Source organism: Triticum dicoccoides, chromosome 7B (assembly GCF_002162155.2).
Source record: "Triticum dicoccoides isolate Atlit2015 ecotype Zavitan chromosome 7B, WEW_v2.0, whole genome shotgun sequence".
NCBI classification, from domain to species: domain Eukaryota; kingdom Viridiplantae; phylum Streptophyta; class Magnoliopsida; order Poales; family Poaceae; genus Triticum; species Triticum dicoccoides.
This window is the reverse complement of record NC_041393.1, coordinates 698,807,340-698,879,428: the sequence shown is the minus strand read 5'-3', so window position 1 is coordinate 698,879,428 and position 72,089 is coordinate 698,807,340. Positions and strand designations below refer to the sequence as shown.

Below are 72,089 nucleotides of genomic sequence, written 5' to 3'. Positions count from 1 at the left end.
ATAAAACATACAAAAAAACAACACGTATATTTGCAGATAACAAATGTGATCAACCAAGCATTCCACCATCATCTCGGTACAATAGCATGAAAATTCATGTGGTGTAAATTTATCAAGTTAGATTGTGTGGAAACTGATATGATGGTTATTTTCACCACATAACACATAGAAAGTTTGCACATAATATATAATAGAGAAGCTGTGTAATAGCAGGCCTGGTTAACAAACAATCTACTCTTGGTCAATGGATTCAGTGAGATAGATTAATTGCTTTCCCTCCATAAACAAGAAAATTCGAAGGAACCAACATGAGCATCTCATGGGCATTTACTTATAAACTAGTAATTGCTTAACTAACTAGCAGATCTCACAAATTTTACACTGCTAGACTCGCACGGTGAGAGATGAAAAATAAAATAGCCAGCAGTGCTAATCTATTGCTGGCTGTAATATGAGAGTATCAGGAAAGGAAGTGGCCACGTTTTCTGCATCAGGTTCAGTCCAAGCAAATTTGAGAGCCCCTGGAGAATTATGCTAGAGCAGAGCAGCCATCACTTGGAAAGAAAAGAAAAAAACAAAGCGAGAAGGTCGACCTTCTTGTTCTGTGGGGAATCATAGTGGGCAGGGCGGACGACCTTGCCGTCGAGCTCGCCCAGCTCGTCGGGCTTGAGCGTGGGGTCCCAGTCGTCACCATCCATGGAACTGGAGAGGCGGAGAGCTCCTGTTCATCTAAATCGAAGCAAAAAAAATTGATTGGGGATGGAGAGAGAATGAAAGAGAGATGAGACGAGGGGGCAAGTAGGGAGGGACCTTGTGCGGGGCATCGTCGAGCTCGGGCCTCCGGCAGGTCACGGTCGTCATCCTCTGCTAGTCCGACCCTTGCTGCTCCGAATCTGCATATGGCGAGGCAGATGCGGGGCCTGGGAGACGGAGGAGGGAGGCCCCTGGTGAGATCCATGGCCCTGGCCGTTGGTTTTGAGCAGCAGAGGCGCGCTGCGGCGGCTAGTGTTAGCCCCCGCTCCCATGGGGTTGCTGCAACCGCCGCCACCATGGATCTCGGGCTACCATCATCGGTTGGAGGCGGGGAAGTGGAATCGGGGAGGTGGAGGCGGAGGACGGGGATGAGGAGACGAGAGGCGTGGCGGCGGAGGACGGGGATGAGCAGAGGCAACGTGTGGCGGCGGCGAGGACAGGGACGAGCAGAGGCCACGTGTGGCGGCGGCGGATGGAGAAATAGACTGGGGACGGGGAAGTGTGTTAGGGTTAGGTTTTATATGGGGCAAAGTTTAGGGTTTTAGGCGGGCTTTTCGCGGGCTAGCGGAGCTGTACTGGGCCATTCATGACGGTTTTAGAACTGTCAGCGAAAATTCGTCATGCATTAATAGGTTTCTTGTAGTGGTGTTAATCCAGCATCTGTTTTTGACCTTGTAGATGAATTTATCCCCAGATGTTTACATAGGGAAGGAGGCATACCATTGATAGTTTGAATCAAACCAATAGAGGACGCCACCGTCGATTATGGTGTCGAGCAACGGAACTGCAGTGATCTGGCAGTGTGACTGTTGACCTCCTCGACACCATTCGTTGCTTTGAACCCACTCAGCAGACAAGTAACTATTTATCCTTAAATTCTATGTATAGTTTTGTGTCCTTAAATTCCCTGCACTATTCTCATGGCCGTTGAATACATCATGTAACCCCACATAAATGGTTAGGAACCAAATAAATTTCATTTATCTTCAATACCCTCTCCAAAATATTTATATTGTTCGTATTAGGAAGGATCTATAAGAGTTGCTGCTATATATATGTTGTGAATCCACCCATGTAGTTAATATGTGGTTCTTCATAATTTTTTTCTTAGTTCAAGCCCCTGAGATAATGCTTTTAAATTATGAACTGACTATAGTTCAAGATTTAGTGAACATGTCAACATACATGGTGATCTTTACAACTTATCTATTTTTCTGTGGGGCTTCTTCAAATATAATAAATTAGGAATAAATAATGTGCGGTAATCATGTTTCTTTTCTTATCACTATACTTCAGTAATGGTATCTACATAATGTATACATACTGCTATCATAGTGCAGTGTGAATGAAGTGTGCTGCTTCTACTTGCATAAAAGCTGATATTGACATGATCCTTAGCCATGTGATCTTCAAGGGCCTTTGGCTATGTGTATCACTTCATAGATTTAGTTTTTTTGGTTATCTTCCTTTTAAAAAAAAAGCAGCTTAGAGACCTACTGGCTGCTCTGGATTAAGATTATAAGCAGATTTCGTATATTTGGACAACAAACAGAGATTATGTTTCATATATGCATATGCGTTTATTGTATAATTCAGTTCCGCCACCACATTTTTACTACCTACATGAATTTCCTCTATACCAGATATCAACGTTTGAAATTAGTGACATCTACTCAAATAAATATCCACAGGTTGTGGCATAGACATGTTTACACATCAGCAATCTTTTCTTTGAGATATCTGGTGGCCTTTCGCGTAAGTTCAATGCATCCATTTATCATTCCATTGCTTTATTGATTCAACAATAACAATAAAGGACCGCTAAATTGTACTTTGTAGACAAAGGGATGACGTACACCTGGGTTATATAGGCTAAAGAGTATCGACAGTCTGACTGCACATCATTTTTTGTACACTCAGTAATCTTTAATGGTTTATTAACACTAGCTAATCCAAAGCAAATGATGTTATTTGTTCCCTTTTCCTTACTTATCCATAGGATAATGATCTTTATTTTTATCTGTTTTGTAGAACCATCGAACTCAAGTTATCTTTGAGTACACGACAACTTCTGATGTTCGTGCCATCATGCTTTAGTTTCCCACACGGGCTGAGATTATGCAAATAAAAAGACGGTCTCAGGCACAAGAGAGTGATGTGCTTGCGCCAGTTGTTTTCACACCAAGGCCACACGGTTGATCATCTAAGCGCACATATGAAGTTGACCGACAAGACAGTTGGACAGAGCTACTAATTAGTATGCCTAATAGCTATGGCTTTGTAGTTTGACCGCCTCTACCGTCAGTATGTCTGGCTTTTGCTTTCTTATTATGTTCCTGCTATTAGTACTTCCTCTCTCGTGTTTGTGCTCTAAGTATTGACTTAAAGTCGTAGTTATTAGCTTTTGTGGTCTAATGAACTAACCGAGTGTTTATAATTTCATGATGTTGAACTCGATAATATCTTGCTTCGTTGTCGTGTTGAATACGTGTGTTAAAACTATGCTTCTTACTAGATGATTATTATCTGCTTGACCACATCATTGGGACCGGCACCTTCGCGCCAAGGCGCGGTCCCGATCTAGTAAGTGTTAACATGAGAAGCACCAAAAATATTCCAGCAAGTAACTTTGCAAAGAATCAAGTCTTGGGATGAGTTCTTGGGAATTACAAAAATAACAAATTAGCTTATCAAACCATATGGCGCGGCGTGCCGCAGCGCACTACCCGCTAGTACTTAACTATACCTGCTAGCTACCTTTAAGAAGTAATATATTGTCCTTAACAAATGGCGGTTCCATAGCAGGAACTACAACACAAGAGAGACTTTCAATCTTAAACCGATCGGGAGCAAAGCAGTTAAAAGCCGTAAACATAACGAAGAAAATCAAGAAACACACACCTCTTTTTTTACCAGTGTGATAGTCTCGAAGAATCCTTCGCTTCCGACGATTCCAAACAGCATCAACGCGACTAACAACAGGTGTAGGAAGAACTACACAAAATAAACAGGGGGGAAATTAAACCAAGCAAACACATCGAAGCACATAAACAGTTATAAGGAGTACAAAATAAATAAACATACCAGAAGGAGTCGGTCCACGCGAAGAACCAGACAACCAACCAGCAGTAAAATACGGACGATACAAAACTTCCACATCAGATGCAGCTCTAATAGCAAGAAGACAAGGATCAACCAGCTCTTCAAGTACAGGCCGATCCTTCCAACTGCAAAAGTCAATCAATCAGCAATATTTTCTGAAAACAATACAGAAGGAGTTAAAAAAAGAAAGCACCCACCAGACGATGAATCTACAGGACGCTTCCCACGACGGATATCTTGCCGTGCCTGACGTTGCCGCTGCGCCTCATCAGCACTCGAAGCTAAAAACACACAGCCACGCAAAAACAACCAAAAAATTTACCAAAATCACACATAGCTAATAAAAGCCTGAAAGGAGCAATACTCACGAGGAACAGAACCACCTTGGGCAATGAACCTCCCATCAACAGCACCAACCGAAAAAGAGGAACCCACCGAGGAAGAGGAACCCAACGACGTGGAGCGAATACGCTGGGAAGCATGGGCACCGGAACGAACCATAACAGAGACGAAACGAACAGGAAGGACTCGGCAAGGACACAAACGAAGACTCGCCTCCCTCCCAACCATGCACAAAATCTCACGTGTGGAGAGGAGGCTTCGATCCTGATCTACATGACGAAGAGAGATGCGGCCAGGGTGGAAGGAAATACAGCTTCGTGCGGGAATTCCCTGTGTGCGCTAGCACCTCGGCCACACCAAGAGGAAACAGAGGGCCTGGCGTTGGGGGATGGCCGGTGACCAGGCTGGGGAGATGGGGCTGGCCTGGCGCTAGAGGCTGCCCGACGACCAGGCTGGGAAGGATAGGGCGCAGCGCCACGCTATCATCTCGGCCTCGCTGGAGGGAAACGGAGGACCTGGCGCTAGGGGCTGGCCAGCGACCAAACTGGGGAGGATAGGGCGCAGCGACGCGCCACCATCTCGACCTCGCTGGAGGGAAACGGAAGGCCTGACGCTAGGAGCTGCCGGCGACCAGGTTGGAGGAGGATGAGGCTGCGCGCAGAGACGGAGAAGATGAGACAACGGCGGCGTAGTGCTGGATTGGGCTTGCGGAGAACGTGAACCGACATCAGGCCAACTACTTATAGGTAATCAAAAGAGAAAAAACAAAGATGAAGCCCACCAGAAAAGCCTAGAACGCAACGTGTCCACCGATGAAATGGCAGTCAATGACACAAGGGCAACGGACGTGGCAACCATACACAAAATCAGACGTGCTAGAACAAGGCCACTATAATCGAGGTAAAAATTAATGATGTTTCCTTGTAGTAGCAACTTATTTAAGATTTGCATGCATATAGTCATAATGACACTGTGTTATTTCCTTCTCATTCCTTCCTTGCATGCATGTGGGCATACTAATGATCCCAGTTAACGAGAAGAAAAGTTAGCTTGCAAAGCAGTCATTAAATTTTACCTTGGTACCTATAATCTGAGTTTGTGGCTTGTATAAGGGAATGGGGGGAGTATATTATAAGTTGTGTATCCATAATTGGGGAAATTTTGGCAGCTGAGGAATAACTGGTTCTAAATAGCTTTTTGAGCAAACACTACCCTCTGTGGATGATTCACTGTCTTGTATTGTTCTCTTTCTTGAACCGGTCAAAGAAAAATAATAGGAAATGGAGTGAAGAGGTTGGTCGAGTGATAGTTTTTATTTTCATGTTGCCTCTTGTTAGCCTCTTATAAAATGTCGTGATGGAGCTAGATGTGGCTTCGGTGATCACATTGTGGTTGAAGCCTCGGTCTGCTTGGCCACAGGAAGGAGAAGGCAAGGTAGACGACGGCAACAACATCGACTATTCTCCTCACGTAGCTGAACACACCGAGGAAGGAGTCTCATTTTTTTTTAGTTTATTTGATATTTCTTCTGGATTACTGTTTACATGAATGCATAGTGTTGAATTACTGTTTTCATTATTTCAGTTTATTGGGGTGTATTGTTCTGGGTTACAGTTCAGGTACTGTTTCGATCTATGTTTCGGGTGGGTTAATATTTCTGGTTTATTCACGTATTTTTCTGTTTCACTGGTTTTACTGTTCTGGGTCGAGGGAGGAGGAGTCTCAATTTTTTTTGGTATTTCTTCTGGATTACTATTCACGTGAATGCATAGTGTTGATTTGATGTTTTTATTGTTCGAGTTTATCCGGGTTTATTGTTCTGAATTACAATTTGGGTACTCTTTTAGTTTATCGTTCAAGTGGGTTTTCAATTTATTAAGGTATTTTTCTGTTTCACTTGTTTATTGTTTTGTGTTTTCGGGTTTGCTGTTTCGGTTAGCAGTTTTGCGTTTATTTGTATATTATTCCGGGGAAGCGGATAGCATGGCCGCGGCCAGCCCTCGCCAAGGAACGTCACAGACACGAACACGATGCTATCAATGACGCGGAGAAAGGGAGAGACGGACAAAAAGCATAGAGAGCCTCCACCAACCAGGCGGCCTGAGGGCTTCGCAACTAAGCGCTACCCCATGGGGAGCCGCCCGATGCACGGGATGGCCTTCACCGCCTGGCGGCAACACCCGCCTAAGCTCAAGATGGTGAGGTGGGGAGGGTGGGAGGAGCGTCACTCTGGCGGTGGATGGCGTTTTGTTTGGGTAATTGTTGGTGCATTATTCACTGATGTCATGGTGTAAAAATGGATTGTAATCGTCAATAATTTATTTTCCCCACAAGTTACTGTTCATGCAAATATACTCTTCCGGTTTATTTTTCCGTGTCTCGGTAGCACCATCATTGGAAAGGAGCGAGAGACAATAGAGGCAGCTCTGCGTCAGTACGCTGTGGAGAGAAATGACGTGTAGAGAAAATGTTAAATCTTAACCTTCTATATAAGGATGCGAGGGTGAAGGAGGGGGAGAAAAATGATGTGTAATATTTTTTCAGTTTTTTTTTTGAACCACGGGGTATTTTTTTCTCGAGATGGGGAGCAAAATGATTGGTAAAAAAATGTCAATTTTTTTCCAACCACGGGGTATTTTTTTTCTAGATCACTGTTCACACAAATGTACTGTTCATATGTAACACTGTTTATGTCTGGGCAGTGTGCGTTTTACTGTTTAGTAATGTCACGTGCATGAGCAGTAGGGTGAAAAAAAGTCAAAAATTAAGAAAAATCGGATGCTTCCCGTCTAGATGTGATATATTCAGATCCAATTTATGCAGAACTTGGCAGACATACATTAGTATTTTTTTTTTACACGAATACTGTATGGCAAGGCTCTACTGTACAACTGTATTGGCGCCGACGCGGTTCGAGTGAAATTGATGCCCGTCGGACTCGACTGCAAAAACAAGCAAAAATCTTATGCAAATTGCTATCCATCAGACTTGGTCCCTTCCTGCAGCAGCTGGTCCCATTCTCTCAGAGTGCATCCATCAAATCTAGGAGCATCCAGGATAGTTTTCTCGATGTCCAAAACTACTCCGTGAAACATTGCCGGGGCCTTTGACTCTGTCTCATGGGGGTACTTGATTGAACTGATGAGAAGGCGGGGCTTCGGTCTGAGGTGGCGTGACATCATTTGTTTGCTCTGGAGTTTCGCATCCTCTTGGGCTATGGCTAATGGTGAGCTTGGTCAGCAATTTTTCCATCGCAGAGGCCTACATCAAGGCGACCCACTATCTTTGATGCTTTTTACCGTTGCCATTTCTCCTCTCCATTTGTTATCTAAGGGCATTTCCAGCCGCGCCCCCAGAAAGGCCTCTCAGGCGTTTTTTTCGCGCCGGCACCGAAAAAACGGCCCAGTCGCGCCCCAGGAGCCCGATTTTCGCCGGCTTGGGCCGAAAACAGCGCCGGCGGACCCAGCCCGAACCCGGCGCGCTGGGGGGCGCCCGGGGGCGCCGGGCGAACTGTTTTGGTGCGAAAAAGCCGCGGGCCCGCCGCGTCAGCGACACGGCTCTCTTCTCGGCCCTTCGTCGTCCTCATCGCCTCGTTTCCCGCAGCGAATCAATGCCAAAGCTGCTGCGCGCTGCCGCGCCGGTCAACCTGCACCATTGATGCCTCACGGGCGGCGCAGTGAAGACCGGACGACGCGCGTCCCTCGCCCTCCCTCGCCCGCCACGCGTACACACGGTGGCACGCGCGCTTCGTCCTCGTCGAGCCCAAGCCGGAGCCCGGCTTCCCCGCGGAGTACGAGGAGATAGCCCGGCGCGGCTTCTCCGACGAGGACGTCATGCGGTGGGCGCGGGACGACTACCTCCGCGACGAGATGGTCCGGCAGCGCCGGGCCCTGGAGGAGATCGCCGCCCGCAAGCGTGGGCGCGAGGACGAGCACGGCGTCGTGGTCCTCGACAGCGACGACGATGACGACGACGACGCCCCCGGACCGTCCAACCCGCCGCGCCAACCGGGGGAGGGATGCAGCAGGGACGGCGGAGGCGTAGGCGGGGGCGGCGACGACGATGACGACGACGGCGGTGACTACACGCGGTTCTACAGCCTCCTCGGCATGTAGAACCGCGTGGGCGGGCGGCGAGGCGGGCGGCGAGGGAGACGGCAGGGGTAGCCCGCAGTAGTTTTTTTCTTTTTTTGTAAAATATGTTTAAGTTTGAACGAACTCGCCGATGTTTGCGTTAAATTTGAGTCGTTTTTGCGCCGTATTTGACTTTTTTGACTAACCGTGGGCGCCGCGACTGGGGGGAATCACGCCCTCAGTGCGCGGTTTAACGCCGGTGCGCCATTAGGGGGCGATTTTTTGCCCCTCCTGGGGGGCCAATGACTGGAGATGTCCTAAGAAGGCTTGTTCTGTTGGTGCTCTCACTACTTTTGAGTGCCCCTCCAAGATTCATGTTACCTTATATGCGGACCATGCTGCCCTAATTATTTACCCGCACGCCGAGGACATCTAGGTTACTAAGCAGATTGTTCTAGCTTTCGGTTTGGCTTTGGGCTTTATGGTTAACCTGGTCAAGAATGAGATTATTAGAATAAATGCAAGGTATATCGTTGATCATCCGAGGATCAAGCAATCACACAAGCACGACACCGAGATTTGTTAACGAGGTTCACCGATATGGCTACATCTTCGGGGCCTGACTACGGGCGCTCCTCCCCGTGACACCGCTACAATACCGCACACGGTCGTCCTGGACACCGGCACATGCCGCCGGCTTTTCCTACGTTCCGGTGCTATTATGTTGGCATAGGTTACATCGTGTGTCTACCCCCGCTATATAAGAGAGGCTTAGGATACAAGTGTCCTATTAGGACACGATTCCATATCCTATCTAAACACAATACTACTCAGAGTCCAACTGTAACCTACCTTGTCCATAATATTTGACACAACTCCAACAAACTCCACTTTGACGAATATTCTCCACCACCTTGAGTTCATCCATGCGTCAAATTTCCATGTACATTGAACTTGAGTTTATCCTGTGAATTCCGCTGCTACTCCAAAGACTCCATATGACTCCACTTGTAACTTGTACTCCCTCCTTTTCTTGACCACGTCAATACTCGAGCAAAATTAAGTTCCTTGTCACTCTAGTTTGTGCTCCCAACTTTCAGAGTATTCGTTAACGCCATCACACACCGATCACTGACCTGCATGAACGTGAACAACTCACATATTGAGTGTCACACATAAGAGTTACCTGAACTCAACATCACCGCTCTTCCTTGACCATCTTTCTGAAACTTGAAAGAATTTCACCGCTGCTTGTAGTCATCCCGAGTCAAATTGGCAGTTGTCTCATCACATGTATGACCACCAAAGCCCTGGCCCATCTCCATGCCCCGTGCATACCGCACGCCTCACCATTATTACCGCGTCGAGCCTCTGCTGTCCCGGTCGAGTCTCGAGGGTCGCGAACCCACACCACTCAACCCCACTGCAAAGTACCACCGATCATCGCCAACCGGTGACGAGTTTCACGCTTCCATCAGATCACTAGGCTCCAGTCCGAATTACGTGTCCATCGCTTTTCCCGCTGAATAGGCTTCGACTGTCTGTGCACTTACGCCGTAGCCTCTCAATCAGCACCGAGTGAAGTCCTCCAGACTCCAGCTCCACCTTCAACATGGCTCCATGGTAGATGATCAGTCCACCCTCGCGCCCCGTCGACTTCAAGCTCTCATGTGCGCACCGTCTTGAATCAACCCCGCGCCATAGTCTTGTCAAAGCCACACAAGCTCTCAGGCATGTGCCACGTGTTTCCACGCCCCAGAAGTCGGTCACCATCAGCATCACGCTCCAATGTCACTGTCGCCGATCCCACCACTGTCTTCTGTTCCAACCGACTCACGTCGGTCCCGTCAGACTGCCCAGTCCGACCCAGCCGAACTCGTTCGACAGTATGACACGCTCAAGGCTCCCAAATCGTCTTCCACGAAATTTCCATCTGTCACAAGATAATTCCATCTCAGCTGACATGACTTCCTGCAACGCCTTCAAGCATCCCTGTTGTGCCAAGAAATCTTTCACTCTTGTCTACCATAACCCAAGGTTTTCAGTTCCATTGAACTTTTCCACCTCAAACCTGGTATCCGTTGGCGCCATGGCCCTTTGTACAGCTGACCATGTGAAAAATTATCTGAGCTTTTCTCACATGATGTCCCAAGTACACAAACAGAACCTCCGCATACTACTAGCAATTCCAACTAGCTGGTCTTCACCTGATCTGCTCTTGGCTCAACCCCGATGCTGCTGTTGCTTTGTCAACGCCTCTGTTTCAATGGATGCGTATCGCCAGATGGATATTTCCCTTCGCTTGAACCGATCTGCCTCTCTCCCTGTCACATGAGGACTCGGCCCTCTTTTTTTTTTTAAACAAATCTCACAAACGAGCAGCACACGTCCCTCAAGTGGGCCTCGTCCACCAGCGTCACGCTTGGACTAGCTCATCACATGCATGCCACCGCGACGCGTTGACTTCCTTGCCAACCGTGCCTACGACGCAACCCTCGTGCAACGTATATGCTAAGGCTACGCAGCACCGCCGCCTACATGCACACACTCGTTCGGCGCCTGATCCGATCGTTATCCCCGAGAGCCCGAGACTAAATCCTGATGCTCGTGTTATGTCGCCGCAGGATGTACGCTCGCCCGATCGATCCGTCAAATCGATCGCCGCACGTCACGCCTCCTGCTTCCGAGCCAGACTCGCCGACTCCGCTTCCAATTGCTTTTCCCAATCTCGTCGAGAACCACACCGCCATCGACTGCATCTCAAACTTGATTTTTCCTCTGATCAACAATTCACAACCTACCACTTGTTAGAATAAATCTGAGGCACTTCGTTGATCATATGAGGACCAAGCAATCACACGAGCACGACACCGAGATTTGTTAACGAGGTTCACCGATATGGCTACATCCCGGGCCTGACTACGGGCACTCCTCCCCGTGACACCGCTACAATACCGCACCCGGTTGCTCTAGACACCGGCACATACCGCCGGCTTTCCCTGCGTTCCGGTGCTATTATGTTGGCATAGGTTACATCGTGTGTCTGCCCCCGCTATATAAGAGAAGCCTAGGATACAAGTGTCCTATTAGGACACAACCCCATATCCTATCTAAACACAATACTACTCAGAGTCCAACTGTAACCTACCTTGTACACAATATTCGACACAACTCCAACAGGGATCTTCCCAATTTGCTGTGATGAGATTGTTCTTGCCGCTTTGCTTCACGATTTCTCGATACCAGTGCTCTAGTTTCCGTGCAAGTACCTTGGTTTGCCCCTCCGGTACAAGAAGATTACCAGAGCTGGAAGTATCTTGGTGCTGCCAAGCAGAGCTTGCTCGAAGCCGGCATCGTCGAGCAAGTCGGCAATGCTAAGTAAGAAGATGGAGGAAAGGCCCCCAATAAACAATAGTACGAAACAACGATTTCAAAGGAAAACTCAACCGACCTAGTAAAAAGACCAAAACACCCCGACACAGCTCACCCTGACTCAAAGAAGCCGATCGCATGAGCTTTGCTACACCTACGTAAGGATTTGTACGTAACCTACCTAAAAGCTGACCTGGCCTGTTTTGGTTGGAAGGGAAAATTGGCCCAGGCCCACCCGTGAAACTCAGGGGGATGTTTAGTTGAGAAGGAAGGAAGGAACGTAGCTTTACGTACCCGGTTACGTAGGTCTAGCATTTTTGCCTCATTGGGCATTGGTCATGCTTGGAACTCACATACCCAAATTGTACCCGTACGTAGGGAACGGTCCTGGCCAGGTGGTCCCACTATAGCACTGGCCGTCTCGTGCTCACCTGTTCCCACACACGAGCCTGCTGAGCTAGGCGTACAACATGCTCGACTTGGACACATAGGCGCATGTCTGAATGAGGAAGGTGTTTATCAGGAGTTGCTGCGTAACAAGGACATGTACTCCAAGACGTTATCCCAAGTAGAAGTAACCTACTGATTCACCATTTTGGAGAGGCTTGATGAAGGTCAAGTCATTCTTTTTTAACACTGAAGTGGTCGGTGGTGAGATCAGAGGACGCTGAAGAGACGGATTCTTTTCTCTTTTCTATCTACTAGCAAAAAGGCCCGTGCGTTGTAACGGGGAAAAAAAATACCACACGCTCTTAATTTATATAAAAAAAGTTCTATAATCTAGAATTTGTAGCTATTTCATCACTATTTCTTGCCATATATGTCATAGGTATGGGTCCCTATTTCATCATTATTTATTTCTTATCAAACTTGTCTTTTATTTTATTTTTTGTTATGCATGCCTCTTTTTACCTTTTTCATGCATGTCCTCTCTTTTTTCTTCTTATATACAGGAGAATAGCGCAACATCTCATCTTGATCGGATCTCCTTCGCATTTTCTCTTTTATTTATTTTATAGTGGACATCACATTTTTTTTGGTCCTTTTATTTTTTGTCATGCATGTCCTTATTTATTGGTGTCTCTAACAAATTTATCTTCAATTTGATGTCTAATCCTGATTTTGCTGAGGTGTTCATCCCCAATCTGAATCAGTATCGGTATGAAACAAAGACGCATAATGCATTGTTGATTAACATTGCAGGCTAGGTAGTATTTTAAAAAAAAATCGGAAACATTAACGCCCACACGTGTGGGCGTTCCCCAACTCGCCCACACGCGTCGATCGTTGTCCAGTGCCTTTTGCACGAATCTTGACACGAAAAGGTGAATTTGGTGTGCCACGTAGGACGGGGCTGGTGTGTGGGCATTGGAGAGTTTGCCCACACGCTCGCACCATGCTATTTGCCAGCTGTCTGTGTGGGTAAACTAGTTTCTGCCCACACAGCTAGCCACCTACTTCATGCGCGTGTGGGCGAACTGCTTTTCGCCCAACACTCCTACGTTGTGGATGGCAACTGTTGTTAGGCGAACGTGGCAACTAGATAAACACACATGGCAACTGTGATTTTTTGCTAGATGGCAACTACAGTTGCGCGTACGTGGCAACCAGATAAACAAACATGACAACTGTGATTAACAATACATGGCAACTATCACTAGTAAAAAAAGGATCAAATGTGAAGCACATTAGTGCCGGTTTGAATTTGAGCCGGCACTAATGTGTCCATTAGTGCCGGTTCCAACGGCTAGGCGGGCGGACATCATTAGTACCGGTTTGTGGGCAACAATTGGTACCGGTTCATGCCACGAACCGGTACTAATGATGCTGTGTCAGACTGTGGGCCCCATGAACACCTTTAGTACCGGTTCATGGCATGAACCGGTACTAGAGTTTCTTATTAAGCTGATTTTTAGTCCCACCTTGCTAGGAGAGAGGCAGTAGGAGCGGTTTATAAGCCGTGAGTGCAGAGACAATGAAGGAAAGGCGCAATGCTCACCTGCAGGTTGCTTAGCTTCAAGCCTTTCGGAATAGAATAGATTGCACGGAGCTATGTGCAGTGTATTCTACCCTATTCCGAAAGGCTTGAAGCTGATTAACGAGTATTGCGCCTTTTTTATTTTTAATAACTTATTAGAACTCCGGACTTCTTGTGGACAATCTCTTTCGAAGTATCAGGGCCGATTTCGGATGATCAATGTATTTTTTATGTACTTCTCTGTAGCAGTAGCGCGTTTTGGCTGAAAGGCGGTACTGATCAATGTATTTTTTCTGTGTTCAGTAGCATTTGGTATTCCAACACGTTCTGACATCATTTGCTGTTTTTCAGTCACCGATTTGTTTAGATCAGAGCTAAATGACCGTAAAAATGAAAATCACTACAAAACAAACTCTGAAAATGTTGAAGGTATCATCATTTCACCCGCATAGCATGTGCGAAAGAGTAGAGAGGGTCACGGCAAAAAAAACTATATAAAAAAATTACTCAAAAATAAATAGAAGAAAACAAATAAAGCAGAAAAGAAAAAACTATATAAAAAAATTACTAAAAATAAATACAAGAAAATAAATAATGCAGAAAAGAAAAAAATTTAATAAAGCAAAAATATTCACAAAGAAACTAAATACAACAAAAAAAACTACTCAGAAATAAATAGAAGAAAACAAATAAAGCAGAAAAGGAAAAACTATATAAAAAAATTACTCAAAAATAAATACAAAAAAAATAAATAATGCAGAAAAGAAAAAAATATATAAAGCAAAAATATTCACAAAGAAACTAAATACAGCAAAAAAACTATTCAGAAATAAATAGAAGAAAACAAATAAAGCAGAAAAGAAAAAAAACTATATAAAAAATTACTCAAAAATAAATACAAGAAAATAAATAATGCAGAAAAGAAAAAAATATAAAAAAATTGTTGGGGCGCTGCCCGGTGGGCCTGCCAGACCTAGGTGTGCAAATTTAGGCCCATAAGGACCAGCAGGCTCACAGGGCAGCGCGCTAGAGTTAGGCCCAGAAGCCTGCTATATAGAGGAGTTCGAAAGGGCAGCCGCGGCTGGGTTTATAAATCAGTGCGGCTGCCCTTCGCTCGGTGAGGTGGGACTAAAAATAGCGCACCGCGGCGTGGCAGCGCACGGCTTTTAGTACCGGTTGGTGGCTCCAACCGATACTAAAGGCCCTTGTTTCCCGCCGCTTGGCCTGGCCAAAATTGGCCTTTAGTACCGATTGGTGGCTCCAACCGGTACTAAAGGCCCCTTTTATATGTATGGCACTTACGAAAAATCAGTTTCATCGACACTTCTTCTCCACTTCTCTCGCGCGACGACATCTATCGCCGACGTCGCCGCGCCACCGCAACGTCGCCCCCGCCGCCCTCGATCGCCGCCCCCGGCGCCCTCGATAGCCGCCCCCGCCGCCCATCCTCGCCGTCCCCGCCGTCCTCGCCGCCCCCGCCGCCCGTCGTCGCCGTCCCCGTCGTCCCCGCCCTCGCCGCCCGTCGTCGCCGCCCCCGTGGCCCATCGTCGCCGCCCCCGCCGCCCGTACGTCCGCTCGATCGTACCCACACACACACACATACACACACACACTACACACACATGTACGTACACACATACACACACAATACTATACACACACATATTTTTTACTTACTTTTTGTTTTTTATTGGTTAGATGAATTAATATAACTAGTTTATTTTTAGAATGTTAGAATGTTAATGTTAGAAGAATTAGAACTAGTTTATTTTTGGTAAGAAAATTTAGGTATATGAGATTATTTGAACTAGTTGAATTAATATAACTAGTTTATTTTTAATAAGAAAATTTAGGTATATGAGATTATTTGTACTAGTTAAATTAATGTAACTAGTTTGTTTTTAGTAAGAAAATTTAGATATATAAGATTATTTGAACTAGTTGAATTAATATAACTAGTTTATTTTAGTAAGAAAATTTAGGTATATGAGATTATTTGAAATAGTTGAATTAATATAATTAGTTTATTTTTAGTAAGAAAATTAAGGTATATGAGATTATTTGTACTAGTTAAATTAATATAACTAGTTGTTTTTTAGTAAGAAAATTAAGGTATATGAGATTATTTGTACTAGTTAAATTAATATAACTAATTTATTTTTAGTAAGAAAATTTAGGTATATGAGATTATTTGTACTAGTTAAATTAATATAACTAGTTTATTTTTAGCAAATGCTTAGTTGAATTAGTTTAATTAATTGAATTAGTAAGTGTTTAATGTTTCGTCTATATGAACATATATAGGAAATGTCGTCTGACGATGATTTTTTTTTCATTATGTGCGAATACTGTGAAGACCAGCGCGGCCTGTGCGACAGAAATTTCCTTGTTGATGATAGGCGATTCAGCATCAAGCTGGATGAGACCTTCGAATTCGATGTAGTAAGTCACAACGATAAGTCTGTTTTCGTAATTAAGCATGACTTATATATGCTTCATTTGACTGACTTATAATTTTTAATTTTCACTATTCTACTAGCGCATCCCCTGTCATGCAAGAATTTTTGTCTTGGATAAGATAGGTTTCAATGATATGGAAATTATGAAGGTAAAGAGAGTTTACCTGAAAACTGAGCATGGTTATAATTTCAAAGTCAAAGTATACAATGCAAAGACGTACACCTATTTTGAATGCAAAACTTGGCAAGCACTATGCAAGGCTTATGCATTTGAGCCTGATATGGTTATCACCTTTGATATTCGTTCAGAAGATGATATTGAAGGTAATAGAGACATATGAATCGATGTGCAGACGCCTCCAGTTCTACCATTATGTGAGACATATTGCTTATTCAAAAATAATTGACAACTAATTTATATTGACAGCTTATTTCCATTCAAGCAAACATGTCCGGCGCTTGGTAGACAGGACCTACTACTGTCCCAGAGCTGAACTAAACTGCAAGGAGATAAGTCATTATGTTTCATGGCTTGAGGATCTTCATACTGTCAAGACAAATTTTCTTCCTGGACTTAAAAATGTTAGTACTCAAAACGTGCGACCGATAGTGATCGTATTGAACTATGGTCACATCTATTTAGGAATGATGGTAAGATTTTTACTATTTGTCCTCAGTGCATCTTTTGCATACATAATTTTTTTGCTAAACTTTTATCGCTAAGTATATTAATTAATTAAGTACTATACGATATTTTCAACAGGGACTCCCGATGACAGTTGTGCCTCAGGGGATCGAGATTAAAGGTCGCATGTCAATTGTTAGCTTACGGCCAAGATATCCTGCATTGCACATGAGTGCATTCAGGATTTCTAGAAGCGATGAATGCTTAATAGTGAAAAATTGGAGAAAAATTATTAACGATCGCATAAAAGTACTAGGGGGCAGCAATAAGAAGCGCAGCCCACGATTAGGAGACAGGTTCATCTGCATGCTACAGTATGATGAATCAGGAGAGCTATACATGTTCTATGCTATTTTACCTGAGAGAGAGCAGCATGAGTGATTTAGCTAGTTCATGCTCTTATTAGTACTTGTCCTTTCATGTCTGTGTTCTTCGTTCTGAACTTAATCTCCAAGAGTGATTTGCTTTTGTGGTGTTATATATGAACGCTTATAATATCATGACAATCATGTTGAACTCGATGATATTTTTGCTTCTGGTACAAGTGAATGTTTCTTCTTTAAGCTAGTGTTGGTGGTGATTAGATAGCGGTAATGACTATGATGATTAAATAGTAATAATGACGACTACGATGATTTTTAGCTAGCTAGCTAGAGTATATATGCAATATCCATATATATTATACTTGATCACCTAATTAGGTGATCAAGTATAATATGGATATGGATTTAACAACTCATTATAATGTAAAACAATCACTAAATTAAACTGAAAACACAAAATTAAAGAAAAAAAACCAAACATTTAGTATCGGTTGGTGTTACCAACCGGTACTAAAGCCCTACGCGCACCCGGGCCTGACTCGTGCCACGTGTTTGCACTTTAGCGCCGGTTCATAACGAACCGGTACTAAAGGGGGGCCTTTAGTCCCCACTTTTTAGTGCCGGTTGACGAACTGGCACTAAAGGCCGTCACGAACCGGCACTAAAGGCCGGTTCTGCACTAGTGCATGGCTGGACCACACGTGGCAACTAGGTAAACACACATGGCAGCTACTGTTTGACCATATGCGGCAAGTAGTAATCACACACGGCAACTACAGTTTGATTACACGTGGCAACTACCATAAATTAGACATGGCAACTATAGTTAACCAAAACAGATAGAGTTGCCATGCTTTTACAACTACACTTGCCATCCCGCATAACTACATCTGCCAACCGAATGGCAAGTAAATCGTCATTCCGCGGTGTACCTAACGTAGCTACGCCAGGACGTGTGGGCATTTTTACTTCATGCCACACGTGCGGGATGGAGATGAGTAGTACTTGTTGGTGTGTGGCACGAAGTAGCCGCGCCCACACGTGTGAGCAATTCTAATGTCCGCCCACACATAGTTCGTGTGGACTGCCTCCTGCTTACACCACAAACGTGTGTGGGCGCATGTCGAATATACCACACGTGTGACAGTTATTGGCGACCAAAAATTTAACATGTAAAATAACATCATATTTAGATTCTACATATTTTTCTGATCAAATTTCGTATATAATATGTTAAATTTGGACATACGATTTAAAAGATATGAATATTTAAAAAAATATTTGATATGTATTACGGGTTTAATGTCAGAAATATCAGAGGATTTTCTACAAAATAGCATGACGGACTAAGAATACCTATTTTTTTATTAGTAGGTATAGATATAGATACTGGGGAACCAGATCCTCTAACATTCTTAAGGGTGTGTTTGGTTTTAGTAATGGACTGGAATGGAACGGGTTCAATTCGTCAATGCTCAAAGAAAAATTGCTTCGATCCCTCAAACCCCTGTTTCTGAAATCCAATTCAATGTTTACCTGGCTTTGTTGCATAGATGGATCAATTATCACTTACAAATACATTCCATTCCATCTGTCAAACCAAACACCAAAATGTAACCATTCCATTCCTTTAAATTACCCATACCAAACATAAGGACAGAACCAACCCATTACACTGAAATGGAACCATGACATTCCATTATACTTCGTTTCCGAACCAAACACACCCTAAGGAATGTCACGTAAGCTACAGTAACCGTGACATCCCTCCTTCACATCCATACGGTTAAGCCTAAAATGATTATAATTAATTTATAAATTACAAATCTACTGTATACGTTTACAAAAAATACATACAAACAAAATTATGGTGCAATAAAATTATGTTTTGATTTATTTTTGTACATGCTACAGTAAATCCGCACAATGGTTGCTACAATAACCCTGACATCCCTTCTTTGTTTTGCACACACATTTCACTGTAGGTTCGTGACATCCCTTGAGGATGTTAGAGGATCCACTTCCGTATACTGGTGCCAAACTAAACAAAGGGTCTGTTTGGTTGGGCACTAGTATGGCCAAGTCAAAGTGTGGCCAGCCACACAAGTGTGGCTGAAAAATTAGATGTCAAACTTTAGCAAAAGTTGGCAAAAAATTATATCTATGACAAGTGAACCATAGGAGTAATAAAGTGTGGCAAGCCAAAATGTGGCAAATACCAAACACATACCAATTAAATGTGGCTGCCTAATTTCGGCTTGGCAAACTGTGGCCGGGAACCAAACAACCACAAAGTGTCATTCGCTTGTCTCATTCAAGGATTCCTCGCGGCTCTTGACTTTCACATTAAAAAGCTTCTTGCCCATAATATATACTGAAACTTTAGTCGTGTTATATCTAAAGATGCACACGGATTGTTGTTTAATCATTTTGAACACGGCCGGCCGTCTTCCCTCCTGCCTAACCTGTCATTTTCTTTGCCCATGTTTCCAAGTAACCCGCAACCGACATGAACAGCTCTCAACAGTCTCCAAAAAGTTGACAGCGAGCCCTGAATGGTAGCTAGATACATGTGCTGACTGTTACGCGTCAACTTTCTCAGCAAACCGTGACGCTTTACCAATTATTTTGTCAAATCATGACAATTTGGGTGTGCCCCTTTTAAATTTCCTTTCGCTTCTACACTGATTTTTAAGGAGAACAAGGAGGATTTTGTGGTCTCTTGTAAGGGGAAAAGTATCGTGATGACCGGTTGCTAACCGTGATGTCATGGTTAAACAAATATTCATCGCTCCGTGAAAAAATGAAATCGAAAAAAATGCATGACTGCCGCCGCCCAAAAATAAGACAACACACATCATTCAACATAAAGAACAATAGACATATTTTTTTAGTTGGCAATAGACATCATTTTGGGCGTACACATATTATGCAATGTGCTACATACCTCTTTTCTTTCACTGTTATCTCTACTATCTAAAAGAAACGGAACGTTCCGTTTCCCCTCTTACGTCGTCCTTCGTACCCCCGCTTCGTCCGCCTCTCCCTTTTTCACGCGAGCATGAGATTTTTCTCTCCAGGAAAAAAATCTCAAACATCTAGGGATGTCTCCTCGGCTTTCTCCACCATCCTGCCCTAGCACCTCGCTCGCAGTCGCCGCCGCCACCACCACGAGAGACATCGCCAACCTGCTCCGGTTCTCCCCCCTCCTCCCTGCGCGATCCGATGCCAATGAGGACGGCCGTCCTACAATCTAGTTGCGGTTGCGCGGAACCTCACCGGGACAGAACAGGAAGCGGACCGGTCACAGGATAGGAAGCGGACCGGTCACAGGACAAGCAAGAGCCCTAGGTTCGCCATCGGAGATCTCGGCACCGTAGACCGGATGCCGCCCCGACGCGCAGTCCAAATGAGTTACGGATGGTGGCCACCACTGCGCGTCCTTCTCCCCCATGCCATCCTTCTCCGACGCAGTTCCTGCGGGCCGGGATGCCGCTCCACGATGCGACATCCAAGCAACTCATGGCCGCCACCACCACCACGCCGTCCTTCTCCCATCCCATGTACCATCCATCTCCGGCGCCCCTCCTGCGGGTTGGGATGCCAGTCCACGACGGAAGGCCCAAGCAACTCATGGCCTGCCGCCGTCACCACAGCGCCGTTCTTCTCCTCTGATTAATTTGCCCTCATAGCATCGGCCGTTTTTCCGTTGCCCACTTCAGCATTGCGTGCTTTCTACCATGGATAGGAGATGGTGAGAAACTGTGCTTCTCATCACGCTTGATAGGTTGCATCGCAGGCTCTCATGTTCTATCTATTTTCATCTCATGATGCTCTTCTTCAGTCCCTTGAGTTAAGTTAGACTTAACTCAGATTTAACTCAATGGATTGAAGGTGCTAAACACGGCTGCAAGGATTGTTTTTGATTTTCTGCATTAGAATCCATTAGATTGTTGACCAAAATCTAATGATCCGTTTACCCGGTTGCAAGGATTGTTGTTGATTTTCTGCATAAACACGGCTACAGTGTCGCTGGTAACAGGGATTTGTTGCTAAATAACGCACTTGCGATTTCCATTTGCTGATATGCATATCATTTGTAAGTCATGTGAGGCCCAGCTACACAGCAGAAAGATCCGTTTGTTCACACAGTAACAAACAGGAACAGCTGGTCTGGGTTGCAGCTAATTACAAAAAATATAGAGCTTCGGAAGCTTCTTCGCTAGGAAATTGTTGGGCGGTATTCTTCCAGGAAGCACTCCTGGTGACTGCATGATGCTTGGCCTCAGTGACATGGTAAGCTGCTTGTATTTATTTTTCATATATGCAAATACGATTTTGTGATTCTTGTACCAGTCTACCACTGATCCGAATATGATTTCTTACACTCATCCTTCAAGATTTCTGAAAAGTAGTACTCATTGCACGATTGCACTTCATAGATCTCAAACTTGTGTTGGTAACCAAAAATGTCTTTAGGCAAATTGTTGTCATCACACAATTAACTTATTAAATTGTCAGGGGTTGGATCTTATCAAATGGTTAAGTCTACTATAGGAATATATACGCTGATGCTTCTTGATTTATTTGCATATGCATCTTCACATGGAGCTGCATGTCTCAATTTAGTTATTTGTTTTGTTACTGTGAAATCTGCAGGCCGTTCCACTGACGCTTCTAGCCCTTGTACTCTCTTTTGATCATCGAAAGAACAAAGACGTGGCTGCTCGATCCGACATGTCTCCCTCCCGAAAGTGACCGAAATATATATGGTATGCGCTAATAAGTTATGTTGTTGTCTTTGTAATTGCATCTTTACTCGGGATCTTAATTACCTCAGTCTCCCCAGCAAGCTGTTGGTGTTGCCTGGTCATACGATCTCAGGTGTCTACACATTTCTCTCACTTACCCACGGAGCTATGCTTTCCTGAATTCGTCATGCCTATTTGCAAGCATCGTGCATTGCTATATCAGTCAGGGGCCGATTCAGGATTTAGCCTCGCCCCGGGCCCCAACCTTGCTACAGAGTGAGCACAATGCTAAACAATACCAACAGTGCTATAGTATATGAAGGAACTGCTCCTCACGCCCCAGGCCCAGGTCCCCCCGGCCTGGGTCCTGGATCCGCCATCAGTTACCCCTTAGAAACCTATATTTGATGTCAATATTGTTTATTTTTCTTCTTTTGGACTTGCGTTGTTCGGCTCAGGTTGCCAAAGATATTCAAGGAATTGTGAAATAAAAAGAAATAATAATTTGGTTTCTTGGTCGCAACGCATGCACACCTTGCTATATGACATATACAATTTCGTTTTTTTATTTGGTTGTTTATGCATGTGTTACTTTTATATTTTAGCAATACTTTGATCATTCAACTAAATATGCAGGGTTTCACAAAGGTGAGCATATGAATTTTGTAGTTTCATAAAATAAATAAAATATGAAAGATTGAAATATATTAGAGGTTGAGATTTAGGAATGCTGTTGGAGTTAAAACAAGTTGTCCGGGAGAACCTTTATAGGGGAGTCCCCTATGCATAGATTTAGGGGAGATAGTTTGGAGGAGTTGTTGGACTTGCTCTAGCTCCCATTCCCAATTCCTCTAATGGTTCTGCCCTACCCTAGCCACGCGACATGCTCGACCTCCATGCCAGTCCCCTCCACTAGCGGCAAGGAGTGATGGAGGGTGGGAGAAAGCGAGAACAAGGGACGGTGGGAGGGACGAAAGGAGAGAGGGAGAGATATATCGAGGGAGAAAGAGTGACTGGGGGAGAGGGAGCGGTGTACGTGACACGGTAAAAAAACTGTAGACACGCCTGGCTAACACAAGCACATGGTATAATATATCATAACTGCACAATTACGTGTTTGAAATTCGAAGTGTGTATGGGTTGGGGTGGAAGAGGGAATTGCAAGCTGGATGCGCTATGACAGAGGTGGTGAGCTTTGAGGTGTATGGCACAGATGGTGGTATAGCGGCAAAAATAATTCTACAATGCCGCCCGATGTGCACAAGGATACTAAAGTATATGTTACACATGATTTGTGTTAAACCACCGAAATATATATGCCCCGGTGCAACGCACGGGCAATTAACTAGTTTATAGAAAAATGCGACTAGGTTTTTTTCGCAGGGATTGTACCCCCTCCGAACCATATCAATTGTCGCTGATTTAGTACAAGAGCGAGTAAAATGATTTTTTTAGGAAGATCACAGTTGAAACAACTAGAAAAACACAATTTCCTTAAAACAATCATATGCTCTTATTTTCAATCAAGAAATATATTTAATTTATATATTTACCAAATTTTAGAAAGAAAAAAACTATTCTAGTACATTCATACTCATTCTAGCAAAGGGAGTATAAAATTGTGAAATGATAAACAAGAAAAGCGGAACTCTGGAAAGGTGTAGCTCACTGTTAATTTTACACAAGAGGTTGATAACGGGTCGAGTTCCCAAAGAAAAAGTAAGAACATTTTTTTTTTGAGAATCAGTAAGAACATTATTTAATTATACTCTCTCCGTTCCATAATATAAGAGCGTTTTTTATACTAGTGTAGTGTCGAAAATGCTCTTATATAAGAGCTTATAGACTTAAAGGATCTAACAGGAATGAAAGACTTATAGGATCTAACAGGAATGAATGCACGCGCAAGCACACACCGACACAAACAGTTGCACGGGCGCACGCCTCTTATGAATTCCAGGCATACCAAGCAAGGAAATAGATAGGGAGACAATCTAGACCATCCATCAAATAAATTCCGAAAACAACTACTGTTGCTCGTAGGAATTAACTTACTGCAGAAATAATTAAAAATCTTCTGAGGGTTGTCTCTTTAGTTGATTGACAGCTCACAATGCCCACTTCAGTAGCTAATAAATCCATACTACAACAAGCTTCTGTAGAAAACAAACAATTAGATTATATATCCACAAAACATGAAATGGGAGTATGAAACACAATGTTTCTGTATGAAAACTAAATGAATCTGCAGATAGCCTTAGGGCTAAAATTGTTCCCTAGAACCAAACTGGACACCCTAAGGACACAAAGTATCCCTAGGGTAAGAACTAACAACCCAAGGGGTAGTATTATTTCCTTAGGGTTCGCTGCCAGACCCAAGGGGTATTCTCTGGATGGGACCAATCCAATGCCACGTTGGCACTGTTCCCTAGGGTTACTTATAAAAACCCTTAGGAAAGGGCTATGCCTAAGGTAAAGAAATGAAACCTTAGGGAGCTCTCTCGTTAACACCGTGAAGTATTCTTAGGGTGTGTAGTGTTAACTCTAGGGAGATTTGCACACACTTGATTTTCAATATATATTTTATACCTAATAGTTATATTTTAAATATACCCATCAAAGATATATAAATTTAATTCTATAGGAAAAAAATATACATGTGGAAATGTAATTCTATAAGAAAACCATAGGTTGATTGATCACTTTTTTGGGAATGTAAGTTGATAAATTCTATTTTGTGCACAGACTTGATGGGAAAAATATAAGTATAGTACCGAGTACTTACTACTGTATATACATAATATACGCGTGTACAGTCCCACAAAAAAATACGCGTGTACAGGGGAGTATATTCTATTGCAGAGGCTAGCTCAAATTCTTGCGTCTGTACAAAAGAAAAAGAAAAAATAGGCTAGCTCAAATTGGTTGTACACGCGCGCGCAGAATTGGTTGTATCACGCGCGTATCCAGCCCGCCAGTTTTTCAGGCGAGCGCGCCTAGAATTGGTTGTACACGCGCCAAAGTTTCCCCTGTACACGCGCGAAGGCAATTTCCCCCCAAATCCCTCTCCTGTAGACGCACGAGCTTCCTCCCAAATCCCACCCCAGTGCCGAGAGCGCCGCCAAATTAACACCAAAACCACGGCGGCGCAGCTCATCCATCGCGGTGCCGCCCGCGCCCTCCTCAAGCCATCGCCATTGTAGGCGGCGGCGGCCTCCGCCGCTGCAGACTTGGGCTCCCGCGGCTGCCGCTACAGAGGCAGCCGCCGCCGCCGGCAGTGGCGTGGGCCTTGACCAACCGGCCGCCCTCGGTAGCTTCGGACGCACCGGAGGTCTCCGCCGCTTCGATCCTCGCCCGACCCTGCTGCCCTCGACGGATCCTAGCTAGCCTGCCGCCCTCGGTGGATCCTACCCTGCCGCCCACGACCGAGACCAATCTGCCGCAGCCATAGACGTGTGCTTCAACTTCAGAAAGCAGAACCAAGGCTTAATTAGGTGAGCTCACATGGCCATGTTCCATCACATTTCTAATCAGATTTCGTTAGTTAATTAAGGGAAGTGAACCTACTGGTAGATCTAAAAATAGGCTAACTTTCGAGCATGTGCATAGTACTTCGATCTGAAATGTGCTTGACATAATTCTGGAAAACTATTTTTTAACCTTGTCTAGTACAGAATATGAAGATGGAGTGGACTTGCAATTATCTCATGAAGCAATCGACGATTTCTAATAGTTTTCTTCTGTCTAAAGTTACATTGTCCCCCATGTATTTTTAAATCTGGACACCGATGATCTTCTTGTTTTTCCTTGTGTTGAACTTACAATTGTATCTCTGGTGGTTATATTTATCTCTAGTTATTTTATGCCTTTATGCACATATATTCTGCTCCTATACTTATGTCAACTCAGAAATGTGTAATTTTAGTTGTGTGTTTTTGTGGACCTTACTAATGCAGCTGAATTCAATTTTACAGGATGACGAGTGGCTTCCACTCCCCAAATTCTTAAGAGGTTCCGCAGCACTTCTACTGACTATTGCAAATGAGTCCGAACGTCCATTGATTAGACCTGATGGGGACACGTGAGTTATCATTTAATCCACACATTACTGTTTGGCACACCTTGAGGTGTTTGACATATTACACTATGAGATACCTTGGGGTGTGTTTAACTTATATCTATTTTCTTGTGCTAGGCACTGGTTAGAATTACATACATTGAGAAAAAAATGTCAGCAGGCCAAATGGTGTGCTAACTGTCTGTCCAGACTACAATGGAGAGTAGCCTTGGTGGTCTGCATAATTTCTTATGGTGTGTAAAAATTTCAGACCATCGCATCCCTTCAAGGAATTCAAGGGCCTGAGATTCCATGTATTGTTATACCTCCACCTCCAGCTTTTTCAACATTAACCACTTCGTTTCCGATCTTTGCTCCAGAAATGGTATGTACATATTTCTTTCGAAGGCAATAACACCAGATCGGCCCAATAAGAAAAGAAAGGGGATAGGTTGCACTATAGCAGCAAATGTGCATCCGTTTTTTATTGCTATTGTGTTGAAGCTATTTTGCCCACACAATATGTTACAACTAATCACACAACAGCCTTGAAGCTATGGTACTACCTCTGCTATGTTCTCTTCTCTAGGTCCTTGATTGAAAAGGAGGCATTTGTGGTATTTGTAGTAGCTTGAGCCTTTTATATATAACAATGCACGCCCATCATCGCTACATAGTTTAACATCTATCTTGCTGTTTAATCAACTAAGGATTTTTGTAGTCATTATTTATAATTTGATATTTCAAGATTCTAAAAAAAGACATTTCTGCAGCCCTCCACAGGTCAATCAACTAATGGAGCAGAAGATGGAATGTTTGCTGGCTTGTTTGACGCAAACTGGAAATTTCTCTCCACCTGGTGACGAACTACCTCCTTTTTGAGATGTCTCTTGCGATGGTGAAGGAAGTGGCATAATTTTTTTGCGTTGATTAATTGGAAGCCACTGCTTGTTACTAGGATATGCATACTTAATTAAGTGCAACCTGAACTTCTCTTTTTGGCCATGCACATGCTGATGGTTGTGATCTCTTGGATCAGTGACTTACATGATTCATAGTGTGTGTGACAATCCTATTTTGATGACACTTTGTGAACTGTGGGGTACTTTTGTAAGCTCCTGGTTGTTGTCATGTAAAATGATGATGGTTAATATATATGCGTGTGTGCGCGCGTCGCTTTTGTGTCTTCAACTTTCTGGAGTGATTATGTAAAAATATTATAGATTTGTGCAAATACAACGAACGTGTGTGTTTTTACCATACTATTTATAAGTAATGATTCCCTAGGGTTCCTAAACTCAAGGGGTAGTATGGGTTAACGGTCACTGCCGTTATAGAAGATTTCCCTAGGGAACAAAGCGAACCCAAAGGAAACATACTTTACACGTCAGTGGGGCTGGCCTCCTGTCGCCAGTTTCCCTAGAGTTGGAAACCCAAGGGAAAGTAGATGTTACCTAGGGTATACCTTGGACACCCAAGGGAAACCGAGATTCCCCCACCACTGAAGCCCTAGGGCGATTTCCCTAGGGTATACACTAGGGGAAATGGTTTCCCTAGTGTTTTTGCCCTTTTGCTTAGGGTATTAGGCCCTAGGGCTATTTGCAAATTCTAGTAATCATGAGGTGATGTTGCCAAATACCATATATCCGAACAAAAGAACTACAACAGTCAATGGCTAGATTAATAGTACCTAAGCACATACCCTAAAATTTAAGGTGCTGATTCGAAATCATTCATAATGATAACGGTTTCATGCATAATTTGTTAGTACCTAAGTAAGTGATAAGAGATTAAGGTGAATATGCAGTACTTATCGGCTGAGAATTGCCTGCTGGATGAGAAGTTGAGAGAACTGACAAACTTTTCAACAGATTAAACAAAAAGACCGCCGCAACAGCAGTCATCATGTAGAAGAAGACTCCTCCGATCCTTGAACATATGACTCGACAATATGCAATGTAATCAGTACATCCATAACCAAGTTCAGTAACAATGTCGACCATGATGATTTCTTTGCCAATTCTTTTATAAAACAGAACAAAAGCCATCATATAAGTAATGTACAGATCCGCATATCTGCAAGACACAAAAGGGCAAGTACGCTTACATGAATAGAGCATCATAGAAGATATCAGAAAATATATGATAGTGAATTTTCGAAAAAGCTTGAAGGTGGCAGCAACATGGACTGGTATGGCAGCTCATTGACTACAATAGGGAGATACTGCTAGTAAAAGAATACATGCTATGAGAGGTCAGATTTGTGGTTTGGAAACACAACAATGTCTTGAAATTGGTCATTCAAATAGCTGCAGACTTCTAGACAACTCCTGGACTTGAACACTTGCCCTGCAAAGCAAGGAAATAAATATGTGAATAAGCACATCAGAACTTGATCGAGCCAGCAAAAATTTCTTCTAAACTACTCCCCTTACAGATTAAAGTCTGTATTTTTAGAATTTGACATGGCAAGTCCAACACCAGGCCATCTAATTCATTCACAACGTTTAAAGGAAAACATCACTAATATAAATTGCCTAGTAGTTCTGAATTATGGTTTATCCAATAGTATCTATTAACAGTTAATATTTAGATTACAAGTTCATTCAAGTTCATTGACACCAAAATATTCAGTAGCACTTTTTTTTCCAAAAAAACATTAAGCATTATTATGCAACATTCAAGGTTGCAGTCTACTAACTGAAACTCTGAAAAAAAAGAAACATACATATATATTTCTTTGCATAAGCATAACATCCTAGTGTATGCAACACCTCAATTATCATTGCAATTTGTAAAAAGACATTGGTAGAGAGAAGAACATAACTGAATGAGAAAAATCACTGACTTACAGCAGATATGAGCATGATTCTTCATTGCAGATGAACATTCATAGGCATTGACCAATCAAAACTACATGATTTACTCCTGCATATGAACATCATCAACAAGGATTCTGTCCTCGTCGCAACCTGCTCACTCTCTTTCCATGGTGGCGCAGGAGGGCACAAGAAAGCGGGAGAGGGGGAAGAGCAGCGGGGTGGCAGGAAGAGGACGTGTGGCGATTGCGAGAAGCAACAAAAGACATGTGTGTTGGCCGTCTCGCAGACCACTTAGGACAAGGCACGGAGAGAGACTCCATCCATCAACGACACAAGCGGCGGTCCCAAACTGTATCCGGTAGGAACATTTTATTTCCATTGTGCATATTATAAAAAAAATCAGAGGAATTAATCCAAATTGTGGCTCAGAAACGCCTCTTTTTCTTGGATTTCCATGGATGGAAGGAACGCTCCCTTCGCTTTCTTCAGTGATAATGGCACCGACTGATGACACTTGCCGGTGAAATGGTTCAGTTTTTTACTGTAAAAAAATGCGAGCCATTTGTTTTGCTTGATCCTGCTTGCATTTTTTTCCCATTTTTTTCCCGGTGAAATGGTTCAAGAATTCATCACGTCTCTTGACTTTCATAATAAAAAGTTTCTTGCGCCTAATGTATGCTGAAACTTAAGTTGTGTTACCTAAATCTGTACTGTATTAAATAATCTAGGATTGTTGTTTAACCACTTTGAACACGGACATCTTCTGCCCTACCTAACCTGTCATTTTCTTCGCCCCATGTTTCCCTGCTAAAGTAACCTGCAACCGACATGAGCAGCTCTCAACAGTCTTCAAAAGGTTGACAGCGAGCCGTGAATGGTAACTAGATAAATGTGCTGACTGTTACGCGTCAACTTTCTCAGCAAACCGTGACACTTTGCCCCATTATTGTCAAATCAAGGCAATTTGGGTGGCCCCATTTCAAATTTCCTTTTGCTTCTATATGACCTTTTAAGAGAACAAGAAGGATTTTGTGGTCTCTTGTAAGGGGGAAAGTATCGCGACGACCGGTTGCTAACCGTTGATGTCATGGTAAAACAAATATTCATCGCTCCCTGAAAAAGTGAAATAAAAAAAATGCATGACTGCCGTCGCCCAAAAATAAGACACCACATGTCATTCAACATAAAGAACAATAGACATCTTTTTTTAGTTGTCAATAGACATCATTTTGGGCGTACACATATTATGCAATGTGCTACATACCTCTTTTCTTTCACTGTTATTTATAGAAAAATGCGACTAGGTTTTTTTCGCAGGGATTGTACCCACTCCGAACCATATTAATTGTCGCTGATTTAGTACAAGAGTGAGTAAAAGGAATTTTTTAGGAAGACCACACTAGAAACAATTAGAAAAGCACAATTTCCTTAAAACAATCATATGCTCTTATTTTCAATCAAGAAATATATTTAATTTACATATTTATACCGAATTTTAGAAGAAAAAAACTATTCTAGTACATTCATACTCATTCTAGCAAAGAGAGTATAAAATTGTGAAATGATAAACAAGAAAAGCGTAACTCTGGAAAGGTGTAGCTCACTGTTAATTTTACACAAGAGGTTGATAACGGGTCGAGTTCCCAAAAAAAAAGTAAGAACATTTTTTTTTTGAGAATCAGTAAGAACATTATTTAATTGTACTGTAGTTTTAGTTATACAAGTTGCTCTGTAGTTTTTCGGATCTAGTATGATCCAAAGCATTGCAACTGAATTTTTATCGAGTTTGAATAAAGTCATAAGATGCTAATTATTAAAGAAAAATTCGAAGAAACTTTGCTTATGTGTGTGGTTAGGATTCCCTCAATTCTCTCCCAAACAAAAACAAATCTCTCAAAAAACAATAATAGATTCTCTGACGAAGAGGATCCAGCAGCACGCGAGCGCATTCAACTCCACACAACCCAACTGCCAGCGCGTGGCGCACCGCAACACACCGCACGAACCGACCTCCAAATCCCGGATTCCCCAGGGGCCCATCCGCGAAAAGACCCCACAGCCGGGAGGGAGGAGCCCATCCCGTCCCGAACCAATCACACCCCTCGGCGGCGGCGCGGACCGCCGCGCCGGCCATGGCGGACGCCGTCAAGCAGCCGCTCCTCCACCACCACCAGCCCTACGCGTACCCGTCTTACGCCGCGTCGGCCTCGTCCCCCGCGCTCCCCTCCGTGCCCCACTCCGGGACCGCCACCCCCACCCCCGGGGGCGGGGGCGGGGGCGCGGCCTCCTCCTTCGCCGGGGGCCGCCGCTTCCCGGGCGGCCTCGACGTGCCCAACCTCAAGAAGCGCGGCGGCGGCACGCGCAGCTGGATCCGCGTCGAGGCCGCCACGGCCTCCGTGCAGACGCTCGAGGTCGACAAGGCCACCATGATGCGCCGCTGCGAGCTCCCCGCCCGCGACCTCCGCCTCCTCGACCCGCTCTTCGTCTACCCCTCCACCGTCCTCGGCCGCGAGCGCGCCATCGTCGTCAACCTCGAGCAGATCCGCTGCGTCATCACCGCCGACGAGGTGCTCCTCCTCAACTCCCTCGACAGCTACGTCTTCCAGTACGCCGCCGAGCTGCAGCGCCGCCTCCTCGAGCGCGCCGAGGGCGACGAGCTCCCCTTCGAGTTCCGCGCCCTCGAGCTCGCCCTCGAGGCCGCCTGCTCCTTCCTCGACGCCCAGGTACCCACGCCACCACGCCCTCCACAGCCTCCTTTGTTCCACCCCTCTAATAAAATCACTGTATATGCGTCTGCCGTGATTACTTATTATTCATAGTATACGATGATCCCATAATTATTTTAGTATAAATTTTCTGCAATACTCTTGTTTAGTTTGATCCGAATGTCTAATACTAGATACTACTAAGGGATGTCATGGTGGGCAAACACTAAATTTGGGGTCAGTGCCTTCGATCCCCAGGAAACAAAGCGTGTTTGGCTACTTTGGGGAATAGGGAATGGGAGTTTCCAGGTGGGAGTTTGTTGGGGGATTATGCTTCAGGAAATTGGTTATTAGTCCCAAACCTTTGGTTGGTGTGTGGTGGTGGGATTTGGGAGGATGTTCTATCCCACTTGAATTAACAGGGGACCAGGGGAGAGGTACGTTAGAATTGGCCTCCTTAATTCCCTTTCCCCTTCCCTCCTCAACTTCCTTGCCCCCTAACCAAGCAATGGATTATAGGCTTGCTCCTTGGTATTAGTTGGATCAAAATTATCACTGATTGTTGACGTTTTTCTCTCCTGCCTCTCTTTGGAGGTGTACTAAGGAATTTAATAAATAGTTGGCGCCAGTCTGCTACATCTGTAATTAGAGATTCTTTTCATAGCATTTCTTTTTTGCTTTTGAAATTTCAACATCTGTGGTACATTATGCTTTAGGAAGGGGATGAAAGTCTAAGCTTATTTAACCATTGGTCTGAGAAATATAGGTCCAAGAGGAAAATGTATACCAACATAGATCTTTGAATGCAAAAAGGGTCAGTGGTCACTCTGGGTGTTTAGAGGTGACGGTTTTCTTGTTTAAGAAGTCATCACCTCCCTATGTGCATATTCTTTCCTTCTGTAGGTGTTCTCTTTGATACCTTTCCCCCTTCATTACCAGTACAATGATGCTTTCTCTGTTAAAACCTTGACACTACATTATCAATCTCCAACAGCTTAATTGATCTAAGGTCACCTGAAGTATATGTTCAGAATTTGGATCATCTATCTCATATGCTTATACCTGAACCCTCTCTGAAGTGGTATTCTTGTGCCAGATTTTTGCCATTTGATTATAGTTATAATTGCATACTTCGATTTGGGAGTTGTTATGAGGCTACTATATGGGACTGGAGACACCTTCTGTAATGGAATTGGGAAAATATAACTGTTTGAACCGAGAAATTAGGTTATGCAGAAATATTTAACACTAACATTACTATTTTACTTCCCTTTTGCGAGGCCAGCCAATAGTGTTATTATGTTGGAAAATAAGCAATTCATTATTTAATCTTGATAAAGGGTAAGCTGATATTACGTAGCTGCAAGAGAACTGGAGTAGATTTAGGCTTGGCTTGACATAGCGATTTTCTTAATGCACTTTGAATATATACTCCCTCCGTTCCTAAATATAAGCCTTTTTAGAGATTCCAATGCGGACTACATACCGAGCAAAATGAGTGAATCTACGTTCTAAAGTATGTGTATATACATCCGTATGTAGTCTGTATTGAAATCTCTAAAAAGGCTTATATTTAGAAACGGAGGGAGTAGTATTTTTCTAGTATATAGATCAGTTGACAACTATCTGTTGGGAATATAACAGTGATTTTTACTATAGTTCGTAAATTTTCTTCACAACTACATGATTCCACAGTGTAGCGACAGTGCACAACAATCCTAAGCAGAGACTACCTGTGTGCTGCTGTGCTCCGCTGTAGTTTGGGATGTATTATGGAAATTATGCTTTTGGTTTGAAAATAATTACCTCCGTCCCAAATTAGTTGTCTTAAATTTGTCAGATACGGATGTACCTGACACAGTAAAACGTGTCTAGATACATCCGTATCTAGACAAATCTAAGACAACTAATTCAGGACGGAGGGAGTAGTAGTCAATAATTAGTGAATGGATGGATGCAAGTATTGCTTGTTCGTAGTTTATTCAAAAAGCTTCTAGCCAGGACATTGAAAGCTTTAATTATTGACAAAAAATATCTTGTAAAGGCTTCATACAAGAACCATCACCTGAACATGATCCTGTACCAATGTCTGCATTAATTCTCTAGCTTTTGTTGTTGCAGAAAGTGACCATGGTTACAAGTTGTACAGTTCATGCTCTTTGAGATACTTCACAGTTCACAGATAGCTCATGCTAACTTATATGCTAGCCCTCCATCCCAAAATAAGTGTCTCAACTTTAGTACAAGACACTTATTTTGGGGCGGAGGGAGTATTTATGTTTACTATTCAGCTATGAAATATAATTTATATCTCTGAAGTTGGCAGCCTCCCTCTTACCTCATCAAGTTCATTGGAAATAATATTCATTGCACCAAAACATGATGATCTTGATATCAGTTCAAACTGGAGCATGTCTTAATCTGCATTTTCTGCCTTTCTCAGGCAGCAGAATTGGAAATTGAAGCATATCCCTTACTGGATGAGCTAACATCAAAAATTAGTACTCTAAATCTGGAACGTGTTCGGCGTCTAAAAAGTAGACTAGTTGCTCTGACCAGAAGAGTCCAGAAGGTAAGTTTGCATTCTAATAGGAATCCTGCTTCTCTTTTTCTTCAGATAATATGTTTCTAAGTTAGTCCTGCTATATAATTGCCGTTGTATCTTGCAATAGGTCAGGGATGAAATAGAACAACTGATGGATGATGATGGAGATATGGCTGAGATGTATCTCACCGAGAAAAAGATGAGGATGGAATCATCATCTGTGTTTGGTGATCAGTCGTTGGCGACCTTCAACGCAGCAGCTGCTGGGACTTCAGTTTCAGCTCCCGTGTCTCCAGTCTCGTCACCAACAGAATCACGGAAATTGGAGAAAACCTACAGCTTGTGTAGAAGTAGACATGATAGTGTAAAGAGCTCAGATAACACAGTGACTGAACATATTGAGGAGCTTGAAATGTTACTAGAAGCATATTTTGTAGTCATCGACAGCACTCTTAACAAGCTGACCTCGGTAAGGAGTCACCTTTATTCAAAATTGCAAGATGTCTTGTGTTTTCTTATATAACTGCGAGTCGACGGGTCTATGACTGATTTTGTTTTCCTTCTTTCAGCTGAAGGAGTATATTGATGACACCGAAGATTTTATCAACATTCAGCTGGTACATCAGCATATCTCGTACTCTTCTCATTCAATTTACCAGCACGTAGGATCTATGCGTTTCACATACCGATGCCTGCTATATGAACTAACTGAATTATCTTGAGTTTCCTGTTCCCAGGAGAATGCATGTAGGATCTATGCATTTCACATACTGCTGCCTGCTGTCTCTATACTAATCGATCTTCACTCTCCTGTTCCCAGGACAACGTGCGGAATCAGCTGATCCAGTTCGAGCTTTTGCTAACAACCGCCACATTTGTCGTCGCCATTTTCGGAGTGGTCGCGGGTGTTTTCGGGATGAACTTCGAGACCGACGTTTTCAACATCCAGAACGCGTTCCAGTGGGTGCTGATCATTACTGGAGTGGTTGGCGCTTTCATCTTCTGCTTCTTCGTCTGGTTCTTCAAGTACAAGAGACTGATGCCCCTGTAGATATAAGCTCCCGTCATTATGCGGACTCAACCTTCTATTCTCTGTTAAGGTACTTGACCAAAAAGACCTGAATCCATGTAAATCAACATTTTTTCAGGGGCTTGCCGTGTACCTACTACAAAATCAAATGAAAACATATAATTTTTCCTTACTCTTCTGTAAATGGGTTATTATAGAAATAGTTCTCAAGTCTTAACCATCCATCCTTCCAAATATTTTGCCTATTAATAAAAACAGGTATTTGTTGGGGTGGTTATAGATATAAAATTCTTGTATGTACATGGTTTTAGGACTCCACTACAAATCTGACTTTAGATTTTTTATCATGGCAATAAATCAAATGTTTTTCTATGGCAATTTGTGTTTGCCGAGGAAATCAAGTCCAGTTTGCAAGCATGGAAAATCCGTCTTGGTTCATTTATTTTGTGTGGAAATTGCCGTGCTCGCCAACTGAAATTGCCATCCTCACCCCAATTAAATTTGCCGTAAAAAATGTTCCATTTGCCATGCTTAAAAATCAGGTGTCAGATTTTTAGCATTACCGTAATTTTAACAGAGTATGCTGGGTGTATATAGGGCTTTCTTCTAATTCCATATGAGAAAACTGTTTTTACTACTCGTAGTAGCTTATGTAATTTGTGCTACGGTCGTTCGTCGGTATGTAAGCTCTACTAGTTCATTCCCGAGACAAACGAAGTACTACCAGATGTAGGGTATGCTGACGCTGAGTCACCAGCTGGAGGGTATGCTGGCGCTGCGTCCCACTACGTGGCAGTGACACCGCGCCACGCGTCCTGCCATGCATTCCAGTGGCCGCTTAACATGCCCACTTAAGGCCCCTCTCGTCCTTCTCCGAGGGCTCATCTCAGCAGTGGCAAACAAGAAAGCTTGGCCGGAGTTTGCAGCTTGGCAGCGAGAAGAGGAGGAGCATCGTCCGTCCACCATGTGGCCGGAGATGAAGGCGTGGGCCTCCATGGCCGACGACCCGCTGAAGCGCGCGTCGTCGGCGGCGACGAGCCCGTCCAGCCCCATGCGCCGCTTCAGCCCCACCACGATGGCCGTCGGCGGCCTCCTCGCCGTCGGCACCGTCGGCTACTTCATGTTCATGGGCAAGGACGACAGGCAGCGCGAGCGCGACAGGCACAACGAGCGCCTGGCTCAGCGCACCTGAGAAGCCGCCATCGTCGCCGCCCTCCTCTGAGGGAGGCGAACGCCGTCTAGCTTAGCGTACTAGCCGCTGCCGCGTAATAGTAATAAAATCCAACCCCCTTCCGTGTACGGTGTATAAATCGCGTGTGTTCTGTTGTTTATGTACTCTTTTATCAGTGGAACATGCATAGATTTCACTGAGCATACATAGTCTTCTTTTATCTGTTGCTGAACATGGTTAATTCTCTGAAGTTCACCCGTTCGCCTAAGATGACGCCTGAATTAGCAGAGCTACTCTTTTGATCTCAAAACCAACCACGCCATGGCATGCTAGTTAACAAATTGTCTAGTCGATCTTGAGGGAGGAGTAGATGAGCCTTGTGAAGTAGAGGCAGGTGTAGAAGGCGGCGTAGAGTTAGAGGTAGAGCGCCGAGGAGCCGGCTGTTGTCAGGTAAGTACGACCTCCACCACCACCGGTAGTCCTCGCCGCAGAGCTGGAAGTAGCAGAGCACCACGGCGATCTCCGCGCAGGTCATGATCATGGCTTCCGGAGCATGATCATGGCCACCATGCCGGACAGGAAGAGCACGATCATGAGCGAGTTCACCATGGAGACCCAGTGGATCTGGTCGTCCGTCATCGGGAGGATGAAGGTACGTGTCCCAGCACGACGCCCATTGATGTCGCTTTCCTGCGCGCAGGATCCGCCATGGATGGAGTGGATACCATTGTCAAGAGCCACACAAGACAGACAGACACTGAACCACACGGATGTCCGCCATGGACGCGGCTTTCAGTGACCTTACGAAGCCAAGTCTCACCATAACTTAGACCCCATTATCAGCCGTCCATTAAAGAACCGACTCTCCAGATTGACCTATTTCCATACTGAAAATTTTGAAGTGTTCAGAAAAAATTGAAAATAATCCAGTAAAAATTGAAAATAATCCAGTAAATCATAAATATTTTGTTTTGTATTCTGGGAAAGTTTCAACCCATTTGGATTGTATGGTTTGTGATTAAATAGCTTTGTGAGCTCAAATAAATAAAAAAAGTGTATTCACAAACTATACATCCAAATGGATTGAAATTTTCACAGAATACTAAACAAAACATTTGCAATTTATTGATTTTTTTTTAAATTTATCTGAACACTTTAAAAAATTCATTTGAAATATGAATCAATTCGGTCGGTTGGATCTTTAATGGAGGGCTGATAGAGGAGGCCAAGTTACGGTGGGACATGAAGTCACTGAAGCTGCGTCCATCCGCACCAATCCATTGTCAAGAGCCACACAACGGCCAAGGCAGACAAACACTGAATCATATGGTGTTGACCGTTGACACCACATATATATATACTTCAAAATCGATGTCGTAGGAGAAGATGATCTCCTTGTTGGCCTCTACTTCTTGGGGAGAATCGGAGTCTCGGACGAGGCGCCGAGAATGCAGGTCGCAGGTCTCGTCGCGCGTCGCGTTCCCCTTCCACTCGCCGTCGTGTTCATGCTTAACGCTGCACCCAGCAGCAAAGCAGAGAAGATGTTCATGCTTGATACGACGAATCAAACTTGTCGAGAATCCTGCAACCAACCAAGCGTTTGATACGACGAATCCATTAGTGAGCTCTGTGGCCGATCTCTGAACAATTCTTACACCATATGCATGATGCATCTGCTCTGCTCACATGTTGACGCGATAGTCGTCGTCGATCTTCTCATTGACGTCGTTGGCCCCCTGCTGGGTGAGCATCATCCTGCAGACGATCTGGCACAGCCTCGGCTCCTGCATCTCCAACTGCAAACTCAGCCACAAATCCTGGGCGAGGATGGATTTTGACGGGTGTCCTCGTTGGTTGGAGTAAATTAAACAGAAGTACCACAATTTGGACATTGGAATCAGATTGGTATCAAGATTGGTAATTTTTACGTGTCAGTATCAACTTTGGGGCGAGAGGATGCAAAAAAGGCTAAAACAGTTGTTTAGACGTATTGACAGGGAAACTGACCCATTGGGCCCGCCTGTCGGGTGCTACATGGCATGTTTTTTTTACAGAAAACCCCTTGCTTTGTACGTAATCCCGTAAATGCCCAATTATTTCGGGAAAAAAGCTCCTATAAGAGCTTTTTTTTTCGTTCGTAATTTCCACCACCAATTTGGACTCGTTTGAAAATTTGCGTCGGTTTGAAGGAACAAATAAACAAGCCAAAATTAAATCCCGCACAGGATTCAAACCGCCGACCTGCTGTTCCGCAGCGCCGCGTGCTAGCAACCCCGCCAAAGCATCGCTAGCGACATATAGCAGGCGAGGTTCTTTTTATACTAGCTCAGGAACGCTGGGCCGGCCCACCGAGGCCTGCATTTTTTTTCGTTTCGCACTTACCTGGCGCGCGTGTTGGGGTTCATTCATTGCCCAGATTTCTTTATGTTTCATTTTTCTTACTCATTGTGCTTTATTTTTTTGTTTCTAGTTTTGGCTTATTTTAGGTTTTCCTTCCTTGCTTTTTCTTTCTTTCTTTTTCATTCACTAGTTGGTTTTCTCCTGGATTTTTAACATATTTACTGAATATTTTTTATGACGGGTTTTAGTATATGGTGAAAATTTGCATAATGCGCGGTGAAAATTTCGTAATTTATGGTGAACATTTTCTTAATACACGATGATTTTCATGAATATTATGATTACATAATTTCTTAATTTATAGTGAACATTTTTAATGCACGATGAACTTTTCTTTAGAAACGGTGAACATTTTTCTTATAATATGAACGTTGAACATATTTTGAATGCAAATTGAATATTTTTGTAATATATGTTGAAATATTTTCTTAAGATATGAAGAAAAGTTTACTTAATGCGTGTTATTTTTTTTTGTAATTTATGGTGAGCATTTTCTTAATACACGATGAGTTTCAAGAGCATTATGGTGAACATATTCTTAATACATGGTGAATTATTTGTATTTCAAGAAATGTTCAGCATGTGTTAAAAACTTATTATGTAAATCATTCTTGCAATTCAGAGAGGTCGATTTTTTTAATAAAAGTTGAACAGTTTTAATGCATTTCTAAAATTTATTATGATTACACATTTATTTTTAATACATGTTGTCAACTTTTTAAGTAACAGTGCATTTAAAAAAATACAATCAATATGCGAGTAACTCAAATAAAAATCTGTGTGTTGGGCATTTTTTTTTTAAAGTTGTGTATTTGAATAATATAATTAGGATACATAGTAATTGTGCATGGTTGTGGTCCTCAGCGCAGACACATTAAATTTGGGCCATGCCTGTGTTCTAGTCTGGTGCTTGACACTTAATAATACTAATATGTAATCGCAAAAAATATATGTATTATTTTTTTGAGGATAAATATATGTATTATGTTCAGGATTAAAAAAACAGTAAACCAGTGTGCAGCCCCGCTGGGCCAACCGCCGGCCCAACGTCCTCGGGCTAGTATAAAAATGCTCTAGCCTGCTATACGTCGCGAGGGATGCCGTGGCCGGGTGGCTAGCGCACTGCGCTGCCGACCAGTCGCGGTTTGAATCCTGCGCGGGATTCAATTTTGCTTTCTTTTATTTATTTTGCAACGTCTCGCCTCAAAGATGATACTGACCGTTGGTTGTTGGGACGCCGGCAGGTGCGGCCCGTGCCGCGGTGCAGTTCGGGGGCGCATATTTTTTTTTTGCGTGGAAGGGGGCGCGGGTTTTGTCGCCGTGGACCGCGGGATCGTCAGGGCCGGTCGTGCGGGGCCCACTTTGTTGCACGATTCTCGACGCGTCCGGCTGCGTCGACGCACCTCGCCAGGCATGAGTGTCCGCAAAGATGAGTGTCGCCGACGGAACAACGTTCTGATTTCCTCCGGTTGACATAGGTACCGTGATCTGTCCTCTTCTAGCACTTCCTTTGTTCACTTTTGTAAAGCGTTGAAGATAGACAGTGTGCAAAGTAGACCATTTTCAGTTGTCTACTTTTCTTTTTAATGTTGATAGTTAATCTACCAAATTCATTGATCAATAGAAAGAAGGTTGATCCAGTTTATGAGGAAAATCGGACCCAAAAACCACCAGCGCTTGCACTCACAAACCTTTCAATTGCTTCTCATCAAACTATCTTACCTTTTCTTGTCTCGCCTTAATGGGCAAGTCAAACTAGTCAATGCACGAATGCCAGCGATACAAAGTTCCTGCCCCATCTCATGGTCTCATCTCAGCAGAGATCACTAACTGGCTAGTGGACGAGAACCATCCGGAGATCAGCTAGCACCTTCAGACGTAGTGGGATGTTTAAGTGAACCTTTTTTTTTCAAACAGAGGCAAAAGATTTGCCTCATCCATTAAATAAAAGAAGAATAGAGTTTGACAGTTTGCAAGTAACCTTACAAAAAGGTGTAAGGGCATATTTCACCCTATGTGGTTTTGATGATTGATGACAATGCTTTTGCGGACTAATCGTGTGCATTGAGCATTTCAGATATCTCATGTCTAGGCACAAGACGATTCGTTGCCCCTCAGAGTTTTAAGTGAAGAAGGTGTAGTCTCTTTCGTTTCAGGTTTTGGTGGACTCGAGTCGTAGGAGACACCGTATTATCAAGAGGGGGTCCGTATTGAAAAGGCTAGGGTGGAATCAACACGTACACGTCATCTTTGCACCCCCAGCTTATTTCCTCTCCTTGGACTTTGTGATTTCATCGAAGTGAAGGTTGTGAGGTGCTAGCGGTAGTACCGCCGCCAGAGCGGTAGTACCGCCCATGGACCTCAAGCGGCAGTACCGTTGCTCTACAACGGCATACCGCTTGGGTGCATCGGCGACAGTACCGTCCTTGGTTGGCACTGCTACCGCTTCGATTCGAGGGTGCTTTCCTCGTGTTGAGTTGTGCGGCAGTAGTAGCGGCAGTAGCATCGGTAGTACCACGGCTACCACCGCTACTAGTGCCGCCCAAATCCTCTCTCTCCTTCTCGTTCCCCCTCTGAGGCCTCTACTCTCAGTCACTGTGGTAGTACCGCTCAGGGTGGCGTAGTACCGCTGGCACCAGCGGTAGTACCGCCCCACCGAGCGGTAGTACTGCTCTGTGCGGGCTGAAGTGGGGGTAACGGTTGGATTGTTTCCCCCACTATAAAAGGAGGTCTTCTTCCCCAAGTTGACCTACCTCTTTTCCCCCAAGCTTCATTGTTGCTCCAAAGCTCATTTCGCCCGATCTCTCTCTCTCTAGCCAATCGAACTTGTTGATTCTTTAGGGATTGGTTGAGAAGACCCGGATCTACACTTCCACCAAGAGAAATTTGATTCCCCCACTAATCCCTTGCGGATCTTGTCACTCTTGGGTGTTTGAGAACCCTAGATGGTTGAGGTCACCTCGGAGCCATATTTCATTGTGGTGAAGCTCCCTGGTTTCGTCGGGAGCCTCCAATTGAGTTGTGGAGATAGCTCCAACCTTGTTTGTGAAGGTTTGTTCGCCGCCTTCAAGGGCACCAATAGTGGAATCACGTCATCTCACATTGTGTGAGGGCGTGAGGAGAATACAGTTGCCCTAGTGGCTTCTTGGGGAGCATTGTGCCTCCACACCGCTCCAACGGAGACGTACTTCCTCTTAAAGGGAAGGAACTTCGGTAACACATCCTCGTCTTCACCGGCTCTGCTATTGGTTACTTCTTACCTTTACTTGTGCAAGCTTATATTGTGTTGTTTCCTTAGCTTGCTTGTGTGCTTGTTGTTGTTGCATCATATAGGTTGTTCACCTAGCTGCACATCTAGATAACCTATTTTGATGCTAAGTTTAATTTGGTCAAGAAAAGCTAAAAATTGTTAGTTGCCTACTCACCCCCTCCTCTAGTCAACCATATCGATCCTTTCAATTGGTATCAGAGCCTCGTATCTTTATTAAGGACTTTGCCGTGTGAAGAGTATGGTTGACACCATGGACGAGGTGGAGGGGCACCCGGTGCGAATCCCACTTTGTCCGCGACCGATGTGAGATCCTCGGTCTCTCGCGAGGAGTTCAATGTGGCTATGGACACATTGAAAACCTCCATGACGGCCAAGGTTAAAGGCATGTTTAAGGAGTTTCTTGATGGGCTTAAATTATCCACCGAACCATTGAAAGTGGTTGATCCCGCTAACAAGGTGACAGATGCTAACTCCAAAAAGGGGGAAGCTAGTAGTGAGAATGCTCCTATGCCTAGTGGTAGAAGTGGGAGTGGCATCTTTGCCCATGTTGAACCTCCACTTACTTATGGAGGACTGGTTCCCTCCACTCATATGAATCACGTTGGTCCTCCTCCTAAGCTTGTGAAAAATGAGGATTTTGCTTCTTGGGTGTATCACTTTAAACATCATTTAAATCATAGTTCTACTAATCTTTGGAGAATTATTGAGCAAGGTTTCTACCCACATGACCCAAGCAACTTCACTCCTAGAGAAGCCGCGGACCATCAATTCAACGAGTCCACTCTTTTCATTCTCCAAGAAGCAATTCCTCTCGAAGATATTGCTCACCTCCGACCTTTCACTGTGGCCAAGGAGGCATGGCAACATGTTGTTTCTCGTTACAAGGGAAGCACAAGCATTCAACGCTCCAACTTTGAAGTGGTACAAGATGAAGCTGATGAGTTTGCTATGAATGAAGATGAAGAACCTCGTGAGCTTTACCGAAGATTAACCACTCTTGAGGTCTCACTCCGAGATCATGGGATCAAGGATACAGATGACAATTGGATCAAGCGCAAGTTTCTCAAGGCCATGATGCCCTACCACAAGGCCATGTCCTCCGTCATCCATCAAAGGCCGGACTTTCACGCCTTGTCCTCAAGTGAAGTGTTGGATGAGTTTGTTGCTATGAGGATCTTGGACAAGACCGCCGACAATGCGGTGTTGCGTTCTCAACGATCAAAGAAGCCCAACCTTGATTTGAAGGACAAGACTAGTGTGGAAGAAGAGAGTGAAGAGGAAGAAGAGGAATGTTGCCCTGAAGACACCAAATATGCCTATCATGAGCACATGGCTCTTGCTTCACGGCTATTTTGGGGCAACAAGAAGAACACAAGGCCCAACTTCAACAAGAACAACTCAAGTGGCACCAAGGGCAAGCAACGTGTGAGGACGTGCTATAATTTTGGCAATGTGAATCACTTTGTTGTGGATTGCCCGTACGAGAAGAGGGAAGACAATGGTGGCAAGCTTATCCGAAAAGACAAGGCCAAGTCCTTCCCCAACAAGAACAACTTCACCAAGAAGACTCCTCCAAAGGGGTTGGTGGCACAAGAAGGATATAATAAGGATGATGATGATGAAGACGGTGAGACAATTGCCATGGCCTCCATTGCCATTGTAACAACTCCATGGGTGTCCCTCCTCTACTCACCCAACAAGAACATCACCGCCAAGTGCCTCATGGCTAAAGCCACCAACAAGGTAACCCCCAACATCAAAACCACCATCACTACTAATCCTTCTTTGAGGGATTGCATTGATGAAAGTGAGGGGTCGAAGGAGGAAGAAAATTAATTTGAGTCTTTTATGAGTAGGCTCAAGGGTAAATCCAAGAAGCACTTCATTGCTCCCTTGGAACAACTTGGTGAAGCCAATGACATGATCGAGGCTCACGAAGAAACCATCTCTAAGATGGAAGAGCATAGTCATGACTATGCCGATGATATATCGGATCTCTCTAATGCGCTTGAGGAAGAGTGTGGTCATCGTTTGGCTCTTGAGGAGTCACACAACGATGATCATGCTAAATTAAAGAAAGTTCTTGATCATGCTCTTGTTATATCTCATGTGCTCAATTCCGAGAAGGCTAAACTTGGGGTTGAGCATCCTAGACTCAAGGAGGAGTTTGACATACTTGACAAGGCTCACAAGGCCTTGAAAAGTGCTCATGCAAGCCTCAAAGAGTCTCATGATCAACTCCAAGTGAAGCTAACCAAGGAGAAAGCCACGTTTCCTCATATGGTTTTAATTGATAATGCAAATGCTACTAACCCATGTTGTAAGCATGTGCATCTTGTGTAGGAGAATGCCAAGTTGAAGGAGCAACTTGAGAAAGGCCTTGTGTCATGCATACAAGGAGAGAAGAACCTCAACGGCCTTTTGAGCAATCAAAAGTAAGTTGTGGCCAAAGAGGGGCTTGGGTTTGCTCCCAAGTCCAAGAAGAAGCAGAAGAATGACAAGACCACACAACCTCCTCCTCTCAAGCAAACCTTTGTGAAGGAGGGAGAGGGTACTTCTAAGGAGAAGAAGAACAACACGAAGGGTGGCGGTGTCAAGAAGGGCAATGCAAATCCTTCCAACAAAATCGGCGATTTTAACCCTTCTTATGTGTTATGCCGTGCTAGTGATGGGCATGTTTATGCCAACTTTGTTGGTTCTTCTTATGAGTACATTGAATGGTCTATTTGGGTTCCTAAGACCCTTGTTGCTAACATCAAAGGACCCATTACAAAATGGGTACATAAAACCAAGCATTGATCTCTTGTAGGTGTTTGATTCTGGTGGGGAATCATGGTTGCTCGATAGTGGAGCCACAAATCATTTGACCGGAAGCAAGGACTTGGTGATGGACGTTCATAAAGTTTCATCTATGCCCACCAATGTTGAATGGGGTGATGCTTCATCTTCTAAGTTATTGGGGCTTGGCAAGGTTATCATTTCTCATGATCTCATGATCGAGAAAGTCATGCTTGTTGAGTCCCTTGCATACAACTTACTTTTCGTTTGTCAACTTGCACTCATGGGCTTTACCACTTTCTTTGATATTGATACCGTGACCCTCTTTGTGGAGCAAGACTCTTAAAGTAGCCTTTGTTGGGCATGTCGAGAATGATCTTTATGTGATTAACTTCTCGGAGCGACCCACTAAGACCGCGACATGCCTAATGGCTAAAGTTGACGTGGGATGGCTTTGGCATCGCCGTTTAGCCCATGTCAATGTGAGATCTTTGAAAAGTCTTCTCAAGGGGTCCATGTCCATGGACTAACAAATGTTAGTTTTGCCAAAGATCGTGCTTGCAGTGCTTGTATCGAAGGAAAGCTACATGAGAAGGCTCACCCTCCCACGACTATCATCTACTCGAAGAGGCCCTTGGAGCTCCTTCACTTGGATCTCTTTGGACCTCCATCCTTTGATAGTCTTGGCGGTAGAAAGTATTGCTTGGTGAGTGTGGATGATTATTCAAGATACACTTGGGTATATTTCTTCAAGAGGAAGAGTGAGACTCAACAAACCGTCATCGACTTTGCAAATGAAGCTCAACGTCAACACAATGCAAAGATCTTGACAATAAGAAGTGACAACGGCACTGAGTTCAAGAACTACACCTTGGATGAGTTCCTTAGTGATGAGGGGATCAAGCATCAATATTCCGCACCTTACACCACTACTTGGGAAAACCTTATACACAGAATCTTACCAGCAGCGTGGTTTAAAAACAAACGATACAGGAAACCGTGCTACTAATAGCGAAGTAGCAGTAGCGCTCTAGGTGAAACAAGCGCTACTACTATAATAATTGCCACGGTGTTGCCACCGGGCTAGATATAGTAGTAGCGCCGTTTTTCTGGACGCGCTACTGCTAAAGTACTTAGTAGCAACGTTTTTCTTCAAAACTCGCTGCTGCTAAGTATCACCACTTGCAACTAATTATGTTTAGTCCCATACTGCTAAGCTAACAAGGTGTTTACCACCTTAAATATGTTACTTCTCAAACTATCTCGAGCACTTGGTCTTCATTGAACTATATGTGTAGGATTTGTGGCTGCAATATGAATCCTCGCATGTACCTATACAGGTACGGTGAGGATTCATGTTGACTATTTAGATTCTACACAAAAAGATCAATGATGACCAATGTATATTTTTGATGGTTTTACATGCTTAGACTTAGCAGTAGTGTTTTTTCTGAACAAAGCGCTACTGATATTGGTCTTAGCAGTAGCGCGCTCCCTATACCCGCGCTACTGCTAAAGCAAAACAAAACACACGGCCCGGCCGGCTCGCACGCTCATCTCTCAATCGTCCCCCTCCGCCCGAGACGCCGGCAGCTACGGTTAGGGTTTCTCCTCCGCCATAGCCGCCGCAGGTAATGCTCCTCCCCCCTCTTGCCGCACCTCCGCTGCTCCTCCACCCTCTCGCCGCCCACTCTGTCGCTGCCCGCGAGCTCTGGCCGGGCGCCTTTGGCAGACCGCCCTCGATCCCATCGCGGACCGCTGTCATCGCCCCCTCTCGTAGGAAAGTCACCGACCTTCCCCTCGTCAGCACCACCGACCAAGGTCACCATGCCATCCCCCCTCCTCGACAGCACCCCCGAGGGCTGCCCTACCTAGATGCAGTGAGGGCTTACAAATTTCATATGGATAACTAGATGCTTTTGTTTTTCTGTAATAAGTTATTTTTTGCAAAATGTAGGTGCCAATTTAGTTGAAATGATTTGGTAGGTGGTACTGTGATCTGCTAGATATTGGTTTTGATACAAGTATTTAGTTTGCAAGTGCTAAGTTAATCCCAATTAAATTAGCCACTTGTTTTTTAATCAATTATCTTAGGCAATAGGGGCCAAATTAGATGAAATGTGTCTTGGTAGGTGGTACCTTGATTTGGTAGATAACTTGTTACAGATCTTAGGATTATACCTTTGGTAGGGGCCAAATAGTTTTTTCGGCAATAGGTGCCACTGAAATGCTTTCGTAGGTGATACCTTGTCATCTTGTATGTTACTAGATCTTAGGATTATAATTGTCCATCAAATTGCTTCTCGCAGAAGAATCTCTTCATCAAATTGAGAGCTTGTCATTTACTTTTTGGGATCGGGTTCCACTATGAAAATATAACTGAAGAAGAACCAAAAATATCACATGCTACTGTTTTTCTTTCCTGTAAAGTGGATCGTTAATCCTTTGCTCATATTGCTTTAGGAAAATGGCGCCACCACCACCACCACCATGTCGACTGTGCAAGTCAAGGTGCGTAGCAGCCTTGCAACTGGCAAGCTGTTCGGCATCTACTTCCAGCCGAGTTTTCGTTATGCGGCGGTAAGAAATTATATGAAATGTAACAACTATTTTATTTTTAGTGTTGGCATTACTGCATTGTGTCATTTTGCTTATTTTACACAGATCGTCCCATGCAATGTGAGGTTGAAATTCAACAAGCTGACAGGAGACACTGTGACATTTGAGGCTCCTGGGGAGCCGTACACTATGGAGGTCGAGAAAGGACGCAATATGTCACGGATTGGAGGAGATGGATGGGCCTATTCCCTCGCCCGCATGCGTCTTACTGGTGTTGAGTTGATCAGCTTCTCCTTTAGAGTAGAAAGACCCAAGCTGGCTGTCATTTATATCAACCTAGTGGAAGATGATGAAGATGACGAGGACCCACTCGATGAAGATGATGAAGATAATTAGGACCCACTCGATGAAGATGATGAGGACCCACTTCATGAAGCCATCATAGCTCAAAGAATGAGACTGAGCGAGGAGGAGGTGTGCAACCTATGGGACATAATTCCGCCACGTGCTAACTTTGTCGGGGTGCCATTCGTGACCCGCCTGATAAGTACTATGGTCGATCGACATGATATGGTATGTTATACTTACAAATGAAAATTATCCGAAGATATGCTTAGTGTAGAGTCCAATGATATGTTGTGTGGAATCTAGTCGATGCCATGCTTTAGTGTAGAGTTCGATCACATGCTTATTAGAGTGTAGAATCTAAGGAACTATTAATAGTCTAGATAATCCATGTATACCTATTTGCAAGAGTATGTGCAAGGCTATTTATTAATTGATATGTTTTCTTATTCAGAAATTGGCAAAGAGCCAATCTATGAGTTATGGTATCGAGCCTGATGAAGAAGGCTCAGCTGGACTACGCCTTACCGCAAGGGGCTCTGTCACAATCTGTACTTACCGCGTGGACACGGACGGTCGCACAGACTTAACTCGGTTGGGTGGAAGAGATTACTTGATGGCAAAAATCTTCGTGTTGGACAAGCGATCCTAATTACTATCAGGAACACCCACCGCCCAGGCTTGAGGATGATGATCGTCTTTGATATCATCTAGAACTACATATATGTGTGTGGCTATATCATCTAGAACTACATATGATGATCGTCATCGATATCATCCAAAACTACATATGATGATCGTCGTCGATATCATCTAGAACTACATATGATGATCGTCGTTGATATGACCTTGTACTGCTTGAGGATGCATGTTGACTATACATGAAATTGTTATCTAGTACTCCCTTCGTTCCAAATTACTCGTCGTGGTTTGAACTAAAACCACGATGAGTAATTTGGAACAGAGGGAGTACTACCTAGTACTTATAACGGTTTATGAATTTGATATCTAGTAGTACCTAGTATCTGAAAATTGCAGTTTATTGAAACCCAAAGGGGTAGGAAGCGGGGGAAAATGATGAAAGATATAGTAGTAGCGAGGGACTAGGAAATCGCTACAACAAACTAATAGTAGCGCGTTCCAGAAAAGCGCTGCTGATATCGTCAACAGTAGTAGCGTGGGTGCTGACCGCGCTACTACTAAGAGTTAGCTGTAGCGCCTTATTAGTAGCGCGCCTCCCGCGCTGCTGCTAGCCTCAAAACCCGTGCTACTACTAGGATTTTCCCTAGTAGTGCACCCCTCAACAAAATGGTGTAGCGGAGAGGAAGAACCGGACGTTGATGGACGCGACAAGGACCATGATGGCAGAGTTCAAGTCTCCGTACAACTTTTGGGCCGAAGCCTGTTGGGGAACGTAGTAATTTCAAAAAATTCCTACGCACACGCAAGATCATGGTGATGCATATCAACGAGAGGGAAGAGTGTTGTCCATGCTACCTACGCAGGGCTTTGCCTAAGCACTGCAACAATATAACCGAGGTGGATTATGGTGTAGTGGGGCATCGCACACGGCTAAGAGAGATCAATGATCAACTTGAGTGTCTATGGGGTGCCCCCTCCCCCGTATATAAAGGAGTGGAGGAGGGGGAGGAGGCCGGCCTCCTAGGCGCACCCCAAGGGGAGTCCTACTCCCACCGGGAGTAGGATTCCATCCCTTCCAAGAGTAGGAGTAGAAGGGAAGGAAGGAGGAGAGAGGGGGAAGGAAAAAGGGGGGCGCCCCCCTTCCTTGTCCAATTCGGACTAGAGGGGGAGGGGGCGCACGGCTTGCCCTGGCCGCCCCTTCCTCTCTCCACCAAGGCCCATGAGGCCCACTACACTCGCCGGGGTTCCGGTAACCCCCTGGTACTCCGGTATTTGTCCAAACTCACTCGGAACCCTTTCGAAGTCCAAACATAGTCATCCAATATATCGATCTTTATGTCTCGACTATTTAGAGACTCCTCGCCATGTCCGTGATCATATCTGGGGCTCTGAACTACCTTCGGTACATCAAAACACATAAACTCATAATACGATCGTCACCGAACGTTAAGCGTGCGGACCCTAAGGGTTCGAGAACTATGTAGACATGACCGAGACATGTCTCCGGCCAATAAACAATAGCGGAACCTGGATGCTCATATTGGCTCCCACATATTCTACGAAGATCTTTATCGGTCAAACCGCATAACAACATACGTTGGAATGGGTCAAGTTAATCACATCATTCTCTAATGATGTGATCCCGTTCATCAAATGACAACTCATCTCTATGGCTAGGAAACTCAACCATCTTTGATTAACGAGCTAGTCAAGTAGAGGCATACTAGTGACACTCTATTTGTCTATGTATTCACACATGTACTAAGTTTCCGGTTAATACAATTCTAGCATGAATAATAAACATTTATCATGATATAAGGAAATATAAATAACAACTTTATTATTGCCTCTAGGGAATATTTCCTTCAGTCTCCCACTTGCACTAGAGTCAATAATCTAGATTACATTGTGATGATTGTAACACCCATGGAGTCTTGGTGCTGATCATATTTTGCTCGTGAGAGAGGCTTAGTCAACGGGTCTGCAACATTCAGATCCGTATGTATCTTGCAAATCTCTATGTCCCCTTCCGACACTTGATGACAGATGGAATTGAAGCGTTTCTTGATGTGCTTGGTTCTCTTGTGAAATCTGGATCCCTTCGCCAAGGCAATGGCTCCAGTATTGTTACAAAAGTTTTACGTTGGACCCGATGCACTAGGTATGACACCTAGATCGGATATGAACTCCTTCATCTAGACTCCTGCATTTGCTTCTTCCGAAGCAGCTATGTACTCCGCTTCACATGTAGATCCCGCCACGACGCTTTTCTTAGAACTGCACCAACTTACAGCTCCACCGTTCAATAAAAATACATATCCGGTTTGTGACTTAGAGTCATCCGGATCAGTGTCAAATCTTGCATCGACGTAACCATTTACGATGAGCTTTTTGTCACCTCCATAAATGAGAAGCATATCCTTAGTCCTTTTCAGGTACTTCACGATGTTCTTGACCGCTGTCCAGTGATCCACTCCTGGATTACTTTGGTACCTCCTTGCTAAGCTAATAGCAAGGCACACATCAGGCCTAGTACACAACATTGCATACATGATAGAGCCTATGGTTGAAGCATAGGGAACATCTTTCATTTTCTCTCTATCTTCTGCAGTGGACGGGCATTGAGTTTGACTCAACTTCACACCTTGTAATACAGGCAAGAACCCTTTCTTTGCTTGATCCATTTTAAACTTCAAAACTTTATCAAGGTATGTACTTTGTGAAAGTCCAATTAGGCATCTTGATCTATCTCTATAGATCTGAATGCCCAAAATATAAGCAGCTTCACCGAGGTCTTTCATTGAAAAACTCTTGTTCAAGTATCCTTTTATGCTATCCAGAAATTCTATATCATTTCCAATTAGTTATATGTCATCCACATATAATATTAGAAATGCTACAGAGCTCCCACTCACTTTCTTGTAAATACAGGCTTCTCCAGAAGTCTGTATAAAACCATATGCTTTGATCACACTATCAAAATGTTTATTCCAACTCCAAGAGGCTTGCACCAGTCCATAAATGGACTACTGGAGCTTGCACACTTTGTTAGCATCCTTTGGATCAATAAAACCTTCGGGTTAAATCATATACAACTCTTCTTCCAGAAATCCATTCAGGAATGCAGTCTTTACATCCATTTTCCAAATTTCATAATCATAAAATGCAGCAATTGCTAACATGATTCGGACAGACTTAAGCATCACTACAGGTGAGAATGTCTCATCGTAGTCAACTCCTTGAACTTGTCGACAACCTTTCGCAACAAGTCGAGCTTTGTAGACAGTAACATTACCGTCAGCGTCAGTCTTCTTCTTGAAGATCCATTTATTCTCGATGGCTTGCTGATCATCGGGAAAGTCAACCAAAGTCCATACTTTTTTCTCATACATGGATCCCATCTTAGATTTCACGGCCTCAAGCCATTTAGCGGAATCTGGGCTCATCATCGCTTCCTCATAGTTCGTAGGTTTGTCATGGTCAAGTAACATGACCTCCAAAATAGGAGTACCATACCACTCTCGTGCAGATCTTATTCTGGTTGACCTACGAGGTTCGGTAGTAACTTGATCTGAAGTTTCATGATCATTATCATCAGCTTCCTCACTAATTGGTGTAGGGATCACATGAACTAATTTCTGTGATGAACTAGTTTCCAATAAGGGAGCAGGTACATTTACCTCATCAAGTTATACTTTCCTCCCACTCACTTCTTTCGAGAGAAACTCCTTCTCTAGAAAGGATCCATTCTTAGCAACGAATATCTTGCCTTCGGATCTGTGATAGAAGGTGTACCCAACAGTTTCCTTTGGGTATCCTATGAAGACACATTTCTCCAATTTGGGTTTGAGCTTATCAGGTTGAAGCTTTTTCACATAAGCATCGCAACCCCAAACTTTCAGAAATGACAACTTTGGTTTCTTGCCAAACCATAGTTCATACGGCGTCGTCTCAACGGATTTAGATGGTGCCCTATTTAGCGTGAATGCAGCCGTCTCTAAAGCATAACCCCAAAACGATAGCGGTAAATCAGTAAGAGACATCATAGATCGCACCATATCTAATAAAGTGCGGTTATGATGTTCGGACACGCCATTACACTTTGGTGTTCCGGGTGGCGCGAGTTGCGAAACTATTCCGCTTTGTTTCAAATGAAGACCAAACTCGTAACTCAAATATTCTCTTCCACGATCAGATCGTAGAAACTTTATTTTCTTGTTACGATGATGTTCCACTTCACTCTGAAATTCTTTGAACTTTTCAAATGTTTCAGACTTATGTTTCATCAAGTAGATATACCCATATCTGCTCAAATCATCTGTGAAGGTGAGAAAATAACGATACCCGCCGCGAGTCTGAATATTCATTGGACCACATACATCAGCATGTCTGATTTCCAATAAATCTGTTGCTTGCTCCGTTGTTCCAGAGAACGGAGTTTTAGTCATCTTGCCCATGAGGCATGGTTCGCAAGTACCAAGTGATTCATAATCAAGTGAGTCCAAAAGTCCATCAGAATGGAGTTTCTTCATGCGCTTTACACCAATATGACCCAAACGACAGTGCCACAAATAAGTTGCACTATCATTATCAACTCTGCATCTTTTGGCTTCAATATTATGAATATGTGTATCACTACTATCGAGATTCAATAAAAATAGACCACTCTTCAAGGGTGCATGACCATAAAAGATATTACTCATATAAATAGAACAACCATTATTCTTAGATTTAAATGAATAACCGTCTCGCGTCAAACAAGATCTAGATATAATGTTCATGCTCAACGCTAGCACAAAATAACAATTATGCAGGTCTAAAACTAATCCTAAAGGTAGATGTAGAGGTAGCGTGCCGACCGCGATCACATCGACTTTGGAACCATTTCCCACGCGCATCGTCACCTCGTCCTAGCCAATCTTCGCTTAATCCATAGTCCCTGTTTTGAGTTGCAAATATTAGCAACAGAACCAGTATCAAATACCCAGGGACTACTGCGAGCATTAGTAAGGTACACATCAATAACATGTATATCACATATACCTTTGTTCACCTTGCCATCCTTCTTATCTGCCAAATACTTGGGGCAGTTCTGCTTCCAGTGACTAGTCCCTTTGCAGTAGAAGCACTCAGTCTCAGGCTTAGGTACAGACTTGGGTTTCTTCACTTGAGCAGCAACTTGCTTGCCGTTCTTCTTGAAGTTCCCGTTCTTCCCTTTACCCTTTTTCTTGAAACTGGTGGTCTTGTTGACCATCAACACTTGATGCTCCTTCTTGATTTCTACCTCCGCAGCCTTTAGCATTGCAAAGAGCTCGGGAATTGTCTTGTTCATCCCTTGCATATTATAGTTCATCACGAAGCTCTTGTAGCTTGGTGGAAGTGATTGAAGAATTCTGTCAATGACACTATCATCAGGAAGATTAACTCCCAGTTGAATCAAGTGATTGTTATACCTAGACATTTTGAGTATATGTTCACTGACAGAACTATTCTCCTCCATCTTGCAGCTATAGAACTTATTGGAGACTTCATATCTCTCAATCCGGGCATTTTCTTGAAATATTAACTTCAACTCCTAGAACATCTCATATGCTCCATGACGTTCAAAACGTCGTTGAAGTCCCGTTCTAAACTGTAAAGCATGGCACACTGAACTATCGAGTATTCATCAGCTTTGCCCTGCCAGACGTTCACAACGTCCGGTGTTGCTCCTACAACGGGTCTTGCACCTAGCGGTGCTTCCAGGACATAATTCTTCTGTGCAACAATGAGGATAATCCTCAAGTTACGGACCCAGTCCGTGTAATTGCTACCATCATCTTTCCACTTTGCTTTCTCTAGGAACGCATTAAAATTCAGCGGAACAACAACACGAGCCATCTATCTACAACAACATAGACATGAAAAAAACTATCAGGTACTAAGTTCATGATAAATTAAAGTTCAATTAATCATATTACTTAAGAACTCCCACTTAGATAGACATTCCTCTAATCATCTTAGTGATCACGTGATCCAAATCAACTAAACCATGTCCGATCATCACGTGAGATGGAGTAGTTTTCAATGGTGAACATCACTATGTTGATCATATCTACTATATGATTCACGCTCGACCTTTCGGTCTCAGTGTTCCGAGGCCATATCTGCATATGCTAGACTCGTCAAGTTTAACCCGAGTATTCTGCGTGTGCAAAAACTGGCTTGCACCCGTTGTATGTGAACGTAGAGCTTATCACACTCGATCATCATGTGGTGTCTCGGCACGACGAACTTTCGCAATGGTGCATACTCAGGGAGAACACTTGTACCATGAAATTTAGTGAGAGGTCATCTTATAATGCTACCGTCGAACTAAGAAAAATAAGATGCATAAAAGATAAACATCACATGCAATCAATATAAGTGATATGATATGGCCATCATCATCTTGTGCCTTTGATTTCCATCTCCAAAGCACCGTCATGATCACCATCGTCACTGGCGCGACACCTTGTTCTCCATCGTAGCATCATTGTCGTCTCGCCAACTATTGTTTCTACGACTATCGCTACCGCTTAGTGATAAAGTAAAAATAATTACAGGGCGATTGCATTGCATACAATAAAGCGACAACCATATGGCTCCTGCCAGTTGCCGATAACTCTTTTACAAAACATGATCATATAATAAAATGATATTTAGCATCATGTCTTGACCATATCACATCACAACATGCCCTGCAAAAACAAGTTAGACGTCCTCTATTTTGTTGTTGCAAGTTTTACGTGGCTGCTACGGGCTGAGCCAGAACCGTTCTTACCTACGCATCAAAACCACAACGATGTTTCGTCAAGTATGTGCTGTTTTAACCTTCAACAAGGACTGGGCGTAGCCACACTTGATTCAACTAAAGTTGGAGAAACTGACACCCGCCAGCCACCTGTGTGCGAAGCACGTCGGTAGAACTAGTCTCGCATAAGCGTACGCGTAAAGTCGGTCCGGGCCGCTTCATCCAACAATACTGCCGAATCAAAGTATGACATGCTGGTAAGCAGTATGACCTGTATCACCCACCACTTGTGTTCTACTCGTGCATATAACATCTACGCATAAACCTGGTTTGGATGCCACTGTTGGGGAACGTAATAATTTCAAAAAAATTCTTACACACACGCAAGATCGTGATGATGCATAGCAATGAGAGGGAAGAGTGTTGTCCACGTACCCTCGTAGACTGAAAGCGGAAGCCTTATGACAACGCGATTGATGTAGTCGTACGTCTTCTCGATCGACCGATCCTAGTACTGAACGTACGGCACCTCCGTGATCTGCACATGTTCAGCTCAGTGACGTCCCACGAACTCCGATCCAGCAAAGTGTCGAGGGAGAGTTTCATCAGCACGACGGCGTGATGAAGGTGATGATGATGCTACCAACGCAGGGCTTCACCTAAGCACCTCAACGATATAATCGAGGTGGATTATGGTGGAGGGGGGCACCGCACACGGCTAAGAGAGATCAATGATCAACTTGTGTGTCTATGGGGTGCCCCACTCCCCCGTATGTAAAGGAGTGGAGGAGGGGGAGGAGGCCGGCCTCCTAGGCACGCCCCAAGGGGAGTCCTACTCCCACCGGGAGTAGGATTCCACCCCTTCCAAGAGTAGGAGTAGGAGGGAAGGAAGGAGGAGAGAGGGGGAAGGAAAAAGGCCCCCCCTTCCTTGTCCAATTCGTACTAGAGGGGGAGGGGCGTGCGGCCTGCCCTGGCCGCCCCTTCCTTTCTCCACCAAGGCCCATGAGGCCCACTACACTCCCTGGGGGGTTCCGGTAACCTCCCTGGTACTCCGGTATTTGTCCAAACTCACTCGAAACCCTTCCGAAGTCCAAACATAGCCACCCAATATATCGATCTTTATGTATCGACCATTTCGAGACTCCTCGTCATGTCCGTGATCATATCCGAGACTCCAAACTACCTTCAGTACATCAAAACACATAAACTCATAATACGATCGTCACCGTATGTTAAGCGTGCAGACCTTACGGGTTCGAGAACTATGTAGACATGACCGAGACATGTCTCCATCCAATAACCAATAGCAGAACCTGGATGCTCATATTGGCTCCCACATATTCTACGAAGATCTTTATCGGTCAAACCGCATACAACATATGTTGTTCCCTTCGTTATCGGTATTTTACTTGCCCGAGATTTGATCGTCGGTATCTCAATACCTAGTTCAATCTCGTTATCGGCAAGTCTCTTTACTCGTTCCGTAATGCATCATCTCGTAACTAACTCATTAGTCATATTGCTTGCAATGCTTATAGTGATGTGCATTACCGAGAGGGCCTAGAGATACCTCTCCGACAATCGGAGTGACAAATCCTAATCTTGATCTATGCCAACTCAACAAACACCATCGGAGACACCTGTAGAGCACCTTTATAATCACCCAGTTACGTTGTGATGTTTGGTAGCACACAAAGTGTTCCTCCGATATTCGGGAGTTGCATAATCTCATAGTCATAGGAACATGTATAAGTCATGAAGAAAGAAATAGCAACCAACTAAACGATCAAGTGCTAAGCTAACAGAATGGGTCAAGTTAATCACATCATTCTCTAATGATGTGATCCCGTTCATCGAATGACAACTCATGTCTATGGCTAGGAAACTTAACCATCTTTGATTAACGAGCTAGTCAAGTAGAGGCATACTAGTGACACTCTGTTTGTCTATGTATTCACACATGTACTAAGTTTCTGGTTAATACAATTCTAGAATGAATAATAAACATTTATCATGATATAAGGAAATATAAATAACAACTTTATTATTGCCTCTAGGGCATATTTCCTTCAAAGCCATTAACACTGCTTGTCATGCTTCCAATCGGCTCTATCTCCGCAAAGGCTTGAACAAGACTCCATATGAGATACTCACCCGTAACAAGCCCAACCTCAAGTACTTCCGGGTGTTCGGTTGTAAGTGTTTCATTCTCAAGAAAGGTGTTCGTTTGTCTAAATTTGAGGCTAGAGCTCATGAGGGCATATTTGTTGGTTATGCTACAACTCTCATGCTTACCATGTCCTCAACTAGTCCATGAGACTCATTGACGAGACCTATAACGTGGAGTTTGACGAGAATAAAGGCTCCCAAGTGGAGCAATGTGGTACTTGTGATGTAGGTGATGAAATTCCTCCCCAAGCCATAAGAAGAATGGTTGTTGGTCATATCCTACCCATTTAAGAACCCCTTGTGGCCGAAGGAGAAGGACAATGTTCCACTCAAGTGGAACCATCACCAACCCAAGACCCACACGCTTCCGAAGAACAAAGTGAAGGCCCTCTACCAAGTGAACAAGATCAAGGGAAACATCAACCTCAAGATGGTGGTGAACCACCAAGTGATGCCCAAGGTCAAGTTCTTCCTCCCGAGAAAGTTCAAGATCAAGAGAAAGCTCAAGATCAAGAATAAGCTCAAGACGACGCTTAAGATGATCAAGTTACCGCTCCTCAACTCTCTCTTGAGGAAGAATTGGAGCGTCGTGCCGCCAAGATTGCATCCAAGCTCAACACTAAAGATCATTTCATGAAGAATGTGCTTGGAAGTTTAATAAAGGGGGTGAGCACTCATAGACAATTACCAAACTATTGTGAACATCACGCGTTTGTTTCTTGTGTTGAACCCCAAAAGGTCTATAAGGCGCTCGAGGATCCGGATTGGCTCGATGCCATGCATGAAGAACTCAATAACTTTGAGCACAACAAGGTGTGAAGATTTGTGCCAAGGCCAACGGGGAACCATAATGTTATTGGAACCAAGTGGATATTCAAGAACAAGCAAGATGCTCATGGGATTATCGTTCGTAACAAGGCTCGTTTGGTAGCACAAGGCTACTCCCAAGTCGAGGGTATCGACTACGGTGAAACCTTTGCTCCCGTTGCTCGCCTTGAATCTATTTGTTTGTTGACTGCTTATGCTTCTCATCATAACTTCAAGTTGCAACAAATGGATGTGAAGAGTGCTTTTCTTAATGGTCCTATTAATGAGTTGGTGTATGTCAAATAATCCCCAGGGTTTGAGGATCCCAAGTTCCCCAATCATGTGTACCAACTTGATAAGGCACTCTATGGCCTTAAACAAGCCCCACGTGCGTGGTATGGGCACGTTACCGAGTTGTTGCAAGATCGTGGGTTTGAAATTGGGAAAATCGACCCCACTCTTTTTACTAAGAAGGTCAAAGGGGAGTTATTTGTATGCCAACTATATGTTGATGATATTATCTTTGATTCTCCTAACAAAGCTTTCAATGAGGAGTTCACTGCTCTCATGACCTCGAAGTTCAAGATGTCCATGATGGGAGAGTTGAAGTTCTTTCCTGGGTTCGAAATCAAACAAAGAAGAGAAGGAACCTTCATCAACCAAGCCAAATACACTCAAGACATGCTCAAGAGATTCAAGCTAAGTGATGTCAAGCCGGCTTCCACCCCAATGCCCGTCAAGTGCCAACTTGACCTTGATCCCAATGGTAAAGCGGTGGATCAAAAGGTATATCGTACCATGATTGGCTCCTTGCTTTACCTTTGTGCATCTAGACCGGATGTCATGTTGGGTGTGGGAATTTGTGCATGGTTTCAAGCCGCACCTAAGGAAAGCCACTATGTGGCGGTTAAGTGAATCTTTCTATATTTGGCTGACCCCAAACTTTGGCCTATGGTACCCAAGAGGAGCTAACCTCAACCTTTTGGGCTATTCGGAAATTGGGTGGGAGACAAAGTGGATAGGAAGTCAACTTCCGGAGGGTGCCAATTTCTTGGTTGCTCTTTGGTGAGTTGGTCTTCTAAGAAGCAAAGTTGTGTGTCTCTCTCGTCCATCGAAGCGGAGTATGTGGCCACTGGTAGTTGTTGTGCTCAACTTCTATGGATGAGACAAACTTTAAAAGATTACGGTGTCATTTGTGACAAAGTGCCTCTTTGGTGTGACAATGAGAGTGCCGTCAAGATCACTCTCAACCCGGTGCAACACTTGAAGATGAAGCATATTGAGATTCGGTATCACTTCATCCTGGATCACATTAGGCGAGAGGAGGTCGAGCTCAATTATGTCAATACTCATGATAACCTTGCAGATATTTTCGCGAAGCCCTTGGATGAAGCAAGATTCCGCGAGTTAAGGCATGAGCAAAATATCATTGATTTGAGCAATGTGGCTTGAACCTTTGCACACCCCACCATACTCTACTTGATGTCTTGTTTAGGTGTAGGCATGGACATAGGGGGAGTGTTGTTCTCTCAATGAACTCTCCCTCCCCCCATTATGCATAAATTGATCAACTCTTTCACATTAGCCCTTTTTATGGTACTTGTGCTTCAAAGACGAGTTTTGGTCATGGGCCCAAGGATAATTCTTCGCGGTGCCATACCAAGTGACTCAAACATAGGTGTCCTCGGCCACCGCCATCTCTTTGAGATGTGTGTGTTTTCTTTTCTTGTCCTCTCGTGGGTGTTTTTCTGCCCTTGTGTTTGCTTCCTCTCTTTGTCGTTCCTTTTTTCTTTCTTGAGCTAAGCCTTTTTTTGTCTAGTCTTTGAGTGTTTCGCTAGGCGGTACTACCACTGGGGCGCACGGTACTACCGCTGACTTACTTCAAGCGGTACTACCGCTTCGGGGCAGGACTGGGGGGGGGGTTTAAGTTTGGCAGAGGGAGTTTCTTTCTCCCCCATACCCATTCACTTGCCCCTCTCACGCCTCCTCGTGCTCCAGCGACACACTTGCCGCGGGAGGGCTCCGGCGGGCCGCCGTCTTCGGGCCGTCCCTCTCCATTTCCTCCGGTGGAATCGATCCCCACCCCGTCCTCTTGCCATGGATGCCGGTATTGCCCCCGTTCCTCTTCTCTTTGGGTCTAGGTTTCAGATCTAGTCTTTAGGGGCAATAGTTGTTGCATTTCTCGATTTTTGGCTAAATCAAGGCTTGAGTAGGTTCGAGAAGGCTTGTAGACTAGGTAGATTGATGTTTGGTAGGATATATTTTGAATTTGGCATCCCGGCAGTGCCAGATTTGGCTGTGGACGTAAGGAACCACCGCCCCCTCCTCCGGGAGCGGTACTACCGCTCTCCTGGAGCGGTACTACTGCTTGAGGGCTTTAGGCGGTACTACCGCTCGATGCCAATTTCATCCTTTTCTTACTGAACCTTGATGTTTTGTTGCTTTTTCTGCTGGCTTATGCTCATTCTCTTGTGTTGTGTCTCGTGTTCTTGAGTTTGGCTCCAGCTGATGGCCCTTCAAAGCAACCGGTTCATCGTATCAACCCCGAGCATTCTAGCTCAAAGCGCTATCCCACTTCTGAGTCTGGGGCTGCTTCCTCGAGTGTTCCGCCTCCTTCTCAGCCCAAGAAGACGGTTGCGAACAAGCCCAAGCCTAGGGCCAAGTCTGTGACATAGATGTCTGCAAAGGAGTTCTGGGAAAGGCGCCGGCGCAACCCATATGCAGAAGATCAAGAACCCAGTTTGGTCAATCGCCCATTCTGGAACCGTTTTCAGTGGGCAATCTATTTTGATGTGATCAAGGCAAAGAAGAATCTTTTTGTCAATGTCCGCTCGATCGACATTGCCTATATGGAGAAGGATCCTACCTACTTTGGGGAAGCTCTGCAAATGTGCTCTCAGCTGAATATTCTCAAGATCATGGAGTTTAACAAGGACTTTGAGGCGGATTTGGTGGCTCGGTTCTACGCCATGGTTCATCTGTGCACTGATGCATAATGGACTTTGACTTGGATGACTAATGGCAAGCTTTTGTCTATCAAATGGAAGGCGTTCATGCAATTGTTTGCGCCTTGAGAACCCGGTTGGCTTTCGTCCTCACTGGAAGACAATCTCTACTCACAAGCAAGCTCTCTCGCCGTTCCGCACTGTTAAGATCAACCCCGAGATGAATGATGTCTACTACACAACCTTCTTCTTGTAGACGTTGTTGGGCCTGCAAGTGCACAAGTTTGTAGGACAGTAGCAAATTTCCCTCAAGTGGATGACCTAAGGTTTATCAATCCGTAGGAGGCGTAGGCTAAAGATGGTCTCTCTCAAACAACCCTGCAACCAAATAACAAAGAGTCTCTTGTGTCCCCAACACACCCAATACAATGGTAAATTGTATAGGTGCACTAGTTCGGCGAAGAGATGAAGATACAAGTGCAGAATAGATAGTAGATAAAGGTTTTTGTAATCTGAAATAATAAAAACAGCAAGGTAGAGAGCGGTAAAAGTGAGCGTAAACGGTATTGCAATGATAGGAAACAAGGCCTAGGGTTCATACTTTCACTAGTGCAAGTTCTCTGAACAATAATAACATAGATAGATCATATAACAAGCCCTCAACATGCAACAAAGAGTCACTCCAAAGCCACTAATAGCGGAGAACAAACGTAGAGATTATGGTAGGGTACGAAACCACCTCAAAGTTATCCTTTCTATTCTATCTATTCAAGAGTTCTAATTAAAATAACATAAAGCTATTCTTTCCGCTCAATCCATCATAGAGTTCATACTAGAATAACACCTTAAGACACAAATCAACCAAAACCCTAATGTCACCTAGATACTCCATTGTCACCTCAAGTATCCGTGGGCATGATTATACGATATGTGTCACACAATCTCAGATTCATCCAACCAACATAAAAGAACTTCAAAGAGTGCCCCAAAGCTACTACCGGAGAGTCAAGAACGTGTGCCAACCCCTATGCATAGGTTCATGGGTGGAACCCGCAAGTTGGTCACCAAAACATACATCAAGTGGCACATGATATCCCATTGTCACCACATATAATCACGGCAAGACATACATCAAGTGTTCTCATAAAAGATTCAATCCGATAAGATAACTTCAAAAGGGGAAACTCAATTCATCACAAGAGAGTAGAGGGGGAGAAACATCATAAGATCCAAGTACAATAGCAAAGCTCAGGATACATCAAGATCGTGCCATAGAGGAACACGAGAGAGAACACGAGAGAGAGAGAGAGATCAAACACATAGCTACTGGTACATACCCTCAGCCCCGAGGGTGAACTACTCCCTCCTCGTCATGGATAGCGCCGAGATGATGAAGATGGCCTCCGGTGATGGGACCCCCTTTGGCAGGGTGCCGGAATAGGGCCCTGATTGGTTTTTGGTGGCTACAGAGGCTTGCGGCGGCGGAACTCCTGATCTAGGTTCTGTTCTAGAAGTTTTACGATACGTAGGTATATATGGGTGTAGGGGGTACGTCGGTGGAGCTACAGGGATCCCACGAGGCAGGGGGGCGCACTCGGGGGGGTGGGCGCCCCCACCCTCGTGAGCACCTCCCATATCTCCCGACGTGCACTCCAAATCCATCGGGTGGCTTTCCTTCCAAAAATAACTTCTCCAGTTGATTTCGTTCCGTTTTGACTCCGTCTGATATTCCTTTTCCTCGAAACACTGAAATAGGCATAAAACAACAAGTCTGGGCTGGGCCTCCGGTTAATAGGTTAGTCCCAAAAATAATATAAATGTGGATATTAAAGCCCAATATTGCCCAAAACAGTAAATAAAGTAGCATGAGCAATCAAAAATTATAGATACGTTGGAGACGTATCAAGCATCCCCATGCTTAATTCCTGCTCGTCCTCGAGTAGGTAAATGATAAAAAAGAATTTCTGATGCAGAGTGATACTTTGGCATAATTTCAATGTAAATCTTCTTAATTGTGATATGAATATTCAGATCCGAAAGATTCCAGACAAAAGTTCATATTGGCATAAAAGTAATAATACTTCAAGCATACAAATTAAAGCAATCATGTCTTCTCAAAATAGCATGGTTAAAGAAAGTTATCCCTACAAAATCATATAGTCTGGCTATGCTCTATCTTCATCACACAAAGTATTTAATCATGCACAACCCCGATGACGAGCCAAGCAATTGTTTCATACTTTAGTAATCTCAAACTTTTTCAACTTTCACGCAACACATGGGCGTGAGCCATGGGCATAGCACTATAGGTGGAATAGAATGGTGGTTGTGGAGAAGACAAAAAGGAGAAGATAGTCTCACATCAACTAGGCGTATCAATGGGCTATGGAGATTCCCATCAATAGATATCAATGTGAGTGAGTAGGGATTGCAATGCAATGGATGCACTAGAGCTATAAGTATATGAAAGCTCAACAAAAGGAACTAAGTGGGTGTGCATCCAACTTGCTTGCTCACGAAGACCTAGGGCACTTTTGAGGAAGCCCATCATTGGAATATACAAGCCAAGTTCTATAATGAAAAATTCCCACTAGTATATGAAAAAGACAACATATGAGACTCTCTATCATGAAGATCATGGTGCTACTTTGAAGCACACGTGTGGAAAAAGGATAGTAGCATTCTCCCTTCTCTCTTTTTCTCTCATATTTTTTTTGGTGGGCTTCTTTGGCCTCTTTTTTTTATTTGGGCTTCTTTGGCCTCTTTTATTTTTCATAAAGTCCGGAGTCTCATCCCGACTTATGGGGGAATCATAGTCTCCATTATTCTTTCCTCACTGGGACAATGCTCTAATAATGATGATCATCACACTCTTATTTTTCTTACAACTCAACAATTACAACTCAATACTTAGAACAAGATATGACTCTATATGAATGCCTCCGGCGGTGTACCGGGATATGCAATGAATCAAGAGCGACATGTATGAAAATTATGAAGATGGCCTTGCCATAAATACAATGTCAACTACATGTTCATGCAAAGAGCAACATGACAAAAGTAATGTGTGTCATATGAACGGAACGGTGGAGAGTTGCATGGCAATATATCTCGGAATGGCTATGGAAATGCCATAATAGGTAGGTATGGTGGCTGTTTTGAGGAAGGTATATGGTGGGTGTATGATACCGGCGAAAAGTGCGCGGTATTAGAGAGGATAGCAATGGCGGAAAGGTGAGAGTGCGTATAATCCATGGACTCAACATTAATCAAAAGAACTCATGCACTTGTTGCAAAAATTTAGAATTCATCAAAAACCAAAGCACTAAACGCATACTCCTAGGGGGATAGATTGGTAGGAAAAGACCATCGCTCGTCCCCGACTGCCACTCATAAGGAAGACAATCAATAAATAAAATTGTGCTTTGACTTCATCACAAAGCGGTTCACCATACATGCATGCTACGGGAATCACAAACTTCAACACAAGCATTCTTTAAATTCATAATCACCCCTACTAGCATTGCTTTAATATTATCACCTCCATATCTCAAAACAATTATCAAGCATCAAACTTATCTTAGTATTCAACGCACTCAAAAGAAAGTTTCACATATCTTGAATACCAAGTATATTATCTTTAAGCAAATTACCATGCTATTAACAACTCTCAGAAGAATCTAAGTGAAGCATGAGAGATCAATAGTTTCTTTAAAACAAATCCACCACCGTGCTCTAAAAGATATAAGTGAAGCACTAGAGCAAAAATTATCAAGCTCAAAAGATATAAGTGAAGCACATAGAGTATTCTAGCAAATTCCAATTTGTGTATGGCTCTATCTCATTAAAGAATTTCAGATCTTGATACTTATTCAAACAGCAAGCAAAGCTAAATAAAACTACAATGCAAGGATAGCACAACTCATGTGAAGAAGCAAAAACTTAGGCTCAACCGATACTAACCGATAGTTGTTGAAGAAGAAAGGTGGGATGCCTACCGGGGCATCCCCAAGCTTAGATGCTTGAGACTTCTTGAAATATTATCTTTGGGTGCCTTGGGCATCCCCAAGCTTGAACTTTTGTGTCTCCTTAATTCCACTCATATCACGGTTTCTCTTTTTATCAAAAGGTTCATTCACAACAAACTCAACAAGAACTCGTGAGATATGTTAGTATAAGTTAATGCAAAACCTTATCATATTCTACTGTAAAAAATCACTAACATTATTACTCAACATTTAATACTAAATGCCTCTGCATATTTAATACTCCTATCCTCAAATAGATCATTAAACAAGCAAACATATGCAAACAATGCAACTATAACAGCAATCTGCCAAAACAGTACAGTATGTAAAGAATGCAAGAGTATCAATACTTCCCTGACTCCAAAAATTATGAAATAAAATTCCCACTGTAATAAATTTATCAGAGCTTAATATTCAAAAAGATTCAACATTATACCATTCTCTTACTTTTCTAGGGAATTTTTGCAACAGCGGTAAACTTTCTGTTTTCAAACAGCAACATGTATACTAGCAAAATAAGCATGGCAAAGGCTATCCTTGACTTTTTTATTGAAACTAAAGATGCAAAACATTATTATAACTAAAAGCAAGAAAAAACTAGCAAAATAAAATGACACTCCAAGCAAAACACATATCATGTGGCGAATAAAAATATAGCTCCAAGTAAAGTTACCGATGAACGAAGACGAAAGAGGGGATGCCTTCCGGGGCATCCCCAAGCTTAGGCTATTGGTTGTCCTTGAATATTACCTTGGGGTGCCTTGGGCATCCCCAAGCTTAGGCTCTTGCCACTCCTTATTCCATAGTCCATCGAATCCTTACCCAAAACTTGAAAACTTCAACAACACAAAACTCAAAACAAAACTCGTAAGCTCCGTTGGTATAAGAAAACTAAACCACCATTTAGGTACTGTAATGAACTCATTCTAAATTCATATTGGTGTAATATCTACTGTATTCTAACTTCTCTATGGTTCATACCACTTAATACTAGCCATAGATGCATCAAAATAAGCAAACAACACATAGAAAACAGAATCTGTCAAAAACAGAACAGTCTGTAGTAATCTGTATAAAACGTATACTTAGGGCATCTCCAGCCGCGCCCCCAGGAAGGCCTCCCCAGGCGATTTTTTCATGCCGGCGCCGAAAAAACGGTCCAGTCGCGCCCCCAGGAGCCCGATTTTCGCCAGCTTGGGCCGAAAACAGCGCCGGCGGACCCAGCCCGAACCCGGCGCGCTGGGGGGCGCACGGGGGCGTCGGGACGAACTGTTTTGGCGCGAAAAAGACGCGGGCCAGCCGCGTCAGCGACTCGGCGCCTCGTCTTCCCCCAACGGCCTCGGTTCCCGCGGGGAATCAATGGCAAGGCTGCCGCCGGCCAGTCTTACCATTGATTCCTCACGGGCGGCGCTTCACGGGACGGCGCGCCGACGCCTCCCCTCCCTCGCACGCGTACACACGGGCGTGGGCCGGCTATAAAATCCGGCGGCCTCCACTCCCCTGTGCCCACACCAGCCCCCCCTCGCCGACGTCCAGCCCCTCCCTCTCCCTGCCTCTCCCGAGCGCCGCCGCCTAGCCCCTCCCTCTACCTCTCCCGAGCCCGCCCAGCCCTGCCGTCGCCATGGCAGAACGCTTCCCCGGAGACGAGGCGGCGGCCAACGGCTTCGGCCGCCGTTCGCTCCGCGAACAGGAGTCCTGGCTCCTGTTCCAGGCGAACATCCCGCCGCCGCCGGACATGCGCGCCGGGCCAACGGGGTGGAGGCTCAGCGCTGGGGGAGTGCCCATTCCCCCGTTGCCCGACGCCGTGGCGAAACCGGGGTACTTCGCCGAGGAGGTCGACATCGTGCGCGCGTCCCTCACCGACGCCCACCGCTCCCTCCCCCAGTACGCCGCCGACAACCACGCGGCCTGGGCGGCGTATTTCCAGCGCCGCCAGCAGGAGTGCTTGGCGTCCACCAACGGCGCTCCGGTGGTCGGCGGCCGGCAGAACAGCGAGGGGCACCACCTCTGGTGGGGCGTCCCCAGCCGCACACTCGAGGGCGTGCTCACGTACCTCGAGGGCGGCAACGACCCGCCGTTGGCGTACCCCCCGGCGAGGGTGGTTGCCCCGGCGTAGCACCGACGCGTCGGGCCATGGGCGCCGAGGAGGTTTGGCGCTTCTTCTTCTTCCTCCTCATCGCGCTCTTCTTCCCATTCCTCCGGCTCTCTGGCGCTGCTCGGCGTCAAGGCCGAGCCCACGGCGGAGACGCCGCTCGGCCGGCGCACTCACAGCGCCGGCATCGTCATCAACGGGGGCGGCCGGCGCGCCTCGTCCTCGTCGGCTCCTCCGCGCTTCGTCAAGCCAAAGACGGAGCTGGGGCTGGCGCCGGTGAAGACGGAGCCGGGGCTGGCGCCCGTGAAGACGGAGCCGGGGCTGGCGCCGGTGAACGCGGAGTTTGACGACGACGACGCGGCCCTCGAATGGGCGCGCTAGGACTCCATCGCGTTGGAGAAGGCGCGCCGAGAGAAGGAGAAGGAGCGCCAGTGCGCCGCCCTACGCCGCTTCGAGGAGCGCCGACGCGGCCGCGAGGAAGGCGGGGTCGTCGTCTTATGCGACAGCGACGACGATGACGATGCGCCGCCGCCTGTTCGCCAAGGCGACGCCGGGCAGGGGTCCAGCAGGGGCACCCGCATCAAGGAGGAGAAGGCCGACGACAACGATGGCGGCGACGACGATGGCGGCGACGACTTCAGCCACTTTCTTTTACTTTAGATTAGGTTAATGTAATGTTTGGACGAATTTCGCCGAAACTTGCCATGGTTGGCCGAAATATAACTAGTTTTTATCATAACTTCACCGAACGGTTTTTTAAATACGCGCCTGGGGGCGGCCCTGGGGGCCGACGGCTGGGGACCGACTCGCCCCCAGGACCATTTTTTGCGCCGGCTCACCCCCAGGCGGCGCTTTTAGACGCCCCCTGGGGGGCCAACGGCTGGAGATGCCCTTATGGAACCCCAAAAATTATGAAATAAATATCTGGACCTGAGCAATTTTTCTATTAATCATCTGCAAAAAGAATCAACCTAAAAGCACTCTCCAGTAAAAACTGGCAGCCATTCTCGTGAGTGCAAAAGTTTCTGTTTTCTACAGCAAGATCATATAAACTTCACCCAAGTCTTCCCAAAGGTTCTACTTGGGACTTTATTGAAACAAAAGCTATAAAACATGATTACTACACTAGCATAATCATGTGGAAACACAAAAACAGTAAGGGTAAATATTGGGTTGTCTCCCAACAAGCGATTTTCTTTAATGCCTTTCTAGCTAGGCATGATGATGACAATGGTGCTCACATAAAAGATAAGAATTGAAACATAACGGGAGCATCATGAAGCATATGACTAGCACATTTAAGCCTAACCCACTTCCTATGCATAGGGATTTTGTGAGCAAACAACTTATGGGAACAATAATCAGCTAGCATAGGAAGGCAAAACAAGCATAACTTCAAAATTTTAAGCACATAGAGAGGAAACTTGACATTATTGCAATTCCTACAAGCATATGTTCCTCCCTCATAATAATTTTCAGTAGAATCATGAATGAATTCAACAATATAACCAGCACCTAAAGCATTCTTTTCATGATCTACAAGCATAGAAAATTTACTACTCTCAACATGAGCAAATTTCTTCTCATGAATAGTAGTGGGAGCAAACTCAACAAAATAACTATCATGTGATTGAAAATTAAGATCAAGGTGACACGTTTCATGGTTATCATTATTCTTTAAAGCATACGTGTCATCACAATAATCATCATAGATAGGAGGCATGTTTTCATCATAGTAAATTTCCTCATCAAAGTTTGGGGGACAAAAATATCATCTTCATAAAACATAGCTTCCCCAAGCTTGTGGCTTTGCATATCATTAGCATCATGGATATTCAGGGAATTCATACTAACAACATTGCAATCATGCTCATCTTTCACATATTTTATGCCAAGAATTCTATGTAATTCTTCTTCTAGTACTTGAGCACAATTTTCCTTTCCATCATACTCACGAAAGATATTAAAAAGATGAAGCGTATGAGACAAACTTAACTCCATTTTTTTGTAATTTTCTTTTATAAACTAGACTAGTGCTAAAACAAGAAACAAAAAGATTCGATTGCAAGATCTAAAGATATACCTTCAAGCACTCACCGCGCCAAAAAAGAGCTTAGTTGACGGAGTGTGAGTACCCTTTACCTAGCCTCCCCGGCAACGGCGCCAGAAAAGAGCTTGATGTCTACTACACAACCTTCTTCTTGTAGACGTTGTTGGGCCTGCAAGTGCATAGGTTTGTAGGACAGTAGCAAATTTCCCTCAAGTGGATGACCTAAGGTTTATCAATCCGTAGGAGGAGTAGGATGAAGATGGTCTCTCTCAAACAACCCTGCAACCAAATAACAAAGAGTCTCTTGTGTCCCCAACACACCCAATACAATGGTAAATTGTATAGGTGCACTAGTTCGGCGAAGAGATGAAGATACAAGTGCAAAATAGATAGTAGATAAAGGTTTTTGTAATCTGAAATAATAAAAACAGCAAGGTAGCGAGCGGTAAAAGTGAGCGTAAACGGTATTGCAATGATAGGAAACAAGGCCTAGGGTTCATACTTTCACTAGTGCAAGTTCTCTCAACAATAATAACATAGATAGATCATATAACAAGCCCTCAACATGCAACAAAGAGTCACTCCAAAGCCACTAATAGCGGAGAACAAACGTAGAGATTATGGTAGGGTGCGAAACCACCTCAAAGTTATCCTTTCTGTTCTATCTATTCAAGAGTTCATAGTAAAATAACATAAAGCTATTCTTTCCGTTCAATCCATCATAGAGTTCATACTAGAATAACACCTTAAGACACAAATCAACCAAAATCCTAATGTCACCTAGATACTCCATTGTCACCTCAAGTATCCGTGGGCATGATTATACGATATGCGTCACAGAATCTCTGATTCATCCAACCAACATAAAAGTACTTCAAAGAGTGCCCCAAAGCTACTAGCGGAGAGTCAAGAACGTGTGCCAACCCCTATGCATAGGTTCATGGGTGGAACCCGCAAGTTGGTCACCAAAACATACATGAAGTGGCACATGATATCACATTGTCACCACAAATAATCACGACAAGACATACATCAAGTGTTCTCATAAAAGACTCAATCCGGTAAGATAACTTCAAAAGGGGAAACTAAATTCATCACAAGAGAGTAGAGGGGGAGAAACATCATAAGATCCAATTACAATAGCAAAGCTCGGGATACATCAAGATCATGCCATAGAGGAACACGAGAGAGAACACGAGAGAGAGAGAGAGATCAAAAACATAGCTACTGGTACATACCCTCAGCCCCGAGGGTGAACTACTCCCTCCTTGTCATGGATAGCGCCGGGATGATGAAGATGGCCTCCGGTGATGGGATCCCCCTCCGGCAGGGTGCCGGAACAGGGTCCCGATTGGTTTTTGGTGGCTACAGAGGCTTGCGGCGGCGGAACTCCCGATCTAGGTTCTGTTCTGGAAGTTTTACAATACATAGGTATATATGGGTGCAGGGGGTACATCGGTGGAGCTATGGGGGTCCCACGAGGCAGGGGGGCGCACCCAGGGGGGTGCCCCCCACCCTCGTGAGCACCTCCCGTATCTCCTGACGTGCACTCCAAGTCCATCGGGTGGCTTTCCTTCCAAAAATAACTTCTCCAGTTGATTTCGTTCCGTTTTGACTCCGTCTGATATTCCTTTTCCTCGAAACACTGAAATAGGCATAAAACAGCAAATCTGGACTGGGCCTCCGATTAATAGGTTAGTCCCAAAATTAATATAAAAGTGGATATTAAAGCCCAATATTGCCTAAAAGAGTAAATAAAGTAACATGGAGCAATAAAAAATTATAGATACGTTGGAGATGTATCAATGAAGAAGGATACGTATGAGCTGCCTGCCTATCTGGATATTCTTCATCGCATCTTCAGGGAGACTCTTTTCCCACGCATTGGGAACTTGGATATGGTTCACTCATTCCTCGTGGACATGTTACTTTTCTGTCAGCATGAGAAGGAAGAAAACATTGAAGATTCCCTGGATATCTCTCATGTCATGTGGTCTGAGCTTCTCTCCGCTATCTTCGAGCGCAAGTGCCCTATCTATGGTCCATTTCTCATGTTGCTTATTGAGAAGGCTTGGGGGCACACTTATCATGGTGTTGTGCTGGAGACTGGTGAGTTGATCTCCCATGATATCAAGGGTCCGAGGAAGAAGGAGAACTGCGGAACTTTGGTTCCGAAGTCTGGGATTCCGTCAGGTGCTGACGAGGTTGAGGCAGAGGTTGATGCTGATGATGATGAGGATTGTGTGCCCTTTGGAGCTGAGCCCTCATGGGCTAAGAAGCTCAAGGCCAAGATGAATGCTCTGTTCTGCATGCAGGCCACGGGACATTACAAGGCTCATGTGAACACCAAGATAGCTCGTCGTTGTGACAAGGCAATTATGAGGCAGGTTGGTCTTGAGGTTGCGAGTGGTGAGGGAGTCCGGGATTAAGGGGTCCTCGGACAGCCAGACTATATACTTTGGCCGGACTGTTGGACTATGAAGATACAAGATTGAAGACTTCGTCCCGTGTCCGGATGGGACTCTCCTTTGCGTGGAAGGCAAGCTTGGCAATTCGGATATGTAGATCTCCTTCTCTATAACCGACTCTGTGTAACCCTAGCCCCCTCCGGTGTCTATATAAACCGGAGGGTTTAGTCCATAGGACAACAACAATCATAATCATAGGCTCCTCCTAGGGTGTTGGTTGGTGCTCATAGGCTCCTCCTAGGCGACTCCAAGGCGATTTTGCGCCGGTGGCCACTCCGGCCCCGGCGGCCACCTCTCCTGCCTGTGGCCACTCCGGCCATGGTAGCCACCTCATAAGATGGCTCGTTTTGCCCTCAACTTTGACCATGGAAGAAAGTTTCAAGCGTATATGGGATCCAAGTTTGGACATCCAGTGGTGTTTTCTCCTGGCTTTCATTAACAAGAATTCATCTTAGTGGTCTCTTTCTTCCTCTCATCATTCAAGCTTGATGTGCACACGGTTAGTGTTTCTCTCCTGGCCATGTTTGGTGGCTATGCTCAAGGCTTTAGGGTTCGGCACTTGAGGGATAGAACTTTTAAGTTTTCGGTTGCTTCT

At 44.3% G+C, this 72,089-nt stretch overlaps 3 protein-coding genes and 1 long non-coding RNA gene across 5 annotated transcripts in view; 3 read left to right on the top strand and 1 right to left on the bottom strand.

The window, feature by feature from the left end:
* Positions 1 to 1,211, bottom strand: part of LOC119341570 — a 2,884-nt gene extending 1,673 nt beyond the window's left edge. The window contains exons 1-2 of the mRNA XM_037613443.1: positions 811 to 1,211; positions 594 to 721 (exon numbers count right to left, since the gene is read on the bottom strand). Coding sequence (XP_037469340.1) covers positions 594 to 721; positions 811 to 1,051 — 369 coding nt within the window. The 5' untranslated portion in view covers positions 1,052 to 1,211. The remainder of the gene's footprint in view (positions 1 to 593; positions 722 to 810) is intronic.
* Positions 1,212 to 24,884: 23,673 nt separating this feature from the next.
* On the top strand, positions 24,885 to 27,052 carry LOC119340174. 2 transcript variants are annotated; one of them, XR_005164424.1, is made up of 4 exons: positions 24,885 to 25,332; positions 25,813 to 25,919; positions 26,034 to 26,280; positions 26,669 to 27,052. It is a non-coding gene; the product is annotated as an uncharacterized LOC119340174 (long non-coding RNA). The 2 variants fall into 2 exon arrangements; XR_005164423.1 differs by lacking the exon at positions 26,669 to 27,052 and having other exon boundaries at positions 26,034 to 26,662.
* A 3,706-nt stretch (positions 27,053 to 30,758) lies between these two features.
* On the top strand, positions 30,759 to 35,279 carry LOC119337667 (magnesium transporter MRS2-B-like). The gene is made up of 5 exons (XM_037609828.1): positions 30,759 to 31,440; positions 33,866 to 33,994; positions 34,095 to 34,436; positions 34,537 to 34,584; positions 34,788 to 35,279. The coding sequence occupies exons 1-5, from the start codon at positions 30,850 to 30,852 to the stop codon at positions 35,016 to 35,018; spliced, it is 1,341 nt and encodes a 446-aa protein (XP_037465725.1). The 5' UTR covers positions 30,759 to 30,849; the 3' UTR covers positions 35,019 to 35,279.
* Positions 35,280 to 35,628: 349 nt separating this feature from the next.
* On the top strand, positions 35,629 to 36,415 carry LOC119342044. The gene has a single exon (XM_037613882.1). It carries the CDS (start codon positions 35,818 to 35,820, stop codon positions 36,187 to 36,189), a length of 372 nt encoding a protein of 123 aa, XP_037469779.1. The 5' UTR covers positions 35,629 to 35,817; the 3' UTR covers positions 36,190 to 36,415.
* Positions 36,416 to 72,089: the final 35,674 nt, after the last annotated feature.

Bases quoted from the DNA above. Each gene is read 5' to 3' on its own strand.
- LOC119337667 (XM_037609828.1), top strand. From the start codon at position 30,850: ATGGCGGACGCCGTCAAGCAGCCGCTCCTCCACCACCACCAGCCCTAC. The intron at 33,995-34,094 runs GTAAGTTTGCAT...ATCTTGCAATAG, and splicing joins TGACCAGAAGAGTCCAGAAG to GTCAGGGATGAAATAGAACA. The intron at 34,437-34,536 runs GTAAGGAGTCAC...TCCTTCTTTCAG, and splicing joins CTCTTAACAAGCTGACCTCG to CTGAAGGAGTATATTGATGA.
- LOC119342044 (XM_037613882.1), top strand. From the start codon at position 35,818: ATGCATTCCAGTGGCCGCTTAACATGCCCACTTAAGGCCCCTCTCGTC.